Source organism: Anas acuta, chromosome 2 (genome assembly GCF_963932015.1).
Source record: "Anas acuta chromosome 2, bAnaAcu1.1, whole genome shotgun sequence".
In the NCBI taxonomy this organism is placed as follows: Eukaryota; Metazoa; Chordata; class Aves; order Anseriformes; family Anatidae; genus Anas; species Anas acuta.
In genome coordinates this window covers 16,646,338-16,707,285 of record NC_088980.1, presented here as the reverse complement: position 1 = coordinate 16,707,285, position 60,948 = coordinate 16,646,338, and the positions used below count along the sequence as shown (strand labels likewise).

The 60,948-nt window shown below is 44.8% G+C and overlaps 1 long non-coding RNA gene across 1 annotated transcript; it reads left to right on the top strand.

The window, feature by feature from the left end:
* Nucleotides 1-21,498: 21,498 nt before the first annotated feature.
* LOC137851663 (uncharacterized) lies at nt 21,499-37,352 on the top strand. Its single transcript, XR_011093335.1, has 2 exons — nt 21,499-21,551; nt 36,075-37,352. It is a non-coding gene; the product is annotated as an uncharacterized lncRNA (long non-coding RNA).
* The last annotated feature ends 23,596 nt before the right edge of the window (nt 37,353-60,948 follow it).

Here is a 60,948-nt window from a genome sequence, read left to right as displayed (position 1 = left end):
GGTGTTTTATATTGTTCTGGTATTTTAACCCAATGAACTAAGGCCTCTATCCTACACATGCTTAAGGAGGTGCATAACTCACTTCGGGTCCCAGGGGTGGTGTTTCACCATGGAAGCTGCTGGGGCTTTTGCTGAGCACCTGCAGCCGCAGAGGGACCTTTGCCTGGCAAAACCCACACCGACCCTGCCCTCTGCCTATGGCACCTCCCTGGCATGTGAGCCCTGTCCAAGCAGTGCCTTTTGGTGGCTGATTTCCAGCTGGTGGGCTAATGATAATGCACGTCTGTCCCTACAGCCGCCCTGGGCTGTCTCCAAAGCCCCCTCTGAGGGGGCCAAAGCAAACTCACCCAAGCAACAGGTACCGCTCCCAGCCTCCTTGCCTGTTATCAGTCTGCAATAACCTTTCCCTTGATATTTTTTTTTTCCCAGTGTAACTATAGGTTTGACCAGCGTGCAATGATGTTTCTTCAAACCAAATTCCATCCGTGGGTGGGAAGGAGAGAGCATGGTTCCCTCCCTGGGGCTATGCCAGCCCACTCTGCCAGCCCGCTCTTCCCTCTTGCAGCATCGCCATGGCATGGGATGGTCCAAATGCTGGGGACTTCTTAAATAGAGTGGAATTCCAGCTCTCTTGGAAGTGACTTTTCATGTTCCTATAGCTTTTATAGTGGAAGCTGACTTCACTTCTTTCTGTATTAATAGACAATAGAAATAAATTTTTGTGTGTAAGAAACTCATCAAATCTGGGACCTGTTCAGACTCTCATGCTGCTTTTATTTATAATGACACCAATGATACTTACTGAAAGCTTTTTTCTCAAAAATGTCCTGTACCAAAGGATTGCATTTCTATTTGTGTTCAGAGGCTAGCATTAAAACTGGTCTGCAACAGCTCCTTGCTGCAGGATGGGTTGGTTGGGAGGTTCCGTAATCTCTGTCTTCATTATACGCTGTTATCTGTAGCCTGATTACCGCTGTGCTGCTCTGACGGCAGGACAGCCTTGTCTGTAGAAAGGTTGCTACCCTTTACCTCTTCGAAATGAACTTCGTCCCCTCATATCTGCTGGCAGCCGTCGACACTCCTTTCTGTCTCCTGCAAGAGCGAGGGGCTCCCTGTGGCCCCTGGGGCTCCCCGTGCTCCTGAGCAGCTCGGTCCCTGTCCCCAGTCCCCTCTTTACTGTCCCCATGCAGCCAAGCGAACCCTCCCAGGTCCTGCTGGCATCCTGCAGCTCCCCGAAGGGAGGCATTTCGTGGCAAGCACCTTATCGCAGATTATGACCAAACACACACAAGCACTCCCAGTGACCAGTGTAATCCACTCTTTACTGCCATAATTTGACTATATTTTCTATTTGCACAGGGAGGCCTGGGTGGAGCCGTGTGTACGCTATCACAGAAGTGGTCTGCTCCACCTCGGGGCTGCAACCTCGCTGGAGCCAGCGCGCCGGGCATCGCCCCGAGGCGCTCAGCAGCTCTTTGTACTCCCAGAGCGTCTCCTCGCGTGGCAGGCACCAGACTTTCTCCTGCCTTAGCAAGCAGGTTATAATGGCCCAGCCATTGGCGATATGTGGCCAAATCCTCAATGACATTTCCTGTTTTTAAATGGCAATCAGGGGGCGTGACGTAGCAGCCCTGAGTGCAGCAGCAGGTAATTGCCCATCAAACACGGCAAAGCTCTTATCGAAGCAGTGGATCTCTTCTGATAGCGCACTGCATCTGCATATTAATATTTGATAGTTTGTGGACAATTTGCAAATTTGTAATAAGGAAAGAAATACCCTGGGAACTGCTTGCTCGCAAATACTTTCCAGAGTATTTCATTACATATTACGTATTTGTAAGCAAGTCCTTGCCAGTATTGGCATTCCCGAGTCGTCTACACTTCAGGAAAGCACAGATGCGGGGCAGGCTACTGGTGATCACAGCTGGGGATGTTTCAGCGCCAGCACCATCTGATAGAAACCTCCACCACAGCAAGATGGCAGGGATCTGCCTGCTACCTCTATGACTTGGTGAAAATGGATCAGAGATACAATATACAGCTATAGCTTCCAGTCTTTCTGCAGCTACCTGATGTGCTGATTTCTTCCACAACAAACCATTTTCCTTCTTTCAGTAAAAGTTGTCCACATGCGTCCAGAGATGCTAAAACTACATTTTTCTTAATTTTTGCCAACACCTTCCTAAAAAGCTGGCATTGCTGAACAGCAGAAATTGAACAGTAATTGCAATGAAACACAAGATTTCAGACCAGGACAGTGGAGGCCTGCCAGAGAAAGTCACAGGGTGCTTTTGCCTGAGCCAAAGTGGAAGGGTTTGGCACAAAAGGAAGATCAGAGTATATGAAATATAATTTCTTCCCTGAAAATAGCAGTTATAGTTGTAAGTGAGCCCCTTTAATATGTAGTGTGTGAAGAGGGTGACACATTTGTCAGGATTATCAGGATACTCTAAAATTTTAATGGAAAAAAACAACAAATGAAGCCATGCCAGCACTGAAATACTGCATGGATGAGTTGGCTTCCAGCTTTTACTGCCTGCACGGAGGATGAAGGACCAGCTTTGATCACAGCTGGGCAATAGGAGCTGGCTGCAGCGAGCATTAGGACATGCACTTGGTTCAGCTTGACCAGCTCTTTTCAATGACAGCTCTTTGGTGATGTCTGTGTGACATGCACCGTCTGCTGACTGACCAGGTTTGGTCCTCACTGCGCTTGGTGTTTTATGGGCATGGAGCAGGCATTGTTCCCCAAGCTCACAGTGGATGCACAGCTTCTTTGGTTGAAATTCCTCTTCAGCTGGGCCACCCTTCACTGAGTGGGCAGTGGGAGATGCTGGGTGTCCATGCAGGGACGAGTGCCTGTGGCTTGCAGGTAGCAGCACTGCCAGCAGGCTCTGAGCTGGCCATGGCGAGGAGTTGAAGGCCAGGTTTGCTGGGTGGAGCAAGGCTCGATGGTTTCGTGCCTGTCGCCTCGCTGCAGTGTGCTGTTTAACATTTACCAACAGATGCAAAGGTCCTGTGAGTAATGCATGAGGCAAAATCAAGCAGCGAGATTTCAGCTCTCCAAACCGACCAGCTGCTAACCTTGCAGGCAGCATGGAGGTGAGATTAAACGTGGGATTGCATATTTAACTGCAGCTGCAGAGGCTGGCAGCCTTTGCTCCGGGCAAGCCTGGGTCAGGTTGCCTTGCTAGGGCAGTGGCACTGTCCCTGTTGTCACTGTTCCCAAACAGTTCTCAGGATTTTGTGTGAGTGAAAGCTTGACCAAAGGTCTCCTGACTCTCAGGCAGGTGACTTACCTGCTGAGTTTTGGATTGCATGCATTCTAAAAGACATAAAAATACACATTTCTAAAATTTATAAATATATTTTAAATCTTCTGAGCCTGAACCTTCTGGCTGAGGCCACAATTATGTGATTTATTTATGTGTAGGCATTGTATAATTCATTTTATATATGTTATATATAATACATATATGTTTTTATATAAGTAACAACACATTCGGTGGAACCTGAGTAATCAAGTGTCCTGTCCAGAGGACTGCATGCTCCTCTGGCTGTTTTCCAGGCAAAAAGTTCACTTCCCAAGGATTTTGCAGACATGACCTGCAGACTCACACCAGATATGTGTGATGATACCTGCAGACGTACATGTGCATGCAGGTGCCAATATCCTTGCGTGTGTCTGTGTACACACGTATATAACTGCTTCCCATGGAAAGGCAGGCGATTTTCCAGAAAAGTCTTTGAGATACTTGAGATGTGCTTCCAAGGGTGCTGTATTTCTGGGACGTGCTCTTAAATACTGTCCTCGCTGCTGACGTGCCCGTAGCTGGCAGGGACTTCTCCAGGGCAGCGGGCAGCAATCTCCTGCAGGCTGTGGCTGCGCCTGCTGCCTGCAGCGAACCAGCCCCCTTCTGCAGACAAGCTACAGAAACATTTCCCCAAAGCCTACAGCACAGCAGAAATGGCTCCTTGGAGTTTTCTTCCTTCTCTCCCCCTGGCCAATAAAATGTTAACTCTATCTCTTAAAAATAAGGGGAAAAAATAACCTTAAAGTTCTGCTCTAAAACCGTGCGTGTGGGGGAAACCCCCTACTTGGTCAGAAGAGGAAACAGTAGAGACATAGCAACAACTACTGCTAAGCCTGTTTATGTTTGTTCTCCCCAAAACACGAAGACTTTAAAAACCCTGTGAGTAAATACAATTAGTCACCAGCGGCTGGTGGCAGCGAGGGGGCCGCTGAGTCACGGCCTGCTCAGCTCTGACCAGGGAAGGCCTGCCCGGCCCGGGCCATGGCAGCTCCTCGTCCCCCTGCTTGGGGACAAAGAGTGGCCACAGAATAGGGGCCGGGTGGTGGCCCCACCACCAGGGTGTGTGCTGTGTGGGTCCACGCCTGAGTGCAAGGAGTGGCAATAAAGGAGGAGTCACTTCCCTTGGAAACGCAGCCACCTTTGGGGCACAGGGTCCCGAATCGGCACCCCACACCTTGCTGAGGGATGGATTTGAAGGAGTCTTTCCAGCTTTGTATAAAGTGAATTTTTAAGAACACATTTAGGCTGTGGACTGTCATGACTCCCAAGCAGATACACCCTGTCTGAGGCTTTGCTGCCTTTACATTATCAACATTACCGAGGGGTTTCTTTTGAGTCCTCTCTCTTTTTCTCTGCTTGCACCCCTCAAGGCAAACAGATGGAAGCTTAATCCTCTACCCTCAGCATCTTTGCATTGCAAAGCCTTTGTCAAAATGGAGCCTGAGATCTTGAAATCTAATGCTTTATCCTAGGTATCTAGATAATTGCTCTGGGCCGGACACAAGGAGAATAAAGAGGTGAGGCAAGGCAAGAGGGAAGTAAGTAGCAGCAAGTGAGAACTAGATAATGGAAAAAATAATTCAAGATGATTTTCTTCATCTCTCCATGTGCTCATTTGCTGCTTGGACAGACAGATGGAAATGAGCTTAATGGATTCTTCTCTGCTCCAAATGTTTCGGATTGGGCAAACTGAATTCCTGCCAAATTAGGGAAAAGTATGGGCATTTCCTCTCCAAAAGCTGAGAGAAAACCAAACAAAAGAAATAAAGAGACTTCGCCAATTCCAGCTTCCTAATTGGGTAAGTGGTAATTCAGGCAAAAGTGGCAAAATTTGGGGTGACTTTTCTGGCTTGCCTCTTACTACAGAGCTGCCTGGGTGTAAGGCACAAAGAGCCTGCTGCAGAAGGCAAGCAACACATCATTGTGTGGGGCTGGATTGCCCTTGGGGACGTGATGCTGTAGCTGACCTGGCCTGTTGATAGTGGTGGCCTTTTCTGAATGGGATGCTGAATGAGCCAACAGTCTTCCCAGTTATACCCTGAAGGTGCTGAGGTCCTTCTGCAAAGGCTCTTGTGCTGGGGAAAGAGTGTCCCATCATGGTCCTTTGGAAAGCAGAGGCTCTGTCCATTTGTGCACATGCCTATGTGGGTCTACAGAAGCCAGAAAAAGAAAACAAACATTCAAAAACTGTATGAAGAATTTTACTTTCCAGGCATATTTGTTGTGCAGATTTTATTATTATAAATCTATTACTTGTATAGCTCTTGCTATCTGAAAAAAAAAATACTAAAAAAGTCTGATTGATTGTAGATGGATGCAGAATGATGCTTTCTCCAGAACAGGAACAACAGCTGTCCTGGGGATGCTCGATCAGATATCTGTTGCTGCAAAACAACTTTGTGGCATTGACTTCAGCAAGACAGCACTGATCTCATCTCTGATACTCTACAAGTGGGCATTTCCTTATGCATCATGGCTGCGGTTTTATTTAATCCTCCCTGTACATAGTCAATAACAGGTAAACTCTTGTGACATTTTTAATTGGCAACAAGAGCTCACATGCTTGCAGAAAATACTCTGTGTGAAACCACTTCTGGAGAGCAGTGCCTTTGTGGAGGGAGAGCAAGGTCCCTTCGTCTCTGGATGCCCAGGCAGGATCTGCGTGCACCCAGCCTTTGCTTTGGTGATAGGGATTTGCCCCAGCAACAGCCTCAGGATTTGATTGTCTACTCCCATCAAGAAACCATGAGAGAAGTAGGAGCAGCTAATTCAAGTGGTTGGTGATGATATTAGAAAGAGGGTTATTTTCGTCAGATGGAAAACAGATGATTGTCCCTTTTAAATTGGATATAAAGTGTAAATTATTGTGGTGCATCACAGACAAGTGCTTAAGCACAGCTCCCAGGTAGATCAGTCCAAACAGCGTCAAGGCAGAGATCAAACATAACTTTTCCTGTAGGGACATAATGCACATTGCAGTTTCAGTCAACCATAGGACAAAAAAATTAGAAGGCAAGCTACACAAACCATTAATGATGCTAATTACAGTTCTCAACGAGAGAGATAATAGCAATGCAAGAGAAAGTAAATACTTATTAGCTCTAAGGAGCATCCTGTTATCTGTATGAAAAATAAACACATTTATCTAGGCATCACCTTAATGGCTCAGGATATGAAGAGGCGGTGTGCTGACTTCACCCAGATGCTGGCTTGATGTATCCTGTCTGGTGGAAACCAGAGGTAGCTCCACTGATGCTAATGAATGTAAAACTGGTCTGAGAGGCCAAGCAGACCCTCACAGGCACCTCGCCTGGTGCCGGGATGCCAGCCTGCTACCTAACAGCTGTGGAAGGTGCTCGGTATTACTGAGCAATATGCTATGCATTCAATATGTAATAGGATCTGTTATACAACCCCCCTCCCTCCCGGCCATCTATAACCCCTTTGAAGATCTCATTAGCCCTAATGCAAAGGCAAGGGGCACTTAGTTTAAAGGTAGTTAGGATGCACTGAGGGTCTCTTGAGCTACGATGGCACAGGCTTTAAGCCTTTTCTTCGAGATCCTTGTGACAGATGTGCTGAAAGCTTTTGTGGTGTGGTGTCTGGAGGTGCTGAAAATCCCTGTGGTTGCAGGGTGGGTGGCAGGTGCTCAGCACCTCTGAAGGTCAGGCCAGTCTTGTCCTTGCTGGCTGCTTCCCTTCAACCATCTCCAAATTATTCCCCAATTTATTGCCACTAAAGGACTCAGCCCTGTCTCAGAGGTTCTCCGTTAATGGCATAATGAACTGATACAACTCTAAGTCACAGGACTCAGAGCTAGTGTGCAGTAAACATAAACATATGTTTAGTGTTGGGTTATAAACTACTGTAGCCAAAGTGGGCAAGTGTTATAAACTTCAAACACAAAACAGATGCAAGTTAATTAGAGGCATGAAAGTGATGACAATAGAAGTGAGCTGTAGCAAGGAAATGAAATGTTAGTTTAGGCAGAAGTTGCTGCAGCTCTGCCTTACGCTGAAAATGCCTTTGGTCTCCGCTGAAGATGGGAAGGGACAGACACATTTTATCAGGAGTCAGGCATGTTGCCCATATGCCAGAATTGTAAGTCACTGTTATGAGTGAAGGCTCAAAGAGAATGCAATCTGTCAGGCATTTGAAAGCTGGGAATTAGTTTGCTGCAAGGTCGGGCTACAGCATTAATGTCCCATGATGCCTGGTGTGGCCGTAGCATCCCAAATAAATGCCTAAATAACAGGAGCTCCGGGGTAGCTAGGGAAGTCCTGGAGATGTTCATTCCCTTAGTCTCAAATGAGCAATATGAGTGTGATTTTTGGTCCTGTGCACAGATCGACTGCCCTTGTCCTCCTCCAGGATAGCCCTTGTGTGCTGCCCTCCAGCATTTTCTCCACCTCAGACGGAGCAGGGAGCCAAAAGAGCTGCCCACAAAGGATGTGGTTTCAGACAACTCCCCAGAGCCTTCGCCAGCCCCATCACAGCCTGGCTGCATCCCCTGCCTTTGCCTGGTGCAAGCCAGGGCTTTGAAAGTGGACGTGTGGGTTTGGAGCAGTAAACGTCCTCCTCTGAACGAGGAGTTCAGGTTGGGGCCTGAAACGACAGCCGTTTGGAAAGCACCCAGTGGCTGTGCTGTCAGGGAGTGCTCGTGAGTGGTGAAATAAAACCGTTGCCTAATTATCATTTCACCAAGGGGCACCGAGCTGCTGTGATGTTAACTCCTTGCACATCAACAGCGGTCGGCGGGGGTTTGCCAGCAGTGCTGGTACCTCCAGGAGAGCAACAGGTAATGGGGCCACCGTGTCGCCATCCAGACAGCAGGCTGTGTGGCAGGGAAGACTGAATTACAGGCACAATTGGTCAGCCAGTATCAAATTGCATGTGGCTGGGGCAGGAGTTGCACCCAAGCACCATCCAGCCCTGCTTTCACCAGGGTGAAGTCTCTGATGGGGAGCAAGCAGGCTGTGGCTGAGCAAGGCAGGAAAAAAAAAAGGGGGGTGGGGGGATGACTTCCCGCCATCTGTGGAGATTGAAATTAAAGCAAACAGGGTAAAAAAAAAAAAAAAAAAAAAAAAAAAAAAGCAGCAGCCCAGGGAAGGTTGTAATTACTGTACAATCGGCTATTCATTTAACGAAATCACACACCGGCACAGTGCTGATGGGAGGGTCTCGGCTGACGGAGGGGTGCAGATTAAAGCGGGGCAGCTCAGATGTTGTTGATATTTTTATTTGGGCAATGCTTTCCCCCTTTAATTATTTCAGACAAGATGATTGAGAAAAAAAAAATAAAAAGAAAGGAATGGGATTGCTGGGAATGGCTGTGCCTGGGGGTAAGGGGAGGTGTGCTGGGGGCTTTCTGCTCAGGCACAGATGGGTTTTGGGGCTCGGTACCGTGGTTCCCCCCTGTCTCTTCACAGTCATCCCCTTCATTCCCAGCAAAACCCTTTCGTCATTCCCACAACGTTGCTGTTCCAGCAGCTGCCCCTGATGAGCTCAGTCACGGCAGGACAGTGTGTTAGCCATCACACCATCACACAACCTACAGGCCCAGATGAAATATAATGAGGCGAGATGTCTGGCTTGCAGAGATTCCTGATGCCATACGCAAATGTTATGGGTCAGTTACACCCTTCAGATACTGGGGGAAAAAAAAAGAGAGTAGTTTTCTTAGAGCTTCCAGGCCTGTGTACGTTAGGTAAAAGAGTGCAGCAATGCCACCTGCAAACCTGTGACCAAGCACTGGGAAGTGACCAAGCACAGATCTGCAGGACACCTTTAAAGGGAGCTCCTTTCACAAGGAAGGGTTACTCACACAGGCAAGGGAAAGGACTGGAAATACTCAGCCACAACAGTGCAAGGTCATATTTCATTTCCGTAGTGTTTTCTCTCCCCAGGAGGCAGCCAGCAACCAAAGCAAAGCTCCAGCCTCTGAAGAATTCCCTTATTAAAGATTACTAAGCTCTCTTGCAGCTCCAAGATGTCTCTTAGGAACTGCTCAATTCATACAGAAGGTATATTAAATTGTATATATGATATATTTATATATCATATATATATAAAATTTAAAAATAACTTTCCCCTTTCTATCATCCTTCCGGGTCAGGATGGAAGTTCTTTGACGTTAAAAAGTTTTTTTGGCATGTTGAATTAAACGTTCCCGACTTTAACTAAAAGACACTGTAGGGCTAAGATAATTAACTGGGCTGATCTGGTGATTTATCTGGTGATTTAGCAATGCCTGCTACAGAGCTTTGATACCCACATCTGGATGCCCCACAAAACAAGAGAGTTTAGTCACCTTTTAGGACTGTTTTCTATCAAGAATACATTATTATTATTATTATTATTATTATTATTATTATTATTATTATTATTATTATTATTATTTATTATTATTATTATTATTTATTTTTCATAGCATCAGCTTTGTATTTTTCCTCTGCCAGTGGAGATGAGCACCAGTGGAACCTGGACCGACACTCTAAGAAGGTCAGCATGAGCAGCAGCCTGGGTTCTGCTTTTTGACTTGTGTTCCTCTTGGCATTCATCATCTGACCCTCAGGTTCTTCAATGCACCCAAGTTTTGGCTTGCATGGGTTTCTCTTTTATTTTCAGGAGAGAAACTATAGGGGCCAAGTGCTGCCTGTCTCTCCCTGCACCGGTGTTAGTGACCTGCAGGCTCAAGGTAGGCCAAGGGGCTGGTTCTCCATGAGGTACGTAGACAAGCTGTGGAGCTCCTGGCCACAGGGACAGTAATGACTGCATGAGCTCACGTGGTGACTAAACATTCCTGTGGGAGAGAAATCCCTGGGCATAAAAGGACATTGCCTCCAGCTGTGGCAGATTGCTGGGGGCTGGGAGGGTGTCCTGAAGCAGGAGCTCCAGGTGCTCCTACCATCCCTGCATCTCCTCTGAGGTCTCTCCTGGTGTCCGTGGGTCTCTCACTGACCAGAAAGGCTCATTTGTCCCTGCTGAGAGCCAAGGACAGGCTGGCCCAGCAACATGAGCACCAGCACCCTTGGTGGGGCAGCCAAGGGGTGAGAAGCCCTAAGGCCGCCTTGACTTGTTCTCCTCTTGGTGGAGTCCTCCCAGGTGGACAAAAGCTCTCCTGGCCTCACATACTTGGTGCCGGGCAGAAGCTGGGACCTCCTGGCAGTGGCAGGATGAACTCTGGTGAGGCCAGCCCAGCTGACTTAGGACAAATGCAATTATGCTATTTCAAGTGTAGGTTTATTAGACTTAATTCCAGTCTGGAATTAAGACTGGACAGGCACTGAATACAAGGTAAGTAATTTAGGATAGGATATGAATTTTGCAGTCTGTCTAGATTTTGTCAGTTTACAACTAATTTTTATCTTATTTTGGTTCAATTTTCTGAGTAATCTACTGCTTGTTCCTAAATGTGGTAGGGAAAAAAATGGCATCTACAGGCAGTGTGCAGGTTTTGCACATTGTTCTTAGTCCTTCAGTATTGTTAGCCTGTAGTAAACAGATGAGAGCTGCATGGGCCCAAAGTACAACCATCTTCTGGAAGGAAGCTGGTATGAAACTGCTCAGACTGCAGTGTTACATCCTTTTTATCTGCAGTTTGATGGGTGGTGTTGCTTTGGAAAAAATCTACAACTTGTTCTTAACGGGTCTGATTCTGCCCTGGGAGAAGCACAAGAACTTGTGTTTTTTACAAAGTCTACTAATGGGAAAAATGCACAGATCTGTGTAAAGTATGCTTACACTCACAGAGGGCAACTGCTCATGGAGGGTGCTGCAGGACTCAGCTTAAGAAAGTGTGTTGGGAAAGCCTCCCCATGTAAATTACCTCCCCATATAAATATACTAGCATTGGTAACGGTAAATTTGCTCTAATGGATATATTTTGAGAAATATAGATTATTTTTTTTCACTTGGAGAAATATGAAAACAGCAATTCTAAATTGCTGCCATTTCTTTTTATGATAACCTGAAAACACAAATGGATAAATTCAATACAACTGGAATAAAAGCAACCTAGGAAGCTAGGAAGAAAGCCATTTTCTCTCTAGCTCATTCCTAAGAGCATGAGTGCTATTGAAAGCCTTTGCTGTGCAGCTTTCCCCTCCATGGACATCTCTGGAGCCCCCACTGTCCCCTACCAGCTGCTTGAAGGCACCTGCCTGCTGGCCCAAAGTGCCTGGAGTCTCTCCTACTCTAGCTGAATTTATACTTGCAGGGACCAGACTCAGCAGTGGGCTTAGGTGGAGTGCCGTTAGCTTTTAGTTACTTGTTCAGCATGGAAAGGGCTTAAAAGAAGCCTTTATTAGTACCTCTATTTTGCATTGGCCTAATGGGTAGAGCACTTTTGCAGGGCATGACAACTGATTTTCTCTTCCTGGGGAATTTCAAACCCACCATGACCGTCTTCTCCAAGAGGGCCCTCACACGAGGACCTTGAGGAAGGGACACATTTCTCCTGCCCCATTGAAACTATTCCATAGTGGAGAAAAGCTTTGTTGGTGAGCCAGATATTGCACAGTCAGCTGGTGTCCCCACAGCTGAGCATGTAGGGTATGAATCTCTCTGCTAGTCACCTTTACATCCTGAAGCTCCTCAGTGGCTGGCCTTTGAAGCGTGTTTATAAGTAGTGTTTGTCCCCAGGAGCTCTCTGTTTCTGCAGGGAAGGATCAGCTCAGGTTTGGGTGCCATCATCTCTCTTGCTTGACAGAGGGGTTGCAGTGCATAGCTGGAGGGAATTGCCTCCAGGGCCGTGTGGAAGTTCACGTTCCCCACCCATCCCTTGTCCCTTTTGAGTGACAAGGGTATCAGCTATGCCATGGCTTTTGCTGCTTGGCTGCTGGCCCTGCAGGCATCATGCCTTTCCACAGCTACTTCTGAGTTGTCATCGAATAGGTCATGGTCATGTCTGAGCCAGGCTGGACTTATGCAGCTGACACAGAGGCTCCACAGCTCATTACCATTTCTACCCAGGGGTAGACCTGCACCAGTTTTGGCTTAACAAGAATTCAGAGAGCCGAGCTGGGATCTGCTGGCCAAGGTTTTGAGGTAATGTTTACTGTACAATAATGCTTCTCTGATATAAACCAAGCGAGCGTGTCCTGCCTGGCTGAGCATAATGAGAGATACTCTCTGCTCAAGCTGTGTTAAGCTTTGGCTTACAGTCCAACATAGCTTTTAATGTCTCTCCTAAGCTTTACTGTTGAATGTTTGCATCATTTCAGGAGAACATTGGAGATTACTTAACTGGGACAGCTTTGAGAGATTTGGAGGTTTCAAAGATCAGCAGACTTTCACATGGAAAAGAGAGTATTTAAAACCAAAGCAAGGGTTACACTGACGGTCCATTCTTTATTTGAAGACAGCTTAGAAATGATTTAACAGGGTTAACTGCAGAAAGAAATATCCTAAAGTCCTCTAGGAGACATATTCTTGCAAGATTGCCAGCTAGTTTATAACTGAGATTCCTCATGCTCCGTGGGGGTAATTACTGCAGCTGGGTTGGAAAGGATTCGGTATTAAAACAGCAGTCAATGAGCTACTGAACAGAGACTCAAATCCACAAGGAGATTCTCAAAGCCTGGGCTGATTAAAGCAGAATAAATCTTGGACTGGATTGCCTGTCCCTGCCTTAAGGTCTCGCACTAAGGGGGATACGGTATGAAACAGGGTAGGCTGGCTAGAGCGGGTCATGCATTTTATCTGAGAAATGAGCTTTCCTTTTTTCTGGGAGGTTGCCTGGAAGAGTCACTTAAAGTGAAAGCCAGAGGTAAGGAATTTAGCACTGAGTTGTGTAATATCCAGTAGCAACATGAAAAAAAAAAAAAAAAGAGAAAAGAAATAAAGAAAAAAATTTCTCTGCCAGCCATGACTCTGTTTAAGCAGACACAATATCCTCAGAGCCATGGGAGCCAAGTGACATCTTTCCAGTGATGCTTCTTGGGCAGTTGCTTACCTTCAGTAAGCCTGAAACAAAATCCATGCGCCATCAGGCCTGTCAGTGCTCCTGGTGGCGTGGGTGGGTGCATGGAAATGTGCTGTAGCTCACACTGCTCCCTTCCTGCCCCGTGGGGTGAGGGTCCCAAGGGTGCTTGTAGGCTCCTGGGTGCCGGGGCAGCTGCAGTGCTGTCCTGCCTGGCATCCCTGTGATGGACACAGACATTTTCACCCTCTTTCTGACTCAGAGATGCTTCGGGGACTGAAAAGGGAAGGGAGCTGAGGCAGGAACAAAAGCTGACGTCCCCGCTGTGCTCACAGGCGCTCTGACTCACAGGCTGGCTCCAGCTCCACCATCACCTGGGTCCCCTTCGTGCTGCCCCCACCACGGACCTCGGCAGCCCCCCACAAACGGTGAGGACCCCGTGGGCAGCAGCTACCTGGCTGCAGGCAGCCCCGCGGTGAGAGGACAGCAGAGCATCATTGCATCAACTGTGGCCTCCTGGGCAGCCCTGCGGTTCCTCACATATTTTGTCTTGCACATCAAAGAGAGACTGATCTCCTGGGGACGTACACAGCCCCCATCACCATGGAAACATAGCATTTCACCAGGATCTTGAACTTGCTCATCCCTGTAGACCTGTCTTAAGGAGAAAAGTACAAATACCCCTCCTTTGAGGAAGGGAGTTTGGGGACTGCAAAGCCAAGTCACACAGAGCTGAGCTGCAGGTTTGGGGATCCTGAGCGTAGCTGACGCTGTTTTAGTAAATGCGTTTCCACATTAGGGCTGGCACCCATGAGTTATTGCACTGCACGTTGGGATTTGAACCCGGCATGGTCCAAGCATAGAAGAGACGTGAGTCACAAGACTTTTTCAGACCCTGCTGCCACAGTGGTAGCTGCTGGTATATGTGTGATTCGGTAATAAATGCTTGTACAGAAAGGACACCATTAACTCCCGTGGCCTTTTCCCCCCACCTTGATCCTGCTCAAAAGCATTGATTTGCCAGAGTGTGTTTGGTTTATCTGGCACTAAAAAACCACAAAAGTGTCTTTTTCCAGGTTACCGGGGGATATACTGTACCAATTGTATCCTGAAGGAAACAATTAAAAGTTCAATTTTTTGTTTAATTTTAGAGAAAAACTCAGAAATGATCGTTAGGGAGGAAGGATTAAATACCATCAATCTGGAGATATCTGAATGTATAGCTCATCTGGGTTTGGGAAAGTTCTTTCAAAGCCCTTTTGAAGCCTGTGTTCTCAGGAACATAGGTGAGCTCTGACAATCCCAACTCTCTGCCAAAAAGGGTGCAAGCTGTGACTGCAGGCTGTCTGTTCTGCCAAGGAACTCTTTATTTGGGGACGTTTGAGCTTTAAAAGCATTGTCACTGGAAAAAAAAAAAAATCAAGAGTCAAAGGTGAAGCAATAAATGGTTTTGCCAGAAGCAGTGTGGCAACTGGTTTGGACAATGCCTGCCAGTGCTCATCCCACTGCGGTCATGGGCAAACAGGATTTACAGCCTGATATGTCCTTAGAGCCTTTCTCAGGCTCATCTCTCCAGCTTTCTAGCTCTGGCCTTAAAAGAAAGCACTCTCCAGGTCTGACAGCTCTGGCTGCGTTCTCAGCAAAGCCCTTCAGACCCTGGCCCCCTGGAGCCGGATCAGCAGGTAGCACCAACAGCACAGCCCTAATGCTGCTGAGAGACTTCCTTGAATTTTTGGCTGTTGAATAGCTCCATTCCCTTGCTCTTACTGTGGGATCAGGAAGCAAGTCATAACAAATACTTGTGTTTGAACAACTACTTGTTTTCAAAAGCTAAAGCGATTATGATGACTTGAACTTGTCTTGTTGGCTAGTGGATCCCAGGGCAATCCTTGCAGAAAGGAAAGTTTTTTCCCCTCTTAGGCTTCTGGAAACACTAGGTATACAAAGTCTGCCAGGAGAGCTGCTACTGCTATTCTTCTACTACAAGGCTTGGCAGAGATCTTGCTGTGTTGTTTCAGGTTTGGGACCTCGGAGTGAGAGCCTTGTCCTTCCCTTGAGCTGGAACCTGAGCCTGTGGGGCGCATTCGGACAAAATGTTTTTTTTATGTGTTGTATCAGAAGCTTTTGGATGGCAACGTGCCAGTTTTGACCGAATTATGCTCAGGGAAATACCTCAGATCAGGCCTGGACAGAAGTCATTCTGCAGCAATGCTCCCTGGTGGGATGAGCTGTGTCTTCATGCCGAGGCTGCCGGAGGTGTCTCTCTCCAGTCCTGCTGTTGAAGCTGTTCCTCAAGAAGCAGTAAAAATTTCACAGAGAAGGAAGCCTGCCCCTAGCACATCTCAGGGCTTACTGTGACTGCTGGAACGTCTCAGTCACATGAACACTCACTGCACTGTGCTAACTTCTACCAATACTTTTTTACAGGCATGCATTGAGTTTTTTCTTTTCTTTCAAATAATAATAACAATAATAATAATAATAATAAAATCCCAAAGTCTCAGCTATGCTCTGATGCTGCATGAGAACATTTCTGAACTCTTGAAATTGTTTACCGAACAGGAAAACCATTTCTTACCCAGTTCCAACTCTGCCTGGAGCGCTGCGGAGGCATTGCCTGTGCCTCTTGGAACGGCCTCACCTTGTGGAGAGCGTGCCTGCAAAACTCTCTTTGTCTTTTTTTTTTTTCCTTTCCTTTTTTTTTTTTTTTTTTTTCTCCTTTTTTAATCTTTAGCCTTGTCATCCTGCTTTGCGAGCTGTAACCATGATGTTTCGTATCATTTTAAAAGAGACTGTACATTGAAAGATATAAAAGTGTAAACAAAAAGTTCATGTTTGTTGGCACAGTTTTTAAATGCAGACATCTGGGTTAGAGATGTGAGAAAATTGTAAAGAATTTGGGAAGGTTCAAAGGCTCATGTTATTAAAGTTTTAATAATCTCCTTTTCTGCCTAGCCCCAGCCCCCTGCTAGTCTTTGAATCATGAAGGAAAACGCCGTCTGAACAAGATTATAGTTAATTAGGGTAGGATCTTCTCTTTGAAAGCCTGTAGGAAGCTGTCCTGCCTTTTTATTTTTCAGACTAGAACGAGCTGTGTGTAGGAGGAGATACACGGCAAAGAGCACTTTAGTGCAGCGTTTTAATTTAAAGACTCCAGGGGCTCTGTTAAGTTTCTATAACACAGACTATGGTATTTTCACAATCACTTTGTTATGTAATCCCCAGAGAAATAATTCACCTGAGGTGAAATTCACACCTCGTAGAGGGGGCCGGGGAGGGCTGCCAATAAACGCGGGCGCATGGAGGCACAGCCTCCCGCGGGGAGCCTGGGGCCCGCGGAGTCCCGACCTCCGCTGCCCTCCTGGCCCCCAACATCCCCGTGCCAGCAGCCAGCCCACGGCACCTGCTTGGGGCTGCTGTGCCTTCACCACCACCTCTTGGGCTTTCAACCTTCACGTAGGGCAATACCCATCACGCCAGGTCCCTGCACCACCTGCGAGGGATGCTGACTCTTAGGAGCCCAGGAGCAGCAGGGGAGCATCTTGTGGCTGAGCCTCCAAAATTGCAGGTGTGCAGCCAGCCCAGTGTTGCTCTCTGTCCATGATCAGCTCTCCCCATTCACCCAAGCCAAGCCCGGAGTGTCTCCTCAAAGCTTCAGCCAGCAAGAAGTGGACAGAGGGCTGGGGCCAATGATTCGTGTTATAAAAGGAAACGTATCTTCTCCCTGAGTTTGTTGTATAAAAAGCAAGCCAGCTATATTTCTGGCCTATTTTGTTTTTAGCGCTTGCAAGAAGTCCCAAGGGAGCCGTTTTTTTAAAGAAAAATAGAGCGTTAAGAACCGTAATTTCCCTACCATAACAGTTCTATATTTATTTTGCTTTCTTTTCCTTTACACTCTCTGGCTTATAACAGTAGTGTGTTTCCCCATCTCGTCCTGGTCTCTCTAGCCCACTAACAACCTAATTAGCCAGTGCCCAGAGCATGAAGCGTTTCTGGCCTTACCTCGCTCCAGCCAGTCATTAACTAGGTGGAGAAGGTCTAACAAAACACTGGAAAAAAAAAAAGAGGGATTTTTTTTTTAGAAGTTTGTGGAGTTTTACACCATTAAAATAGAAAAGGCCATAAAAGAGGGGAAGGGGGGAGTAAACACATTGCCAAAATACTAAGTCAATTAGCTGAGTTAAAGGGCCAGGATTTTCTGATGTAGCCCGGAGTCTGGAATTGCTCTTGCCAGTAAAACACTTCCAGAAGTTCCAAAGAGCTGTTTTTTTTTTTTTTTTTCCTAAGGATTTTGGTATTCAGTCCTAAAAAAACAGATCCTGAGAGATATTCTTTCATCTTTCTTGATATCAGCTGTTTCTTGGATGCTTTATCCTCCGTTACAGGAATTTGCTTCATGCCCTGTGTGCTCCAAGATGCTTTCCTGACTCTGAAAACAAAGTTCTTCAACCTTACAAGCCTGAAATCAACGGCTCAGGTATCTCACAACCAGTGACCCTAGTCTTTTTTTTTTATTTTTTATTTTATTTTTATTTTTTATGTAGGTGCCCCAAAGCAGTTTTTTGACATGAGGCAGGCAGTCGTGCTTGAGCTCTGGAGCACAGATACCACATGTAGCAGTGGCAGCAAAGTGACTGGAGCCAGCAGCCCATGGCTCCGGACGTGGGTACACCATAATGCCCAAGGAGACAGAGCCATACTGCTGAGAGCATGGTGGCTCATCTGTGAAACACCTAGCTCACCCTACAGGGACAAGGGATGCTGCTTTTAGGGACATATATCGTGGAAATGGGAATTAAGCAGGTTGATCACTGCGCCTTTACAAACTCAGCAGAAGGGAAGCATCAGCCAGTTGTCACTTCATTATCACGCAGGCGAGATCTCATTGAGCCAGGTCCAAGTGGAAATTTCCTGAGAAATCTGGGGTTGGAGCCAGTCATTAACTAAAGCACAGTACCACAAAGAGTCCAGGTTTGCTGAATTCACGCTTTTCAAAGGAGAGCTCCACTCACTCTCCCTAAGCATAAACCCTCCCACCCCTGAGGTGTATTCCCACCTGAACCTCCTGCAGCAGCAGAGCCCTTGAGTGCTGTTGCCTTCAGCTACCCGACCTCTGAAAGAGCGTATGGCATCGAGCCCAGAAGCAGAAAGACCTGTTTGCACTGCTCCATTATCTTAGGTGTCACTAGCAGGGTTCCTTACAAACAACTCCCTCCTTTGAAGGGCAGACACCCCTTTGCCTGTGGAGAAGGACTGCAAGCAGTGGCTGCCAGATTTATTCTTCCTTCAAAAGCGCCTCTGCAGTACATTGCACCTCTTTGAGCTCAGTGCTCCCAGAAAAAGAAAGCTGAATTTTCTTCTGGGGTGTTGACCTGCCCCATTGTCTTTTGTGGAGGATACCTTTTTTTAGTTCCATTGGTTTTGAAGAGGCATCTGTGAAAAAACTGAATAAAATCCATTGTCAGAAGGACGCTGTGACCCAAAAGTGTGCTAAGCACTTTCTAAATGAATGCCTACAGGCAGGTGAAGTAGCTACTGAGAGAGTCTTTAGCAGAAATTGGTATTTGGAAATTCTACTATAAAGAAGTAGAAGTGGTGCATTGGCTAGAAAAGCATTTATCAGGAATCCCACCTTGAAAAGTGCTAGTACATATGGTTGTTCTGCAGGGAAATAGAGGTGGGTGTGGTGTTCTGCAGCCTTTAGGTTTGCCCTTGGCGTGGGATTATCTCCTGGGAAGGATATAGCTTACCATTATATACCATTCCTCTTTGTAAAGGTAAGCTACAGACTATATGGGCACATTTTTTTTTCTCTTTTCCTCTCTTAATACCTCTTGGGGTATATGATAAATAAAGCTCCTATAGAAGAAGGCCTGATGATAAGCACATGATAGGGAAAGCAGCAATAAGATGAAGAGAGACAAGTAAATATATGCACATCATATTACTAACTTAGAGCAGCATCTAGAGTTATTCCAAATGCTGGAATTCCAATTTGTATTTTCCTGTGTAGCTTTTGCAATATAATGGGTTGATGAGTGCGTCTTCTTTTCTCATTGTGGACTACACAACGATCGGGGATAAGGGAAGGACCTGTCATTCCTATCACATAAAGCAACATGGGTGAAAACATTTGTGCAGTGCAGATTACTTGGGTCACCTCTACACAAGTTTCTGCATTAGTTTGAGAGTGCTGTGTGTGTCTTCAGGTGTAGTATGACTGCCATTATGAAAAAAGTGCTCTGCACTACTAAAGTTTTATTTTTTTTTCTCCTCTACAGCTTGAAAACATAAACAGGCTCTATTGGTTTAAGCACGTTAGTATAACACACTTTATCTGACTAAAATGGAACAAAGCCTTAGGCACACCATCTCAGTACTTAACAATATTATTTTATTAAACTAAGGAATGTGCTGTATCACTCAGAGATAATGTGAGACGGGATTAGGTTCTTTCATTGTAAGATTTGCAGCTGAAATGGAGAAGAACTATAAATGTTAATGAATTTTTGAAAGAGATTTTTTTTTTTTTTTCCAAAGGGAGGAGTACTCTAGAGGTTAGTTTTATACTATACTTTGTATGTAAGAGTAATGAAATAATGAAATATGGGCCAAAGAGCACATTCAAACTTTGCACATTTCATAGCAGTTACTCCTTTAACATGATGGTTGTACCTGCTTCAGTCATACAACAGGAACTTCAGTCCAGTAGCCTGATAACTTGGGAGTGAGAAACACAAGAAAAGTGAGGAAAGTCACCTGCTTCAGCTACAAGGAAGGCAGATGAGAGAGGCAGAAAATGTTACCACAGTAGTCATTAACAACTGCTAGATGATGAAACTTTGCAAAATAAATATGTGACAGATTTATGTAATTCACTAACAAGGACTTTTCAATGTTATTTATGTTATATATAATGTTATATATCTCATAGGAAATGAGAGTGGGGATGCTGAGGTGTGTTCAAGACCTAGCCTACAGTTTGAAGGCAGACTATGTTAAAGAAAGGCAATAATTAACCATGAAAGGCACCAAGTGGTTTAATAATTGTTATTCCAAGAAGGAAAGTATCTGTAAAAATGGGATCAGAAGGGAAAGCTGGATAAGCACAACTGAGGTATATGCTGGGTAATAAGCTGATGGGGCTATACACAGGAAAAATCCATTCGTTAAATTATTTGCTAGGCAAAAGAGAGTCAATATCTGATTGATTGAAGTGAACCACCAGTAAATCTGGGACTAAACATCTCAGGATTTTCCAAATGTAATAGTGCTTGTTCATTTTAGCCAGATTTCCTCATATGACAAGTCTGAGAGGAAAGGATCCTCACCCCAGTTTTGAACTCACTTTGGCTCAGTTTCCGCTGTAGTATAAAAGTTGCCTGGATGGTTTTCTTGGTCCATGACACCTCCAAAGCAGGCTGAAATGTGGTGGCTGGAAGGTGCCCATTTACAACTCAGCTTTACAACTGCTGTAAGAGGCAGTCAGGAAAAAGGTAATTGAATTCTCTGAGTGTATAATATACTTCAGAGCAAGCAATTGTGAAAATAAAAGGAATATGGGAATAGTCACTTCATAAAGCGTTACGGTGAGTGCAGATTCTAAACCTGAGTAGCAGACGAAAGAAGAACAGGTGGGCTTGCACCTTTTCTGCTTGTAAATAAAAAGAAAAAAGAGGACAAGAGAAAAGGATGACCAGGCTGAATCTGTTGAGAAAACCATCTGATAGCCCTCTTTGGTTCACTCCCATTTTGCATCTTTGCAGTAGACTAAGGGGCACTCAGTTAAACAAAAGGGCAACAACCATAAAACAAACAAGGGAAACACTTTGGTACCAAATTCACACTCAGCCTCATGGCATTTACTGCTCTAAGGAATTACAGGGGTCCTGAGCTGGCAGGGTGCATAGGAGGATTTCCAGGAGATACTCAGACCATCTAGGACGGAAATGCTTGGATCTGGACAGTCAGGACAGAAATGTAAATATAATATGAGCAGTCATGTAAGAGAGGTAAAGTGAGTGACTTGCTAATTTACCAGCAGTGGGCTTTCCTGCTGCTTACCCCCTAGTCACCCCTACCCCTGAATTCATCTGGGGGCACTTGCACCAGATCCTACTGAAGCAGGATCTGGGACTACCTGGGTCTTTGGTTTATCCAGCAGGAAAACTCATTTTTACCTCTGAGTAAGGAGAATGCAAAACATGAGCCAGAAGAACTAACACCTGTGAGAAGACAGCTGTTATTATTTAAACCATCTTCTTCAAAGCCTGTGGCTCTTTCTTCAAGCCAGATTGCATAACCAGCAGTGATGGGTGAGCCTCAGAGCCTTTGGATGCAACATGGAACTGTTTCTTTGCAAAGAGCATTAGCTCTTTGATTATTTTAGCCTCTGTGTATCTGCATTTTTGTGAGTTCACGTTAGCTTTGAATTAATTTCAAAACTTAGCTGAAACTGTCATATCTGCCTAGTTCTGAGTACAAACAAGTGCTACTTGGAGGAAGGAAATGGTTTTGTTCAAAGAGGAAGCAAATTAGGCATAGCCTGCGATAAATTTAGATAAATTTCTAGCTAAATCTAGAATTTTGATTTTATTATCTGGAAGTTGTCTGGGAAAGAACAGATTTCTTTGTGAGATTCCTGGTAATCAAGCATCCTTTTAGGGAGATTTTTCTGCCTTTGAACCTCACTACAGGGCAATTTAGAACTGTATGAGGATGTAGAAAAGACTATGAAGCCGATGGAACTATTCCAAAACTCTGCAACATTTCCTATTGATTTTTCAGTGCTATTTTTCTAAATGTCTTATTTTATCTGAAGAATCTCTCACATGTTTCTGGGCTTTCTGATAGGTCCTGAAACTGTGTGACAGATGGGCTAAATGTCAGGTCTTTAGAAAAGGATCTAGGATTCTAGCTTTGTGTAATTGAATGGTGTATGAAGTCCTTCATTATCTTGAGCCAGTGGCTGAGCAATGGCTCTTCATCCTGTATCCTACCTCACGCCAGCCCAGACAGCCCCAGGGAGCCTGTGCTCACCAGCTGAGACAGGCCAGGGGTAAAGATTTACAGAAAAGGTGAAAGACTTAATGACAGAGGTGTGTTTCAGGGGAGATTCATTAGCATTGTTTGTTGGTTGTTTTTAGAAAGTGGTTCCAGGGTCTCCTGTTTCTACTGGATTCTCCTCTCCCTTCCTTTGTGTCCCTCGCTTTTTCCCTCCTTTACTTTTTGTTTCTCCTTTTTGTTGTTAGCAAATGGTTGGTCTCTTGGTTTCAACGTTGGGATTGGTTTAATGGTACTTTGTTCAGATGCCTGTTGGTAAAACTCTAGTCCAGGGTTTGGCTGCACAAATGAGCGTGCACTCTGTTGACTTCAGCAATGCTTATCTGTCTTCAACAGCTGTGGACATACCTCTTTAATTCCATTAAACAAAATTTAACACATGCAATTTAAGAAAGGAAAAAAAAAAAAAAAGCACAATCCCTTGCTGGCAAAGTGCATCCGCTCTATCCAGCATTGGAAAAATGCAGTTATTGTGGAGTTGGTCTCATAGTAACAGCAACAATAAGGCTGTGGTAAGAGCTTTGGATTCACTGGCGATGTTGAAAACATGAAGAGCACATCCCGAGCTTGAACGAGCACTCCACCTCCAACAGCGCACGGGCCCAGCAGCACCCCTGTCTGGGACATGCCACCATGGGTGGAGGTTGCTGATGGATCTACATGGGTAGATGTTTATGGCTGGCCCCATCAAGAGTGAGGAACTCTGGCCTGGGAGCAGATGGAGATAGGGCTGAACAATGGGCCTGGCAGCGGCGGCCCCCTTCTCGCAGAGGCTCTCACAATGCAGCCCTGTAGCCTCAGCGCTGCGCATTGTTCTTGTTTGGTCGAGGCTCCTATTCAATTAGCAAACAAGAATCCCTTCCCCTGCACTGCTGCCGGCTCGATGCTATCACTCTGGTCCTCGGGTAACCACAGTGGTTTGACACAAGACAGCTCCGGCTTGTGAGCTGCGCATTGATGTGGGCCTGGTTGGAAAGAGCCCGCGGACATCTGGTCTGAATCTCCCTCCCATTCACATCCATGTCGCCCGTCACTTTCTGAGGGACTATAAATAACTTCTGGGGTTGATACTGTGTGCGAGGATGGACCTTGGGAACCGGATCGATCCTTCCCTCGTGCGACTGGCGGGGAGGGCAGCGAGCGTGCTCCTCCGGCGAGGCCTGGGAGATGGAGGGCGGCCAGGCGAGTGCATTGTTCCTCTCTGCGGGGCTTTGCTACAAGTCTCTTCTCCCTTTCCACTCCGGCGGCAGGAAGAAGCGACCCGTGATTTCTTGTGCAGACATGTAGTGTCAGATTTGGGAACAGCTATTTCTGTGTCAGGTCCGGTTTGCCAGCAGGATCCTGACTGATGTCTGTGGAGGGTAATGCTTCCCCATACAGGGTTTAGCATGGGAGATGCACTGTGGGGCCTAGGACATATAATTTTTTTTTTTTTCCATCACTTTTGAAATTGCCTCTCTCTCCATGAAGTGTTGTCACATTTGTTAAACGAAACCCGAAAGGAGATGTGTTAACTCCTCTCCCCCTACTCTTTGTGGTTTTGTGGGAAGGCTAATAGTAAGTTAGTTTGGAGACACACACCATCTAACATCTGCATTAGGGTGCGTGGCTCCTGTTGTGATTTTGTCAGCTCTGTGACTGGAGGGTCTTACATTTCCTGGATGTGAAACTGCATCTGAGCATGATGAAACTTGGCTTGTCGTCTCTTCCTTTTTCCTCCTGCCCCACCTCCCATGGGTCACAGAAAATCTTGATGAGAAAGAGACATCCTAAGCCAGGAGCTCTTCTAACAAAGGAATAGGGTCACTGGAGCCAGGAGCAGGCAGTGTCTGGGTGCCAGTGAGGAGAAACACACTGGATGCAGGGTAGGGGTGAGGGAAGGAGACAAGGGGAAGGCAGGATTGAAAGTGGAGCACCTACTCTGCTTTTGTGCTTCCTCTTCAGTGGCAAGGAGTTGGTGTATCTGGCAGCAGGGCTGGGAGAACAAGAAGGGCTACTGAAAATCATCAGGTTTGTTGTCCTTCCTCCCTTCCAAAGGTGGTTTCTTGCCCCCCAGGGACTTCGTCCTGAGTGCCAACCACTCAAAGCTGTTGCTATGATATATTATGTAGACCAGTCATGAAGTCTCTTACAGATGATGCTTTTATGATGCTGGTGTATTCTAGCTGCTTTTCTTGCATCCACTCATCAAGCCATGTTTTCCTCTTCCACAATTAACATTCTGAGGCGTGAATCCAAAATCCACTGGACTTGAGAGAAACCTCCCAGCCTGGCAAGATTTTTGGTTAGAGAGGATGAGAAGTCATTCCTACAGAGCCCTGGAGGCTGCAGCTGTGGGGATTCCCTCACCCCCTGTTCCCCACCAGCTTTTCAGTGGTTTGGGAACAAGGAAATGCTTGGTAAACTTAGGGGAAATATTCAGAAAGTTCTCTTCAGAGAGACTCAGGGCTTTATAGTGAATAAAGTGCAATTCATCCAAGCTCCAGCTCTGGCTAAGGAGAAACTGTGCTGTTGTGAAGAGTGTGGTCAGTCCAGGTCAGATTAATGTCATTGAAAAGCAGCGTGGGGATGCTGTACCCTCAGTGTCTGGCACGAGGATAAATGGTGTCACCAGTTTAATCTTCATAATAAGCACACGTTTGTTCTCAAAAAAGATCAGTGGCTGGCTGGTGGCATGGCAACAGCCCATGACACTGCCATATAGGAGACTTGGGTTTGGGGAGGGTGAGGGGGAATGTTGCCTCTAGGAAATTAAAAATTATAACTACAGCCTACTTAGCAAACGTCTGACTACGCCCTTGTAACTACCACACTGCATCACAGGGGAAGACTTCTTATTTAAATGTCAAATAGCAACTATTTTCCCTGATGGCTTTTATAGGTAAATGGAAAAAGTCTGGCAGCTAGAGGATTTTTTGGTTGAATCCTTTTTGTTGTTGTTGCTGAAACCATTTTCTTTTCAAGGGAATAAACTGTGTTCAGAGAAACTTTTTTAAAAAAGCTGAAGGTGTTTCAGCTCCAGACTGAATTTATACACACAGTTTATTGCCACAGTAGAAGTAGCCTGAAGAGAGAGAGCAAACCTCTGAGTTGTAATACCTGCCACTGAACAGGAGAAGAGCTCCCATCCCAGCTCTCCATGAGGCCTTTGACCATGGCTTTCAGTCTGGATGTAGCCCTTAAATTTTTCCACGTATTTTCATGCATGAAATGTCTGAGTATCGCTTGGAAGCTTAGCGTCAGCTTCTTAGCTTAGTGGGGGATGATCTACAAGTTGCAGCCCAGAAAAGGCTTACAACTTCTTTAAATTATGATATGGAAATAACTAATGGTTATGACCTCTGGAAATGTAAGGAGAGGCTCAGCTTAGCTGATGAGTAGATTATGCAGCTGTATCTTTGTATGAGTGAAACAAGACAAAGCTGGAATTAATGTGTGAGCTATTAGGTACAGCTTCCCCCACTCCTGTTTATCTTTGTCTGTTTTTAGACTTACCATTGAGCGATTCATAAAAAAATGTGTGCTATGCTTCCTGAAGAAGATAAGCTTCCCTAGGCCCCCTTTTGATTTAATTGCTCTTTAGTGAAATTGGACTGGCTGAACAAAACCAGCAACACACAACTAAAGCTTTTGTGTATCTCCTTCATAAGACCTGTTTTCTAGTGCCTCCACTTAGGATGATCAATGTTTTGGGCAAAGAAGTGACACTGGATGCAGACAAGGGTGCAAACTTAGAAATGGGTGGAATGAGTGTGGATCTGTTTACCTTCACTCATCTCAGCAGCCTCTGAGAGACCTACCAGGATCTGCAAATGCTGCCTTGTTTTGTGCAAGGAGGAAAATTAGAGGGAGGTAAAGAGAGTTCAAACCATGGAATGGGGCAGGACTGTAATATATCATGGCACAGCATGCATCATTTTTATATTCCTTTGGCCTGCTGTGGGTATCTGCCACAGAAAACTTATCAAGTTCCTTCTTAAAATTATTTTTTTCCACTATCTCCCCTGGAAGGCTGCTCCATCCCTCTCCTCTGGTGGATAAATGGATAAGATTATTTCTTGATTTACTCATGGCAAGTCTTGTCTTTTGGTTTAAATATTTCTCCTCTAGTTCTTGTTTATGCCAGCCATCTACCTTCTCAGCCTCTATGTTGCTAGACGATACAAGAGCTTCCCACCTCTTCTTAAAAGATGCTTTCCAGTTTATCCCTCATCTGAGTAGCCTTCTTCTTCAGCATGCATTAATCTAGCACCAATCCTGGGCACATTGGTGTAGTTCCATTCCAGAAGACTAACTAGAGACAAGGATTTGGCCAAAGGGACTTGCATTTGATTTACTGTCAATGTGATTTTTTTGCCTGTTTTAATTAGCACTCTCCCAGACAATACTTGGGCTTGGTTTTGGAGCTAGTGAAGGCCAGACACCATTCTTAAAACGTAATTTGGGCTTGACTCTGATGGCCTTATAGACATGCTCTGTGCCACGCTGCTTGGCCTCCAAGCCAGACAGCAGTCCTCAGCATGTTTTCTTTCGATAGTATATGCGTAGCCTTGGTGACCAAAACTGGGCATGGTCAAAAACTTGATGAGGTCCTGCTAGTGCCTGGCATTTATTGATTTCAGTAATACTTTCCTTCCTGTAGTGGAAATGCTTTACTTCATTCTAGGTGACATTTACCTTTTCCAGTGGTTAGGCTGCACTGCTGGCTTGTTGGCACAAGCTCCTACTTAGTAATTCTTAAGTGCACAGTCTTTTATCTTATTTAATGACATTTCCCTCCATGTCTATCATTTCTCAAGACCATTGGCCTCTTATTTAACATTTTGCTGCTTCGCTGTATGGGCAAGGCTTCTCAACCCCAGTCATCAGAAAGTTTCACTAGACACTCTTTTGTGCCATAATTGTTGAATAAATACATAGGATTGATACTAATACTGACTCTTGCAAAACTGCCTGTGATTTTCCTCCTTTCAGCTTAACCCATTGGCACCTCCCTTTTAGCCAACTCCTTAACTACTTTGCAATTCTTATCTTAATCCCCACTTTCTCTACTTGAACTAATAGTTTCCATCTGGCAGGGTATCAAATGCTTTATTCTAGTCCAGATAAATGACATCTTCCCATACCTCCTTTGTCTGTAAATCAAGATAAGAGTATTCTGGTAGACAGGCAGAAGCTGCCTTTGTTAGAGGTATGTTGCATTTTGTTCCAGTTTTGGTTTGTTTCTATGTTTTTTGTCTCTCCTTTCCTCGATATAGTTCTAAGCCAGTGATTTACTCCATAGAGCCCAGAAGACATTTATAGCACACATAACCTTTTTTGTAGCCTGCAAGGGGACAGCTTTTCAACCCAGGTTGTCTCAAATTAGCAGCAATAAAAAGCTGCTGCCCAAGTTCCACGCCAGCATTACTAAGGCCACAATGCTGATTGCCACAAACATGAAGCATTGCTTCTATGGAGCCTGCAAGTGAATTGCAGAATTATTTTTATTGTGTCCAGCTTGACAGCTCACCTGTTAAGTAAGTTTCTGTGGAAAAAAACAAAACAAAACAAAGCTTTGGTAATGTGTTCTAGTCTTGTAGGTAGCATTAAGATACAGCAATGCTCTCCTGGTTCACCTCCACACCCAGCCCATCCTTTTAAAATCCAGACAGTAGTTTTGCTACTGTGCATCACCTGGCTTAAGAGATGGAACATCATTGAGCAATAACTGTCCTTTAATAACTGTCCCTGTGAATGTGTAATAGCTTTTCACTGGCCCTGCAGTTCTATTTTGTACTGCTTTCAGCTCTGAGCTGGAGGCAGCCTGGTCACTGTGTCTGTTGCAAAAAGGTCTCAGCCTCCCAGCTCTCGTTTCCAGCTCGGAAGTGGTAATTTCCATTTGCACGGCTTCTTTCCACTTGCAATGCTGTGTTTACAACTCAGTTCATGTTCACTGTCATCAGCCCTATTAAAATCTGAGGAAAAATATTAAAAATTAAAGCAAATCACCGTGGACTGTTTGTCTTCCCAGGGGCACATGAAGGCCTTGCTGTCTTGTGGGTGAACATTAAGAACTAGTGAAGCGAGGCCCAGGATACAACCCACTAATCACTTCTGTGCCTCATTACACTTTCTAATTCAGGTAGTATAAATTAAACATTTGTGTCTGTATTTTTCCTTGGACTGTCCATGGAACAGACATCAGCTAATGCAAGGAGTGGGAGATGTGGTGTTGCACATACGACCCAGCTGTCCACAAACACAGCCTGACACTGGTGTATTTGTAGAGCTGGTGCTGACTTTTCTGCTGCCACATCTTTCAGTTGACCAGTCTAAATAAACACGAATTGGTTGGTAAATCACTTCCTCTCCATGGAGCTCCTGTCCGTGGAGCTCAAATTCAATGAGATAATAAAGCACAGGGACTATGTGGATTTGGAGCTGGCTGCATGCACTCTCATCCTAGTGTCAGGTGTGATGTATGTATCTGCTTCTGGCACGTAGGATGTAAAAATTATTATGGTTCTAAATACATGATTTAAGAAATGTCACTGCAAATTAATGCAACCACAGCGGAAAAGATACAAACCTCTTTCATGATTATTATTTGCCTCTAACACCTATCTCCAACAGTGAAGAGAAGATTCCCTGTGGGTAGATGAAGTTTACTCTCAGGAGTTAAGAACAGTAATTAAAACTATGTAAGTACAGTCATTAATTTTCAGTTTCTGAGCTGAGGTGACATGAGCTGCCAGTAACAACTAAACTAATACTGCTTCAGTTCCCTCTCTGTTTGCTCTTCTCCAAACAGACCAGGGTACGAAAGGCGTGCTAAGCCAGGCTCGCTTGTACTATTTATTTTCCCTTTTGCCGTTTTGCTTCTTTTCATTTTTAATTACACAAGTTGGGCTCTTTCCAGCCAAGGGTCTGCACACACAGGGAGAGTGTGCAGATGCCTGCAGGCCACTGCTGCACAATCTGCAGAAGGCAACAAAGGAAAACAAGCTTGCGGGTGCTATACAATGATGTCCGTATGTGTAATTCCTAAAAGGGTCCACCCCTCCTCTGAAGCCTTCTAGGGGCTCTCAGACTGAAAGGGGGCTGTGAACCGGAGCTCTGGAGTAAGCCTTTGTTCACAGCACTCTCATTTCTGTGTGCTTATTTATTTGTACAACCTCCCTTATCTTCTCTTGTGTGCCTTGCCATTTCCTTAAGCTCACATCTCTGCTTCTTGACCTATTCAACTTCTTTCATTCATGACGTCAGTGCTTTTCCACATCCCCCTTTATTCTCACCCAGAATAAAGCCCAAGTGCTCTCCTGCATTCTTCCTGTGAAGCACTGGCTGTGTTCTGTGTGTGTTCCATGTCTCGGTTTCAGGAAGAAAGGAAGGTCTGTGACTTGGATGGTTTTGATAGTAAGAGCCTGTTTGAGAAAGGGAGGTAAAGCTCCTTTCCACGTGCTCTTTGTCGCACTGCTTTGTGCTTGGTTACACGTGGTTCCTGGTTTTGTGTACCTGTTGTCTTGACAGGTTGACCCAAAAGGCTGCAGCAATGTGTTCCTTACAGCATGTGGCTGGCCACACTCCTCCAGTGGCAGCCAGCGCTTTGCTGGGCGCAGAGGTCAGGAGATGTTTACCTGCTACATACTGGCTTCAGATGGAGCTGTACCACAGAGCAGGGCTAGGGACCCCATTAAAGGACACGTGCCCCAAAAGAGCCTCCTGCTGTGCCCACCTAGCCCAGCCTGGGCCACCCACTGCTGCAAGTGTCCCGTTGCACTGTGTGGGTATGTGTGGTGGTGTCTGACATCTCACATGCGGAGCAGGAGGTGCTCTGTGGCATCCCTCACCTTGCAGCACCTGCCTCTCCTGTGTCTGTGGAGCACCAGTGCCCTGCTGCAGCCTGGGGCATGGGACCAGGGGGATGCTGTGGCCCCATACTGCATCTGACGTGTTGCAAAATGCACCAGCCCTTCTCTGTGGTGTCACCACATGCACACACAAGCTCTTAAATCACCATGACAGACTGCTTGTCCAGCCCTAGGTGCTCAGGCTGATGCATGGAGGCTGGTGCTCTGGAGTAAGGCTTTGTACAGTTCACGGGGCACTAAGGGGAGCCAGGACAACTGCTAGGGATTTTACATGTCTTATTGTTGCTGAAATATGAGAGAAATGCACACACCTTGATTTTAATTATTTAAACCCACCTTGATTTAAAGGTGGCAGGATTTTGACTTGATACCTCATACCGTGTGTTTCATAGTGTATGGCAAGTTCTTGACTGTCCTTCCAGATGGCACGCAGCTCCCATCCCCCAAATACAGTATACCAGAATTAGTATTTTAGTACTTAATTTGTCTTTTGGCAATTTAGGCCTGCCATGCAAACTGCTTTCTTTGATCACTTGGAAAAAAAATACTGGTAAAATAAATTAAATGAAAACTCTTGACTTAAGTTTAAAAACAACTTCCTTCTCATTAGGCTTTCCACGGGAACCATGTATCATATTTATTTAAGCGTCGAAGAAAATATTTAGCCTATCCACAAAGGTTAAGTAATCAGCTGATAAGATTTGTAGCTAAAGTATGTTTAAATGTACTCATTAAACATAGTATGTGTTAGGTAATTTTTCAAAAGTTCTGCTTCTACATGTAAACCATTAGGAAGTGGAAAGGAAAAAGTCAAAAGGAACCAAAGCATTCCTTGTGAACAAATACAGTTGCGCATTGTATAGACTGCAGCTCGCAAGAGTCAAAAAGTCAGAATAACAAGACCCCAAAGAAGGCTATAATGATACAATTTATTCTTCAGCAGCAACCAGGAGAACTAAACCCAGCATTTTGCTCTAAAAAAAGGACTAAGTATTTTAGCGCACCTTGTAATTTATGTCTATAATAATTGGAGATGGAAGGTTGCGTATAACTTATAAAAGGCTCAAAGCCTGTGGAAACAAGCTTTTCTTGGTGAACTGAATTTGCTTTCTAGCTCTGGCAGAAAATATTTTTTCATCTGATTGGTTTTACTGGTATACAGAAAATAAATGACTCTATACTAGGTTTCAGTAAAAGTGAAAACTTTACTTTTCCGTAATAAAATATAACAAAAACATAAATAAAAAGAGGACTTTTAAGAATTGGACTGTTTGGGGTTTGTTTTCTGTAATCTTTTCTTCCTGATTTGAAGTTCCACTTTAAGCAGAAAGCAAAACTGTCAATCATTGTCTAAAAGAATCAGACAAGAAGAGATCTCTTTTTATTTAAACAAACCCTTTCCTTTGAAGACTCTCAGCCCGGTCTTTGCGATAATGTGAATGACATCACCAGGCAAACAAATATAAGGGTGAAAAAATACATTTTTATACCATCTGCAAAACTCAGAATGGAGATCATGAGATGCCATCTGTAGGATCTATATTTAAAGATTTGATTCTGCTGCCTTTATTAACAAATTGTCTTATTTTGGGGGTAATTCCACTCATTCCTCCAGTGCTGTGCCTGATGGTGGAGAACAACTTGCAGTGGGACCAGTGAAGGGTTAGGTTGTTGCTCAGTAGGTGTATGGCAGGGATTGGTGACAATGAATTATAGTAAGAATTAAGGGATCAGTGCTGTATAAGAGAAACAAGCTCTTGATCTGCTGTTTTTGCTTCACTGCAGGAGCTGTGGAGTTGCCTATTTCTCTATTACTGGACAGATGTGAGAGCAGATAAGCAGGGCAATCTCTTTTCGAAGTACTTGAGACTTATGCCAGAGCCTTCTTTCCTTCTTCTTCCTCTTCTTGGCCATACAAACAGCTGTATTTATTGTGTCACCAAAAACCAGATGCCCTTGATCATATTACAGTGCACTTCTGGTCATATGGCGAGAATATGTGCGTGCAACACGTCACGTGCATGTGGCCTTATTGCTGGGTGCACTACAGCTGAGTATAGGCTGAGGGAGGCCTATGGGATTTTGGAAGAAAGGATGGTGGGCTTGATGCATGGATGATTGGGATGATAGCTGTGGGCTTGGTGCATGGTAAGTGTACGGTCCCTGGCAGCAGGCGGCATGTGGGTACCGCTGGGTAAAGACTCTGCCAGTAGTATCTGGAGGGAACTAATTCATCTGTCCTGACAAAATTATTACTTTATCCAAAACCAGAGAGTGGCGTGCAGCCAGTGTGGGGTGATTGTTGCTGCACCTGTGAAGTGGCTCTGTCCGTTTTGCTGGCTGCAGGAGGGAGGAGGTGGTCATGGGTCGATGTTACCCATGGACCAGGCAAGATGCCATCACCTAGCGCAGCACAGTTCAGTGACCTCCTTTATTGCATGACTGTGGAGGTGCACGCAGATTTTTTTCAAGAGAAAATGCATTTCTTCAGCTCATAGGTTTTGTTTGCTTTTGAAAACCATTATCTGTCAGCCTTGGTGACCCTTTTCCAACCTTCTGGCAGTGTTGTGACGTTTCTTAGAAAACCATTTGGAGAAGCTGGAGAGACAAGCACTGCCTGGGCCCGTGCCCTGCCATGGCTGATGGCTTTCACCGCCGCTTGTAGGCACCGTGTGGAGACAAAGAGTTAATGCTGAGGTTTCATAATATTTTACAACACAACAATCAATCACGGTAAACTGGCTGTCATGTGAGCTTCGTCCTCACCCGGCCCCTAATGACCTTCAGACCCGCTCTGAATCACAGGCCATAAATGCTCGAGTGCCCTGGCAGCTCTTGGGCATCGTGGAGGGCCCTTGACGTACCAAAATAACGGGGAAATTTATGTATGCACAATATGCATACGCACAATTAAATAAATAACATTTCAAATGCTAAGCATAAATCAGAGGTTTGCAAAACTCTGGTTAAAACCGGGTCGTTTGATGTGAAAGGGACTGTGCTTTTCTAATACAAATCTGATCATCATGTGTTGCCCAAGGAAATGTGTTCAGCTCAATAGCTGAATGGCTGGGATTTAGTTCTGCACAAAATTTTGTCTTTTCATCAGCAAATTAGAAGCTGTTTTAACCATAATCTGTATACTTTTCAGTGCAGCCAAATTATTAGGTTTTCAGGGGTTCACATTTTTGTCAAAAGCTCAAATATCCTGTGGGAAGCAGAAACTTATGGCAAAAATTCTAGTGTTTTACTTTTTTATTTTTATTTTCACTGACAATTTCTTCACTGATAAAAAGGATAGACAAAAAACTCTACACAACCCGAAACTGTGCCCAGACTGCAATATGGTATAAGACGCATAAATGTTAATTTACTGACACCATTCCATTGACTGCTGGTTTTAATGGACTCCTACCACATTCACAGAGAAAGAAAACAATTCAGGATTATTTTCTGTCCAAGCGCTTTGGACAGACCCAGTGAGACACTTGAACACATGCTTAACATCTTGGCATGGGAGCTGTGCCATTGACTTTAGTGGTGTAGCTCATGTGCTTAGGCTTAAGTGTGTGCTGGAAAACAGAGATTAGAGTAACTGAGTTCACAACTGCAGCCATGAAAAAAAAAATCTGTATTTGCAGTCAAAACTTGACTGGGGCACTGGGGCTAGAACAGTAATGTAATATTTTATTTTATTTTGTTTTGTTTTGTTTTATTTTGTTTTATTTTATTTTATTTTGTTTTATTTTGTTTATTTTGTTTTGTTTATTTCAATTTAATTTATTATTTTAGTTATTTTATCTTTTTCACCTTTCCTGTGCTCTCACTGGCCTGTGCAATAGAGGCCAACTCCTAAACCTCCAGATTCCACTATGCATTTCAGAGAAAGTGAAGTGTTAAATCAGAAATTACAGCGAAGATCCCTCCTCCCTCTCCCCCACTTTCTCCTCTGTTCCTTTTGACATCTGAGAGGAGCGACCACAACTGCATACCATTTATAGATTTGACTGATTAAAACCAGTTTTCCCTATAGGTCACATCATGTAGAAGACACAAGGTTTTTGTCAAGAGAGCCGCTACTGGCAGAAACTGTTTTGCTGCTATTGCTAGTAAGAAATTAGTAACTAGATACATGTCCTGTTTTATGCCAGCTTTATAATTATACTATTCCAGTGGTAAGCCAGACTTTTGGGCCAAGGGTAATTTAGAAATTCTAGATCTCTATTCAGTTTTGCTTTTTATGTTCATCTTTACCGTAGCTAAGTCTTCTTACAACATATAATCTTCCTGCGTTTTCCTCCCTTGCTATGGTTTCTGTGACCCACTGTCATAATATAACAAATGCATTTTATTCAGCACAGCTCTGTGAAACCATAGGAAACAATTACTGGCTTTAAAAAGCATTATTTTCTCGTTCTTTATGTTTCTGTCCTCAGATCATTACGCATAGCTCGCACTGTGTTGTGCGACTGGCTGGACAGGATTTGCCCCTCCGGTTCAGAAATGCTTTTGCTTTCCTGTCATTTCTGCCGTTTGAAGAGCTCTGCGGAGCCTCATTGACTTGCTAGAATGCAGCTTTGTGTAACCTACCAGACTGTGGTTGGCTGGGTTAGCCTTTTGGTGTGGTAATGGTCTCTGCAGCCTTTACTCGGACCATTATTACACAAAGTATATATTTGTCTTTTTGAGCTTATATACGCTGTGAAAGTCCGGAGCTAATGGTATCTCTGAGATGTGGTTTCTGGAGCACTGGTGTGCCCATTATGTAGTGTTTGCTTTCTGCAGTGAAACATGTGGCCAAAAATAAAACTTGCACATTTCCTTCTGTTCAAGCTTTCCTCTCCCTGCTCTTTATCATATTCTTCTTGTTCCTTTGTCTATTCTGCATGATTTTTCTCATTTTTATGTTCTTCAGACCTCGGAAAAGCCTCAGTTTCAGCTGATGGCCTTCCAAACTGCGTGGATTTCAGCTGAACCATCTCTCCTGTTCTCTATAATAAACTGCAGACCCATTCATTGCTGACTGCATTTCTTTGCAGCCTACCTGGAAGTCCCATCTCCCCCCATCCCCAATATGACACCACAACCCACCACCAGAACCACCTTCCTGTGCTCAGTAACAAGATTTGGTTACAAGATTTGATGACCCTTTGGCATAACCACCTTGCTCCTTCTTGTTTTGGTCCACCTTTCCATTTCTTTTGGGCATGAATAGTTCTGGTGGAGCATGTATAGTGCTGAACACACAGTCATGAGCTTATAGTATTCCTAGGCAAAAAGTGAGAGTAAACACAAAGCCAAGGGAGGTGATTCGTGCCCCACGCTGGGCTGAGCGCCTCCCGGTGCCCCGCTCACGTCAGGCAGGCAGGGCCTCCTCCGCAGATGGACGTTTCCTATTTCAGGGGACTCAGTGCTGTGGCTTTGTTGATTGTCTTTTCACCTCCAGGTTTAATTTTAGTTCCATATAATACATGGCTAACCGTTTTCTTAAGTTTCTTAGTGCCACTGGTGGGATGTGTCCCTGTGTGTGTACATTGCTGTCACTGCGGAGTTCATACCGTGGGTGTGCTTGGCACACAGGCGTGGAACAAAGCTTGAAGTAATTTTCACCACGAAAGCTGTTGAATGAGTTACTTCCTTTGTCTGTGGCTAGATGTATGTGCAAAGCATAATGGAAAAGCCTGTCTTGAGATGCACCTCCTTGTAGACACAGCAGCCTTTCTGTCTCCCTCCTCTCCTCCTGGCAGGCTGATGGTCCCAGGACCTCGCAGGAAGGGGGCACACAAAGCAGAGGAGCCCACAAGTAAAACCTGAACCAATTTTCTCTTGCACCCTCTCCACCACAGCCCCCAACCACTCCAGCTTACCAGTTCCTTTTGTCTTTCAAGCAAAGGGGCTAACAGTCGCTTGTCCTTTCTGCAGATCTGCCTGCTTTCTGAAACTCAGGAGCTTTCCCCTCCATTCTACGTTCTTCTGAGCCACCAGATGACTACACGGTGAATCACACAAGTCTACGGAGAGCTGTGCATCAGCCCTGGACTGTGCCCATGGCAGAAGGAGATGGGTTGAGAAGATTTTGGTTGCGGGGCTTCCTGCCGAGCCCCAGCCAGGAAGTCCTGTGTTTACCAGAAATGTTTGCTCAGGAGAGATTACCATCCAAGCTCCAGGGAAGCTTTTTCAAATAACCTGGGATATTGTCTCCAGATTGAACTTTTGGGGTGTTGCCCATCACCAGGTTATTGCTTCTATTTATACATTTCATTCTTCTGGCTCCTAGATAATAGACGATAAAGTCTACTGTGCACTATCTGCTGCCTACAGGTTTCCATTTGCAGCCTTCTACTTTTGTTCCTAAGTACCTGGTGTCAGCATTTTGGCATGCGTCCCTTTGCAAGAGGTGGGCTGATGGAGGGGAACCAAACCACTGCTTTTGCAGCTATGGATTTCTCAATTTGTATGCCTTCCCTTCATATCAGCCTCAAATTATTTATTCAGGTCTCAGCTGAGATTCTCAATGGTGGATTTCTTTTTCCAGAATGACTCCGGTGCTTTATATGATAGCAAAACCCAATGCACAGAAAAACTCTTTTGCTTTCTCACATAGGGGATAGTTTGATAGTTGACTTCACTTTTGCTTATATATGTCCACAGAGAGCCATTAACACAATTGGAGATCAGTGCAAGAGGGAGGGGAATCCATCCCTTTGATTCCACACCATTTTAGGATAAGATTGGTTTCCTGGGGGAAAAAACCTTTACATGAGTGCTCCACATGCATTGAGTCAATGGGAAGGCAGGAATGAGAAAAGATCTGACTCCTCCATTACAGCCTGAAATTCTCCCCTCACAGAGGAATTTCTGTCAGAGACAAAAGTAAAGAATATCTATCTGAACATCTGCTTATTTTTAATGTTGTTTAAGCTGTTATCATTTGGACTAGTTTTATCCCCTCCAGGGTCGGAATTCTGCTCTAGCATCAGCAAAAATAATAGATTATAAACGCCGTGTGATGTCTGTTGGCTGGAAGACGGGATATAGTGTGTTCCTGTGAGACACCGAACTTCAAAAATTTTTGTCACTTCTAGGGAATTTAATGAGCTTGAGTTGTGAAACTGCCTGAACCACTCATTGATAGCCAAGCTCAGACGATGTGTACCGGGGAGGCTGATGCTTTCAAAGTGTAATTTCTCATTACTCTTATTATTTTTTTGTTGTTGTTCTTTCTTATCATCCTAATTTTCCCTGAACTTCCCCACCCATCACAAAAAGCAAGCAGAGTTAAGTATCTGGTTTGACCTGGGCAGCTCTGCTCTGCTTTTCCAGCTCACGATTGCTCAAACCCAATCTGCGATCTCTGGCACAGGACCGCGAGGGCTGGCTGGGGTTGGAGGTGCTGCAGGGACTTTTGTTGAGTGTTCCCCCGACCTCTGCGATTTTACCCCTCCCCTTTTCCTAAGGATGCATACCCTGATATCAAAGCCCCCCCAACACTTTTATGGGAAGTCATCTGGAGGCATGGAGGCTGTTCTGGAGAGCTGAGAAAGCTCCAGATGCTTTGTGGAGAACTGGTCAGCTGCCTCCACAAAAATGTATCCATCTGCACTGATGAACCCTTCTCTCCCTCTTTGACTTATTCTGGGATCCCTGTTTAATACAGAGCTGTGCTTCAACAAACTGTGATAAGGTTTCTCTGGTGGTATTAGGAAGGTGAGGTATGGAACAAGGCAAATTAGGAGAAGGAAGAAGAAAGCACAATGCTGCTGCAAGGCACAGCTACGTCTGTGAGGGCAGGGACCTGTGGATGTCCCTGAAGGTCCACAAGAGCTGAACCTGTCCCACATTAAAACGGGGCTGGGAAATGCTAAGGTGGGCTGGATGAAGGGGAGGAAAAGTCAAGCAGAGCACTGCTTGGTCTGGTGTGGTTTGGCTGCTGAGCCAGGACATGGGCATCACGTGGCTTCGGGAGCTGCTTCAGCCTCTATTTCAGGCCAAATGCTGCAGTTACAGATGGGGCTGTAAATCGAGGCTGCTCTGAGCACAGCCACTGCACGTGGTGTTCCTCCCATAGCCCTCACAGATGTCCTTGAGGCTCCAGGAAGGTCAATGACAGATTTTATGACTATTGCTCATGATTATTTCACTGCACAAGAAAAAAATCCCAACCCCAAACTAAACTTACATCTAACATAGCTACTTTTATGGACACCATCACATATCTGAGATGGGTTTTGCTTCATGTTTTTGTAGTTGGGAAGGAGCAGGGTGTTTTTTTTTTTCTTTTATTTATTTATTTGTTTTTTTCTGTATGAAGGTAGCAGCAATGAACTGCAGCGTAAATTGCCTTATTGCCTGCTCAAGGGGGACCAGCCAAATGTTGACTGCTTCACGAAGGTCATTTTCTTGCAGAGGCAGAGCAGAGCTGTAGCTTGTAAATTTGAGAATCCCCTAGGGGTGGTTCTTTGGGACAGGTAGGGACGTACCGGGGTGCACTCTCACACAAGTTTCTCTGCATTCTTACAGCCGCGTGGAAGTCGCAAAGGAAACGCAGAACCAAACGGTATGAAATTTTCAGCGTAAACCAAGACACAACCACATGTGTGTGGCTGTATGGTGGCCTGTGCCTTAAATTCCTGCTGTGCCAGCACATCTTAAGCTCGTCCCCTCCCTCAGCCTCCCCTGTCCCCCTGCTGTCCCCAGGACCTTTTGTTTAGAGCAGCTATCAGCTGCCATGTTGGAAGGAAAAGCATCTCCCAGTGCTTTCGTCCTGATAGTGCAGCGTGGGCTGCGATGAAGTAATTTCCTCCCCTATTTATTTTTATTTTTTTGGCTGAATTATTTTTAATGCTCATTGCTTTGTACATTCAATAACCTCTACACAGCTTGTCGAGTCCATCTTTTTAATTTGTCCTTCCCATCCCCTCACAGTATCTTCATTTTCTACAGCACTCTTACATACCACTCGCTTAACCCACGCGCTCCCAGAGAAAGGTTTCTGGAGGTCTTTCCTCTTCTATCCTCTCTGTGCCAAAGTGCAACGAGAAATACTTGTGGCCTGCTCATCATGTAAAGCATGTCCTGCTACCCGGTGCTCAGCGGCAGAAATTAAATACTTCACCCCAGCCAAAATGGGTGATTTATTGGAGACAGAGAAAGGGTTATTTTTTGGGACTCCAGATAAGGCTGGGGCCAGGAAACAGCTTGCAGTTGTCTCTTCAGACTCATCTCGTCCTTACCATGGTGTTTCATGATTTCCTCCAGCACTATCATCAAGCGTGCTGTCACGAAGTGGCAGCTCAGCTTCCCCCAGTGCCTGTCCCCATATCCTGACAAGCTCGCTGAGGACAAAAAGTCGGGCTGTCCCCACCCTGGCAGCACATGAAGACATTGTCCTTTTCTCCCCACTCAGCCGGGAGGGCTCCAAGAGCTTTCTAATCAGCTCGCTGTCAGCCTGTTTCCTCTCATCATTTAAAACGAGCCCATGCTAGGTTTACAGCTGCCAAAGCTTTTGCTTGGATTCAAAACACGGGAGTGCTCGAGGGGCAGGTTTTAGCTGCCAGGGCAGATTACCAGGCAGAAGTCTGGGGAAGATGGCCCTTTTCCTCTGCCTGAAAGCACTCTGAGAGGATGAGAAATCATCAGCCTGGCTAGGCAGTTTCGCTTGCAATCGTTATCCTTAGAAGCTGACTGCTCATTTTGTTGCCTGTTGGCAGATGCGTACCCTTATAAGTAAGCTGACCCAAATGGCTGTGTAAATAGGTGAACTTCCCTTGGGGAGTGAGCAGCTTCAGGCTTTTGGTTTTCTTTATGCATCTGTAGGAGACTCTGCAGGTTTATCCGATTGCTGCTTTTAGAAACCTTACTGGTGTATCAATGCACACGTCGTTGACCCCTGTCAGCTGCTCCAAACATGAGTATTGGCAGGGCTGAATGATGCTAAGATACAGCCTGGCTACGAAGAGGCACAGTTCCAGCTTTTATTCACAAGTGCTTAGGGTGCCTGTAAGGATTATGAAAATTTTTCAAAGAACGGATGTTGAGAGCCACTCATTTTGGTGTCAGCCTGATTTTCTGGAGAGTTTGTGCTTCATGCACTACAAGTATCATGTACAGTAAATGAGAACAGCAACATACAAAATCACCAGCTGTGCCTGGAGGCCAGGACCAGTCTGAAGGACAAGCTGATGCCAAATGTGCTTTGCACTTCTAACAGGTCAAAAAAGCTGCATTTGTCCAACGCTGGATGACCCAATGTGAGACGTGACTTCCCTGGTGGTTCCTTCCTCACTCCTGCTGGGGGGAGGTGGTGATGTGCTGGAGGAGGGCAAAGCACACCGGAGTGTCAGGGTCCTTCTTCGGGGCCCTCAAGGCATGGACTCTGAGGGTGATGGAGGTCATGGTGGCATAGGCTTGGGATTTAGGGTGGGAGGATGTGGGGTTAGGGCTCCTAGACTTTCTCTGCATGGGCTGGAGTGGGAAGGAGTGCAAGACCTGGGTCCCAGGTTTATGGTTAGATGGAAATGGCACATTTGCATCATTTGGAGCCACTTAGGATCTCTTTCCAAGTCTTACTTGGAGCTGTGCACCCTTCTTACAAGTTAGTGAATGCTTTTAGGGAAAGTGTTGTGCTGTTAGAGCCCTAAAATAAAACCCAAATGCCCCAAAGATTGTACCAATACAGAGTGCATGGCACAGCAGAGAAATGGAGGAGGGGGCCTTTGTATTGCCCTCTTCAGCTTTCAGCATTTATTAGAAGAGATGTGCTCCTGAGTAATGGGGTTGGTGTTGTGGGCAATGACATTATTCCCAACACATTCCATTCATACCATATTCATGTGGAAAAAATTCCTTTCTGCTGGTATGTCATTGACATTTAGCATCAATTATTGAGTGTATTTGATGTTTTATGTTCTGAGTTACATGAAAATTGAAGTAGATATATTAGTCTTCTTAACACTGTTAGACAGCTTCACACACACAAGTTGCACATGTACACTGCAACCTGGGCTTTACACGAAAAAATGCTGCAGCTGAAAATAAACCCTGGCATAAACCTGTCTGATTTTTTTGGCTCTCTCCTTTTGCCCTACTTTGGCTGTCTGAAAAACATAGAATCTATAGTAACATGAATTTTAAAGTGATGATACCAACATTAATAGGACAAATTATGATGCAATATTTAGGCTTCATTAGTTTCTTAAAAGCACTTCTTTCACATTACAAAATTTCATTTAGGAAAACTGGTTCTGTTCTTTTTTGATGTGGGTTAATTCCCCTCCACCTATGATTATTGAGTTTACCATGTAAAAAGAAACAACTGTTCTTTCTAACACCAGACTACCTACAGGATCAGCAAATTGGCTTAATTTCTTCTGGTGCTAGAAATATATAAGCTTTAATCATGAATCAGATACACACCCTCTGAAATAAGTTAACTCATCAAAGCAAAGGTCCCACTAGCCTTTAAAGAGAAACCTTTATTATACATGCTACATAATACCTGATATTTATATTATATAGTTTGGTTTCAGTTGTATAGTTTGATGTGTATATACTTGTGTTTGATGTGTGTGTATGTATATACATTGGTTTCAATCCAGGTGTAATGCTGACCTACAGAAGGTCAGGCTGGGCCATCTGATGTTTCCCTTTAGCCTTCTCTACAAGTGTGGAAAAATAATGTGGATGCTCTGCTTATAATAATTCTTCATTATTTTATGTTTTCTGAGTAATGGCTTGAGTTTATTCAGGGCCATTTTTCACAATTACTATTGCACAGGCTGAAGCAAACACTCTCTGCTTCCCTCTGCTACACCACTGCACCAGGAAAACTCTTTTCTCAGCTGCCTCTGCAAAAAGAGCTGTAAAACGTTATCCATCTTGTCCCACTTTGTGCATTGAGGAGAGTGGGGTTTACTTGTGCAATGGATCTATTTTCTATTTTTAAAAAATCTGGCCCATTGTTTTGCTCCTACAGCAAATCATCAGAGCATCTGAGTCCATCTGCTTTTAAGAATCCTTATTGTTCCTCCGGGAACAATAAACAGCATGCTACCAAGAGCCCGTGAAACTGGATTGGAGTTTTCATGTGTTTCTGTTCCCAAACAGACAAGTAACCGAGATATTTGTGTGCAGTGGAAGTGTTGCTCGGGGGTTTTCCTGGAGTTGTTGGGTATCTCTGGGCTTCCTGTGGCTGCCAGTAATAGGGTCCCTAACGCAAGCCTGTACCTGTCAGAGGGAGCTCCTCCCCAGCATCCCAGGCTTTGGCATTAGTAACTCCCCTGCTGGCCCTATTGGGATGGCAAGGAGCTCCCTCAGGCCACTGGGGATCAGAAACATTGCTCCTGGAGCAGGTTGTCCCTGCTCCATTTAGCTTTGCATTTTTCCAGGCAGTGCCCCTGCCTTTGATAGCCTTACTCAGGTGACCTCCAGCACCAAAGCTAACATGAGGCGAAGATTCGTTTTACCAAGGGAGGTTTTCGTTGCAAGGTAGGAAACAAAGGGTCAGAACCTCAAAAAAAAAAAAAAAAAAAAAAAAAAATGAATATGGCCTGGGCCAAGGCTTAACCCCCAGCTTTTCTGGTGCTGATTACCCAGTTTCTGAGACCTGTCCCAGCCCAGATTGACTGTAGGTATGTTCAAGGGGCTCCTTTTTCCCAACCTCCACTAGCTACAGACTGAATGAAATGATCTATGTGTGATCCGAAGGACTGACAGATGCTGAGATGATATATATAATTTTTTCTAACTGCACACTATTTAACCCCAATGACTGATGGATGTGTGGAATAGATAGGACTGCTGCTGAAGGTCAACACCTTCAGGCCTTCAATTAGGGCATCTGAAGTCACCATAAATTTTTCCAGGCAGGCAAAGACACAAGTAGTTCCCAGGTGAAGATCCAAACAAATCAAATGCACCTTATCAGCCACATCGTATCTCTTTTTTATGCAGCACAAGGAAGCAGAAATAGCTCAACCCCATGAAACAGTTTCCAGCTATCTGTAGTTACCTGGGGGTCTTTGACTCGGTTCAGCTGTGAATGCCAAGAAATTGTGTTTGTAACATTGCCAGCCACTAGCATGGAAGCAAATCTGTGGGCACAAATTGAAATGTGACCTAATCGGGGCGCTGCGGGAGAAGTGAGCTGATTAAAAAGGAGGCACATTCAATCTGACAGAGATTGGTGCTGACAGGAAAGGAAAAGGAGATCGGTAGTCTCTTATACCTTGCTTAAAATCAGCCCTGTCCAGTTGTGAATGCTGGCATGAACACAGCAGTAAATTCTGGAATGAGATGAACGGTTTATGTCAAAATAATGCAACAAATTCCAGCCCCAAATAAATGTACAAACCCAAATTCTGTGCTCTGCCTGAGGCCCTGATCCTGCGGATGATTACATGCATGAAAAAGCTCTGTGAATGCAGGTCTATTCATGCATGCATAAACACTCACAGGATTGGGGTTTTATTGTGCATCTCCTGCAATCTACTGGATGGGATAGACATCAGCCTCAACTGCGGCCCATGTTTTCTCAGGGAGAGCTAGAAAACTAAACAAAACACATAACAAACCTGAGGCAAATTTCACATCTGAGTCACTGAAAGTTTGTACAGTAAACACATGTATACAAAACTGGACAAGTTTATTTTCCATGAGACAAGCTGGTTTTGTAATTTTTTTTTGTTGTTTTGACTTATAAGGAAGGAAGGAAATTCCTTCTTTCCCCTTCCCTGCCCATACATTTTGCTTATTCGTGAGTCTTTAGAAGGCTATGAAACTGCACCAGAAGCAAACAAGAACTTTCTTTAATGAATAAATATTTACGATGGCCAACTTGGATACCTAAGTTTGAAGCTGATTTTCCTGAAACATTCACCAGAAACTCTCAGGCTTGATCGTGCCCGGACTGAAGCACGTTTCCTGGAGCAGCAGCTGCTCCTCATAACGCACGTCTGAAACCCCGAGCAGGCCTGCGGAGCACTTTGATGGCACTGGGTTGGCCAATTTGTGCTGGATAATTCAAACCTTTCTGCATGTGCCGTCAGAATGGGTCTGTTTCACTTTACTTGGTGTCCCTTATGTAATTCTGTGCATAAAGCTGCTTGTTTGTTTGGCCTGTGCTTTTCTGGGGCCAAAAAGGTGACCTTTGAAGCACGAGCTTGACGTTGGCTATTGCCAACAAATACTGATCTTTTCCCACGGGGCTGATCCCTTAGGACCTGCCAGTCTCTCCACACAGCCTGCTACCTTGGCTAGTATTTGCCCTGGGGAAATCAGGCTCCATGCAGCGGATGGGGAATGGATCTTGGAAACCATCCCAAGAAATGTGCACTGGCCTGAGCTATCAGTGCAGCTGAAGGGCTGTGCAGAGGCACAGGTGCTCTCCGACCAGCACTGGGTCTTTGCAGAGGCATCCTGAGCAGCATCTGCAAATGCTGGGCTTCCTCCATAGATGCTCTTAAAGGAGCTCCTAGTACTGGAAGAAATTTCTCTGGGCCAGCAGAAAGAAAGCATATATTCTCCTTTGCAGTTTTTCTCTTTTCCCCTTAGCAAATCTTTCCAAAGCCAAGAGGAGCCCAGTTCTGGGTTCCCAAGCAGCGATTGGGAAGGTGCTGCAGTACTGGCATCCCTTACCCTTTTCCCTCAGGACATCCCTTGGCAGACAGATGGCAGAAACCCTCCACTGATGCTGCACCATCAGTGGTGCCTCAACTGGGCACCTGGGGAAGAATCCCAGGGCATGTCTGTGCTTTTCCTTATGTCCTTTGTCAGTTCTGATTCCTGGATGATAAAAGCCTTGGGATCAAGGGGCAAAAGAATATCTTTTATTTGAGGTACCAAAATGTTGCGCAAATTAAGGACTTAAAATATGAACTTGATATAATGCTGCTGGTAATAAACAGAACAGGAGATCATTTGGCAAGTCCCAAACTGTAATGTAATATGTTCCCAAATGAGGCATATTTGTAAGCCTACTGGAATGCCATTATCCGAGGAGCCCTCCTTTTTATTTATGATCTTGACTCTCCACAGTGTATAATTTAAGGTCTCATCGAGTTGTGTAAAGGGCATGGGATCAACATTCACGAGACATGAGATAACTTCTCAGCTCCTTCAGTGAATGACCTTGTCAGGCAGCCCCTGTCACTTCACTTTTTCCACCCTCTGCTCCTTGGATAAGAGGAGGATGTGCACTGGATCGCGCTGGAGGGTTACTGTTTGCGTGGAGCTTCATTTCAGCTCCCACGGCTAGATACAGCTGCGATCCACTCAAAAAACTTGCAGTGTGTTTCCTGTATATGAGTTTCTAACATCTCGAGACCCTCTAAATCTCAAGCCTGAGATCAGATCTGGTAAGATAATGTACAAAACTGCATACATATGACCAGAGAGGAAAAGGAGAGAGGTTACCTGCCTGTGCTAGCAGCAGTCCTTGCAAGAAGGACTAATTGCCCCAGCCTGACGTTCGTTGTTTCATCATTTTTTTCTGTCTGTTTTTCTCCTTGGTACAAGCTGATAGTTTAAACAATGATGACTTATGAAGAAGATAGATGCCTCTCCAATTCCTTATCAGGAATCCCCCCTTCCCCTCCCCCCCAAGTTTATTTCCACCTTTACTTTCCAGCTGCCTCTCCCTTTCTGTGTGCTCAGAAGCCTTGGCCGTCGCTCGGGAGCCCAGCCCTGCCGCCACGTGGAAGCGCAGGCAGCCAGGAAGGATCTCAGCCTGTTCAGAAGCTGAGCTCATCTTCGTGGGGCTGGAAAGGTCTCCTGGTTCTGACTCAAGATATTTCTAGATGGGGGTTTCAGGGCTCGTGTTGGAGGCAATTTGCTGCAGCCAGGCTCTGTAAGGTGCCACCAAACACCTCTGTACCTGCTCTCTCGGTGCTAGCTCATGCCACAGCCACATGCATCACCATTTCACTTCAGCTCCTTCTCTCCTTTGCTTCTCACTCAGCATTTGGTTAGCCTTAAGGAAGGTGCCACATCTGTCCCCTTTCAGTGCCCTTATGTCACCCTCCTCGCCTGCTGATGCCTTCCTGATCACGTCAATGCCACAGGATGGAAATAACGCTGAAAAGACCCATCCTTCCCAAGTTATCATTGCAAATGTAGCCAGCCTACATTTCTTCAGTTCCCTCCACTCCCACCCTTTACTCCTACCCCCTCCAGGTCTTCCCTGGATGTCCGATCCCCATAAGCAGTGACGAGCATCTCCTGGAGGGTTGGCTTACATATTGAACCTGATAAACTCATTGCAGAAAGAGCTTCCATGGCAGCATATAGTTGAGTGCACAGGGATAAAATAATCTGTGTAGTTTCTAACTTTATTCTCTATGGTTAACAGTTTTGAAAGCTAATTCTTCCCCATCTTGCTTTCAGAGGTGCAGGCACCAGCTCCCTGCTACAGACTCTGAATCCTCTGGTCCTACCCCACCTCACCCTCACGCTGCCAAGCTTTGTCTTGAGGCTGGTGTTTGGTGTAAACTCTCAGTTGTGAAACACTGACAGACAGCTTATTTCTCCAATAGTTAAAGGAACATGGTAAAACAGTTAACCAAAAATCAGTCCAAACTTTAGAGCGTGATAATTTAGTGCAGATGTACCCCTTGGATACTAAATGCTGCTTCCCTCCCACAATGCAACATACTTTCTGCCACATTTGTCACTGAAAAGCTTTCTTAAAAAAAGGGAGAAAACAGCTAGGTCAGACAAAAATGTATACTTAAGAGTTCTCCTTTAACTCTGAAACGGCAGCTAAGAGACAGAAATACTTTAAGGACCGGAGAAGAACTCTGTAAATCCCCTTCTCACTCAGCAGGTTGTTACTATGGAGTGATACAACTGCAGGATACAAGACCAAAATAAGAAAACAAAAAAGGAAGAAGACAGTAATGTGAGCCAGCTTGTTCTGTGTATTGGTCTGTGTCCTGCTGTAACATCTTCTTCCTGACATTTTCAAGCTGAAAAAAAAATAATACAGTACAATTAGATTATTCATAGTTTCTTATTATTCCAAGCAGGGTCATCATCATCAGCTCCCAGTGTGAGTTTCCCCGAGGAAAGTCTCCCTGTCTTCTACCTCTGCTCATCCTGCGGAAGTGTGTGTGTAGCTTTTTTTTTTTTTTTTTTTTGTATGTTGGGAGAGGAGTTGAAGCTGGAGAAGAGGACATTTTGTTTTGTGATAGCGCCCATCCCTGCCCAGGTGGAGGTGGCCCATGGGCAGGACTCACATGGCTTTGGTGGCATGACTTGGGACACATACCGTGTCCCGATAGGCACTTGCATTGACTTGGTGCTGCGGGTTTGGTTACTTACCCAGGGAACTCAAACCACTGCTAGGAGGAAATGTGGGCAGCATTCATTTCAAACACAAAGCACAGCCCCAAAAGCTGCCTGACCAAATGGCCCTTCCCTCTTTTAAGATAACATGTCAGAGAGAAATGTATGGTTAGGCTTGCTTTTTCTCAGCTTAAATGCATACGTGCTCGGTGTCTGGCTATCGACCATGTCCAGCATAAAAAATAAACCAGCTGTGCTGCCACTCTGATAGGTAGCAGCCCAGGTTTGCCTCTGGGCAGATATTTACTGCTACATCTGGCTTTGCTTTGCTATATTGTTAACCTCCCTTTTCCTTTCTACATTTGTTTTGTTTTTATTAAATTTCCCGTCTGAATCCTCTAGTCTGTATTTCTAATGTCAACAATTGCTTTTATCACAGATAATAACTTCCTTTTACAAAAGCTGTACCATCCTACATGCATTTCAAATTACATTTTATGGACAAACACTGAAGTACAGTATTTGGCAGCGCATGCAATTGTATATATTTATAGTAATCTAATTCTAAGGTATGAGAGCCAAGAAGTAAGTTGGTTGCCATTTTCTTAATCATGTATTTAGTTGACAATGTAGTTACTTCTACTAAAGCTTAACGAAGTTTGTATTGTGATAGTGATGTTTATGAAGTAAATTATGTGGTATGGCTAAGCATGCTATAAAGTAGTTATAAAAACACAAACTGTTCCGTTAGCTCTCTACAAGTAAAATCTGAAATCATTAGAGAGGATAAACACCTATTGATATATACATGGGAGATCGAATCTGGACATATCCAAATAAAGAAGAGAGATGGCTTTATTTTTGTTAAGTATGACCCAGAAATCATATCATGTCTCTTGTACCAGTGTTGCTGCTGACTTTATGCAGTTCATTTACCCTTTGGGGACTTTATTTCCCATATGCACAGTAAGTGGGATGGGGTAGTGCTTATAAGAAACATGGAGACCTTTTGAAAGTTACCAGAACAGGCTTTATTTTTGTGGTTTTTTTTTTTTTTTTTTTTTTTTTTTTTTTTTTTTTTTTTTCATTTTGGTTGAGAATTTAAGATGACATAGCCACTTGTGGCAATCCTCCTGTGGATACCCTACCTCTGGATAGTACCGCCGTATCCTAAGTAATCTGAATCCACTCCACCAACCTGTGTTTGCTTCACTGGTAGCAAGACATAGTGAAAAACGGTAGGGTATCCATGATCTTATGTGTAGATAGAGCATCTGTCATGAGCTTGGACAGATCACAAGGGCAAAAATTGTTGCCTGAGGTGAGCATGCAGTTTTCTTCCCAGCCAAACATACCCTTGCCTACCTTGCTGCAGAGGATCGGTTCCCTCACGTCACTCACGTGGGCCTGACCTGACCTGTACTTCTCTGGCATCTGGAGTAATGTTTATTGTCTTCCCTAAATCCACTGCTGGCTATGAAAGTTTCTTAGTGACAGCTCTTTTCTTAGACATTTTAAACACTAACTGGCTTCCTCGTTCTCTTCGCAGAGCATTGTTCTGTGTTACTAATGAAGTCGACACGTCTCCAAATAAACCCCACCTAGCACCGAGGCTCCTGGCAGAGTTTGGGAATACGTTGCCTCAGCCTCCCTTAGCTCACAGACTTTTTCTACAGCATCTCATCCTCAGCAGTCCCACGAGCAGCCCTGCTCTGCTCTGCCTGCGAGCAGACAGGACTTCTCCCACCACATCTCACGTTCAGCGGGGCTCTGGCCGGCAGCTGTTGATGCTCGAGGGAGTGTGTCTGCAGCCAGCACATCTCCTCCTAGCTCGTGTGTAGCTTGCAAATTGAAAGCTTGCAGCTCAAAATTCATCATTGTGTTTTCTCCTCTCAGTGCTGTTACAAATGGTGCTCTTTCCCATGTGCTGCTTTTTCATGCAGGCACTTTTCACATGCTTTCTTAGATCACCTCTGGAAACCTTCTTCACCTTCTTATCTGCTTTGTGCTGTATCAGGTTTTACGGGAACACCATGGTTTGTGAAATAGCTAAACATGAACAATGGTTCCACTGGCTTTTAGGCTGAATCCTTTTGTTAACAGCATCTAGAGTACCCATTGCTCTGATAACTAATTCCTCGATGCTCTTCTAATACTACTGAGATTGCTGCTGAAATACTGGACCTGTTTGCTTCTTTGTCATGTTCCTTATGGACCCTGATCTTAAGCTCGACACAGCTTTATGTTTTGGGTCCCTTCTCTGGTTGTTGCGTGGTAAATTTTTCTCTGGGCAGTCTTTTGCTTTGAGCATCTTCTCCTGGAATTGACCCCATCCTGCTCTCTGAAGTGGTAAATGTCTCCACTCTGCTGGGCTACATCAGCCTTTGAAAGACCAAAGGTCAAAGGAGGTACCACACAGCTCTTGAGCTCCTTTACCATTTTTATGCACGCTACATTTGTCACCCCACTGTACAGTTTCTTGTATATCAAGCTCAAGCACATGACAGGGAGCTTGCTGGTAATGCTAATGATGTCTCTGTACTTTAACAAACCATGATGGTTTGGTTTTACTGTAACCAGTGCTGAATGGAAATGCTGCTCTACAAGATTTCTGCATTTTCCCTCTGTACTTTACACTCATTCCTGCCCTGTACCTATCCCCATCTGTGCTGGCCCACCACTTTGGAGGTTGTGCTGTGAAGCCATTCAAGAACAAATCCCATTTTAGGAAGTCAGATTTTCTTTCTCTCTCTCTTTCTGTCACTCTTTTTTTTCCCCCCCCCTATGTATTTTAAAGCTGTATGGGATGCTGTATGTTAGAGCTTGACCCACGAGCACAGTGGTGCTGGCTGAAAGAGTCAGGGGCAGTACAATACAGTGCCAGAATGGAAATGAGAAGTGAGAACAGACACCACATTTGGGAAAACACCCAAAGTTGTTTTTGCTGCATGTTTTACATCATGGACCCAGAGCTGATGCCAAGCTGGTCTGCGCTGTCTCTTGTAAGGTGTAGAAAAGTCTCTATCCCGTTAGGAGCTTCTAGCATTCCTGGCCACGTCATGCAGCGGGACTCAAGGATTTGTTAACATCACTGGGAAAAAATGAATCCTCCCTTCTGCTGCTTTCTGCTTGTCTGTTTTTGTGCTCTCAGAGGTCACTGGTCCGGACACTGCAATGTGTGCTCTGCCTTGGCAGCACGTGAGGAGTTTACAAGAGGAACAAACTCTGGTCGTGCTGATGACCTTGGGGAAATGGGAGCGGAGGGCAGGTTGCTGCTCATCGTCAGGGACCTCCCGAGTCCCTCCCTTGGGTGGGGATCTGGAAAGGAATAGCCTCTGCCTGTTTAGGTTTTGCTGAGAATAGATGTGTAATGGATGCTTCAGGAGAAAATGCTAGTGAGCTAAAGGTAAAGCCAGAGATGGGCAGGCTGGAAAAGGTCAGAGCTCTGGAAAAGATTTGTCAGTTTGGGTCCACCTAAAACTGGGCTACACAAGTGCATATGTGGGGCTAGCTGGCTTGTTTGTATAGACAAGTCAGGCTTCCCAGGCTTTCAAACCCAGTGCAACAGGGATTTGCTGCTCTCAGGACACCACCAGTCCCAACCTGTATGGGGTGCTGCATGGTGCCAGGACTCCAGCCACACTGTTGGCATGGCTTTTCCAGCCTCTTCCTCCAAAACTCAGGTCTTAACTTTTGGCTTGCAGAGCTGGCCCAAGCAGCGGCACTTTGATTGCTTTTAATTTGAAAGACAGATCCATATTCTTTCCCAGATGTTGCTATATGTGTTTGAATAACAGCACATTAATTTGTCTTGGCTTACATGTACTTCTGCTTCTCGGTCTGTGCTGTGTTTGCTGATACAGTCGATTCCCTTATCCAGTTCCCAGACCAGCTGAAAGATGCTCCTGAGGCTTTCAAGCAGCCAAGGAAAGATAGCTATTTAGAATGAAGTAGGGTAACAACTCAATAAGATTAAAGAGTTTTAGCAAATGTTTAAAATTTGCTTTTCTCAGCCACCTGCACTAGATTTGTATCCTCACAAACAATTAGGCAGTTATGAGATGTATTGGCTGGTGTAAAGTTCAGATTGCACTTTGTCATTCTGGAGCCAGATTAGAAAAACTAGTGCCTAGGCCTTTTTGCTCAATCTTCAGAGACCTTGTCTCTCTCATTTAGTTGCTTCTGGCTAAAGAACCCTGAAACATTGTCTCCCAACACCTCCAGGAGTCTCTCGTTTCATACAGAATATACCACGCTGGGGAAGATTCAAGTGCTGAGCTTAAAATCAGGTTTCCTTAATTGTGTGGAGGAGGAACACAGGGGACACAAAGAGCCAAGAACACGACTGAAGCAGTATCACTTTGAATCTGGAGGGAATATCCGTCAAGTTGGCTTAGTTTTGGATTGGAGACAATCTGACAGAGCTTGTCTCTCACTCTTGATATAAGTTTAAGATTTGTTTTAAGACCAGTTAATTTATTCTGCAGGTTGCAAGTGCTTCAGCCAAGCTGTCTTCATTATGGAAGCAAATTCTTGACACATTCTAGCTGATGATGGCAAAAAGACAAACCGTTTGCTGTTTTGTTTTGTTTTGTCATTGGAATGTTTGAGAAATTCAATTCCTGTCCCTAATGAGGAGCTAGTTTTCAAACATATCTCAGCCTATCTCAGTGCATTGCTGCTCAGGAATTGGGGAAAATGTTGTGTATACTTCAGAAGTGTAGATGTTTTGCTCTTTTTTGCTGCTTTTCCATGGCATTTTCATGGTGGGAGTTGAATATTTTCCTGCTAGATGGCCCAGCTGAGCCTGGAGGAGCCTGGAGGGATTTTGCTCACTTGACTTAACCCTGGGCATCTAGAGGTGTTTGAGGTGCAGGTATGTGTGTACAGGACCCATAGGCGCTGGCCATGTTGGTGTGTCTTGCTGCATCTTGGCCGAGGTTGGCATCAGCCATTGTCCTTTGAGGACCTGCAGGGGCTGAAATCTGCTTCTACTGGTGTGTAGCTTGTTTTTTTTGGTGATTCCTGGGTCTGGTAAACATGTTTTACGGGCACACTGCTGCAGCCTTTATTACTTACAGATTTCTTGCTATTGCGTTCAAGCAGGGGTACTTCATATCCCTCTGTGCAGGTTAAGGTGATGTTTCCCCTTCTCAGAGTGCTGAGACACCTCCAGGCTGCACTGGAAAAACTGAAATGGTGAGAGATGGGAAAAAACCTTCTGGCTAAAGAGTCCAGGCTGGAGGGCCAGCTATGCTACTGCTGTCACAGTCACACACAATGACGAGCTGACTTAGGCAGACGAGAAGTCAAACCATGCCTCTCCTATAGCTCAAGTCTTCACATCACCCATTGATGCCCATGAACTGTGTGAAATCCGAACCCATCACTTGGATGGGTGTGAGGAGCTCATTCAGAAGTGGCTGTGTCGACCACAGTCTCCTGTCTTCCCATAGTCCCCTCCCCACCCATTGCAGTCATTCTTTCCTTCTGGTGCAGGACCACAACCCCACCTCATGGCACCTGAGCCCAGGCACTGCTTGGTGGTTTCCCTGGGACATCTGATTAACAAATCAATAAGGGTGAGAACCACCTTAGTTTTAGATCAGTGCACTGTTCAAGCTTACAGCTGAGGTAGATACTCCAGGTTTTCTTTATCATCCGTCACAGAAATAGGTGTTTCTAAGGAGGTTTTTTAGATACCTTCTTCAGGAGGAGATGGCTTGTGTCTGAAGATGTAATGGCTAGGCAGATGAAACCTCCACTGACTGTGGAAGGATCTGAGTACTTCTAGTAAAAACACAGAGATCTATGCTGTCACGGAGTCATGACTAATTTGGAGTTAGCTGTCCATGTATTTCAGAAGAAGAAGACTCACTCAGGTCTTACTTCTGCAGAGCCAGAAGTGGACTTGTCTCTTCTTCCCATCACGGCACCAAGCAGCTCTTGGAGACATGTCTCTTTTTCAAAGCAGAGGGAATCTCTTAGGAACTGCTGGTGGAAGTAGAAGCCAAGGCAACAGAAATTGCTGGACCTTGCCTCTGGATAGTGCTTCCTGCGTGCGCTGAGGGAGAAGGTTGTGTGTTAAGCTTGCCCTCCTGCTTTAATGAAAAATGCATTAGGGAGGCCAAAACACGAAGAGCTCTGTAAATAAAAGGCAAAGAGATAAGACGGAGTTTCATATGATCTCTCCAGAGCCACGTTGTCTCATCTTCATCATTCAATTACAGATGCTGAAGTTGAGTAAGTTGCCAAAGTAAACTGAAACAGAACAAATATTCTGGGCACAGAAGCAGCCTTTTGATAAGATTTTTTTTTTTTTTTTGATAAGCTCTGTGAAAAGAAATGTGAAGAGAGTTGCTGGGAGCATTTATGTTTTCTGTAAACTATGTGCACTTCTTCTGGGGTTTGTTTACTGGCCTGGCTACGCTATCTGTGTCTCAAGAGCCCTTAGCAATATTGTTATACTTTGACAGAGCCCTTATAGCAGCCATAATGTAGTTGCTGTATTTCAAATCACCTTGACCGTTAACTAAACAATCCAGAATGTATTTGTCACAGCTTGCAAACATTTCTGTAAACAGTTGACTTAATTTCTGTTCACTCAAAACCATATTCAACAACGTTGCTCATTATTTTTGTCTGAAACTCAGCTTGAAAGAATTGCTCTGAATCAGATGTTGGGGGAGTAGGTTTGAAACTTTTTCCTGCTAGTTCATTAACCCAGTTTAATAGATTCCGTGGGAGATTATTTTCTCTATACAGTGGTTATTTAAGCAATAGTTTCTATTTTTTTTCCAAATATTTATAAACCAGTAAGTTCCTCTGATATATTTATTGGTACCTTGGAGCAACTTATTGCACATATAATGGAGAGGAATGGATAAAGTTACGTCTACTATAAAACCAGGGTATTTTTATTTGTACTTTAAATACTTTTGTGCAACTTCTGAAGCTGGTGTACAAAGGAGAGGGTTGTACTCTTGTACTTGTTTACTCTTTGCTTTGTTGTTAGTGAATTCTTTCTGGTGTCATGCTTTGTGCGTGGCTGCAAAAAGTCATTAGGATTAGAGTCAAACATTAACCTTGTGACCTTCTTGTTTATATACCTACTGTAAGTCTGTTCTGCTTGTCTTTCTGCAGTCAGTAAAAGCAAACTTGTGTGCATAGTCCCTGGAAGGCAGTGGGCAAACTGAGATGTTTGTCGAGATCACTGATACCACATCCCTTCAAACTCAAAGCTTCAAAGGCATGTACGTGGCCGAGATTAACCCAGAGGGTGGCTTTTAAAATGCAAGTGTCTGCCTCTTTTTAAAAATAGTAAGCTGACAAAAATAGCATCCTAGACCAAAGTGGTGATGTGGAGTGTGATGAATGGAAGGTGAATACACATTTCTAGATTAGCCCAGGCTATAAAATTCAAAGAAAACAGACATATCATCTGTCCCTGCCACAGTCCCCGAGACAATATACCTAGGAAAAGACTGAAAAGGGTTAGAAACCTCAGTGTCCCTGTTTTATTGCAAGGCTGCTGTTCTTGCCATTCCTCAGGCTTTCTGGGACATGTCCTCCATGAAGATAATGTGTGGGAGAGGGAAATCACTGACCACTCAAAGACGGTGCCCTAGCTTCTTCATCTCCAAGTGTAGGTGTCAGGGTTGCCTGAAACACAGCAAATTCAGAAAGTTGTGGAAAGGCAGGCAGCACTGGGCTTGCCTGCTTGATCAGATGTGGCCAAGGAGGGCCCTGAGGACATCGATTGTGCCCCTGATGGGGTAGCACCCGCTCAGTGTTGGGAGCCCTGCTGCAGGCTCAGCATCACCGTGCACACCTTGAATGGGTACTGATGGACATTTTATTGCTTGCACCAGAATTAGGATTGCTGCAGACTCATGGCCAGCCTTAACCCACCAAGTCTGCCTTCTCCCATGTTCCCTTAATTCATTCAAATGGGCCAGCCTTGACCCACAAGCCCCTACTCTCATGGTCAAGGCTGCCTTCTCTGGCTTACCCTCCCACCCCAAGGCAAATGCATTTTGCTCTCCCCCTCTCCCTGCCTCATGGGCAGGCTCACTTGTCAGCTGTGCCAGATTCAGAAGAGAATATTTGATTGTAGCAATGTCTTTACGAGAGCAGAGTGTTCTGTAATTCCATTATCAAGTACATCATGTGTTTTGATCACATCAGAAATTAATTCAGTCCACCAGTGCATGTTTATTGTCAGTAGAAATCTCAGCAAGGCTTTTTTTAGAAAAATCCCTGGTAATGCAGTTTCTTTTTAAATTGGAACTTAAAAAAAAAAAAAAAACATAGTTTATTTATTTATTTATTTATTTATTTGCCAGTCAGTAAATGTTACGGCACTGTTAGTTCCCCACAAACTTAACAAACCTTGCAGGTACCGTTGAAGGCATGGCAAATTTTGAAGACATCCTTGGTGGATACGAAATACAGTTATGACTGCAGAAAGTGTTTGAGTAGGGCTCCTCCATGGAAAAGTAGGGTTAAGCAGAGGTAACTTGCTGGTAAAATGTAATCTTTGTAAATAATGATTGTACTTTCCAGTGGATAAGGGATGTTGTTTGCAATGTAGGGTCTTCTTTCAAAGAACGGGTAGACCGTAGCTAGGCTATTCTGACCTCAGAGGAGACATTAGAAAATCAGGCAAATGTAAAATCAAATTAAACTTTTGCTCCAGTGGAAACAAAGTGATGACTTTGTATTACTTTCTTGTCTTGTAGAGCCCGCTCCTGAGAGTTTTAAACCTTGTTTAATTTCTGCTCAATCTGCAGCAGATGTGAGAGTGACAGATGAATTACAAAAGGGAGAAACGTTCAGTGATTCTTGAAAGTCTCTAAGAGATGACAGATGGCCCTTAACCAGTTTCTCAGAGGGGCAAAACAAAAGGAAAAAGAGAACAAGGAGCCAGCCCTGCATTATCAAGGTACTGATGTAAAACAGAGCCATAATGGCAGAGCAGGCTGTGCTTGTGAAGCCAGCAAACATGCAGGGAGATGCAGAGATGGAGAGGACAAAGAAGGAAACTTGGGGACACAATGTGCCTTGGAAATCACTGCCTGCTGTCCATTCCCATCCTGTCCTGTCCTGTCCTGCCAGAGTCCTGCTTCCTGTTCCCAAGTGCTCATTTTACTCATACAAAAACTTTAATCTTCACTCTTTACGACTATCTAAGGCTTTAACTCCAGTTCTGTGTCAGATGTTGACTCTTCCAGTCAGAAAATGGGAATACTTGTTGTGTAGAGAAAATGTTTGTATTATATAGGCAGAACTTCTGCTTGTGTAAAAAAATGAAGAAAGATGGTTAAAGAATTACATTTGGTTAAAGAATCCCGTAAATGAGATAACGTATAGACATCATCTAGGTGTGTGCATATTTATGTTTGTGTGTAATCCCAGTATAGCCCTTCACTGGGACCAGATTCCTTAGTAATCTTACAGTAACTTTATTGGAATGAGAAAACATAGGGCAGTATTGTTTGCTAACAATACTTTCCCATTGTAAAGTAAATATTTCAGCAAGTATTTACTAGCAGGAATACTATTACCATGTTTAATGAAATTGTAATCAGTAAATGGAGCCAGATGCAAACATTTTTTTTTCCTTAAAATATCTAAATGTCCTGATATGCATTTTCATCCTTCAACAGAAAAAATATCTAATCTAATTTTAAGGCTACAAAGTGCAAAAGGGCCTATGAGACCCCGAGGGCTGTGCTACAATCAGTAATAAAAATGCTATATAAAATATTAGCAAAAATTATAAAAGTACACTTCCATTATGGAGGTCTAATATTTTCTAAGCACTTTGGGGTGTTAAAAAGGAATATGAATCTTGGAAATGTCAGCTATCAAGAATACTTAGGACATGTGGTAAGTGTCTACTATATGTTCCCTGTAAGTGGGCTGTTGAATAATTGACCTGAGCATTAATGATATGCGTGTTGGACAAAAGGGCTAGGGGATACTCATTGAGGGATGCTGAGGGGCTCCAGCATCTAGCTCCTGAACCACCAAAGGTGACTTTCTGTCTGCTGAGGGATAAGTGGCCCAAAGAGGATTTTCTCCAGTTCCTTTCTAATGGAAAAGTGCCCAGTGGCCAGGTGTGGAAGTGTCCTTCAGAGCACAGACCCATGTCTCCCATTGCAGGAGAAACACCTCTGGGAACACCCTGTCTTGAAATTAAATTTTTTTTCTCTCACCTGCAGTCTCCAGAGCCCCTCATTCCTGTGATATTACCAGGATGTTTTACATCCCCTTAGCTCTGCAGAGCTTTTACCCAAAGCCTTTATTTACCTGCTTGGGTGATAGGTGGCTGTGGCTGTGGGCTGAGTACAGTGATTTTCTGGAGTTGTCCTCAGTCAGTTTGGGAATAGGTGAGGGATCGTCCACCTGATCTAACTTCAGACATTGAACACGAGTGTTCTCTGGAAGAGCAAACCTCTCTCTGTTGGCTGTGGGGAGAAATCAGGATCTTCAGGATCTTCTTTAACCTGCTCTTTAGTGGGCGTTCCCCGGCAGTTTGTACTGCTCCCTCTGTAGGAAGTGTCCCAGATAACGCACACCCCTCCGGTGCTGCTTTCATTGCATGCAGAGAATCCAGTGCTACATTATCAACTCATTAATGCTTTTGGGGAAGGAGAATAAACTTTGCAGCCAAGAGTAGTTTTCCTAAGTTTGTTTTCCCAGTGTAGCTCCCTGCACCCTTGGTCGTGTTTATGAAAAAGCATTTTTGTTTACATGGAAAAACAAACCACAGGAGTTTTCTCATCTGTCATCCCTCTGTTTCTGCAAGAGCACACATGTCCTTGGTAAGAGCCCTGATCGAGCACTGGCTGGGGTTCAATAGCAATGTCGTGTGCCTGCGAGGAGCAGTCACAGACCGTGAGCAGTAGCACTTGGTGCAAACAGTTAGTGTTCAATGCCTAGGACTGCTTTGGCTCGGCCTAGACGAATATAGCACCAGCTAACACATTCTACTGGCATTGGGAGAGTTGACTCAAGCTCATAAATTACTTAAAATTAGTTCAGTGATAATTGAATGTGAGGCCAAAAATTGAAATAAGACAGCCAGGTTTCCCCCTGCTATGCACATGCCTTTCAAGCAGGACAGCAGAGCCAGCACCGCAACTGAGGATGCCCATTTCCCTGAGCTGCCCAGCAAGGCTTGCAGGAAAGGCTCCACGATGAGAGGTGCAGGGTGCAGGCTGCATGCGCTCCCCAGCCTGGGCTGCAGGCCACACAGAAGTAGGACTCGCATGTTAAATTCAGCTGTCACAGGACTCAGAAAACATACCCCTTTTGGCTAGGAATTGTATTGTAGGCTGTTTCAAATCTGAGGTTTAATTTTTGGCCCAGTTCCAAGCTGCAGAATAAGGTTTAAGGTGTCATATTCTTGAAAAAAAAAAAAAGTTTAAAATGCATTATCCAAATGTCACATGGTTCTTTCAAGGGACTAACACGCGTCTCTGTGTGATCTCCAGGGATGTTGCAAGAGGACATTTCTGAGTGCCAGACAGCCATGTAACTTAATAAAATCTTTCTTTTCCTTTTAAAGCTAATTTACATGTCATGCTTTTGGTTCCTCAAGTACATAGTGGAGGCAGAACCAGCTGTGTGCCTTTAGCTTCCCCAGACCACTCAGAAATTAAGAAACAAGTGAACAAAATGAAAAGGACAGAAGAAGGGAATACTGATAACAGGAAAACATGAGTAGGGGATGGAAAGTGCCAGGGAAAGCAAGAAGAGAGGGGCAAAGATGGACAGACACTGTGCTTGCAGGAGGGCAACTGCTGCCCGTGTTGGTGACTTGTGTTGGCAGGTGGCTGAGTTACTGTGCTCACTTGGGTCTGAATATATATATATAATTTAATTTTTAAGTATCACAAGAAGTTGTTACAGTTTGAGACAACTTGTCACAGGGTCAATTCTGAACTTTCCAAACCTTTTGGTTGTACAGTTGCTGCTGATTTTTGTTGTTCTCCATGCACACAATTTCCGTGCTCCATCCTTGCGGGTCCTTTGGCCTCTGGGTTTCCCCTCCCACCACCCCAGAAACCTCCTCACCGGGGCTGGCCTCCTCCCTCCAGCCTGCACCAGACCTGCCTGCGGGCCATGTAGCAGATGGGGAACGGAGCTAGAGAGATGGTGAGAAAGATCTGAGTGAATATATTTGGGCTTTGCTGTGCAAACAACCCCTGCAGTGAAGCTTTTGCCATCTGTGCCGGTCCGTTGCTGAAGCTGCGGGAGGAAAGTGCTGGCAGCAGTGCCGTACCCCTTTGGACCACATCAGCATTCACAAAGTTTGCTCTCGGCGCTGTCTGAAACTCGGCAGCTCCCAAACAATAAGCCTTGTCCTCGTGGAGGAGTGTTACCAACTTTCTCCGTTTTAATTGCACAGCCTTCTCCCCCGAGCCTCCAGCCCTGCCCGTCATGTGGTGGTGCTGAGGCCCAGCTCTCTCTTCAAAGAGAGAAGGAAAGCTGCAGCCCAGGCACCCTCACAGGCAGCAGAGAAAGGAGAAGTCCCTGTTTATTCTGAAAAATGGTGAGAGCTCCAAAACACCCAGGAACGTCGGGTGTCCTGGTGTTAACAGGGTTGTAATTCAATACGGACACAGAAGGCACAATAATCATTAAGGGTCGGGTCTCCTCTGGGAAGCAGCACTTCAGACCCAGAGCTTTGAAACGACGATAATTCGAAGCTCAAAGGGATTGCTGTAGGCAAAAGCTCAGAACGGCCTTTGAATTGTTGTCATCGCTCTTCCTGCGTCTTTTGTGCTGAATCCTAAGCTTTAGTGATACTTGAAAGAGCCACGTCCTGGCATCGCACAGGGAGCTCTCGTTTCATCCAGCAGGATGAATTTTCTGGGTGCAGGATCAGCTGCTCTGGTTGGACACCACGGTGGGGCTCAGTAGTGGTAGAAATCACTGTCACCTCCTTCTCCACCTCCCCAGCCAAGGCACCAGCACAGGAACACCGCACCACATCCTCTGTTTCCTGTCTAGCCTCCCTCTTCACCTCTCTCTCTTTTACCCTCTCCTGCTGTTCCTTAGTCTCATCAAATCTCAGAGGGACATCCAGCAAGCAGCACCGTGCTGGTGCCAGCACCTTGTGGTCTCAACTCTTAGAGCTCGTTGGAAAGAGGATGACTTGGTTTTGGTGTGGTGCTCCTGCCTTTCACACCCATACACACATGGAGCTAATGGCCAGGGACACTCACTGAGGATAGGTGAGTGCAGAAAGTGGGTGTCCTTTGCAAAAAAATCATCCTGGGTGCTGACAGAGCTCCCCGGTCAGTGCCGGCACTCCCTTTGGCCACAGGAGTTAAATAGGGGGACACAGTTAACTGCTAGCAGGGATGTGTCAGCACATGGAAGCATTTATATCCATTCTTTTTTTTTTTTTTAAAAAAAAAAAGAAAGAAAAAAAAAAACAACAACCACAACCCAAACTCAACTCTCAGTTCACAAAGTAATACCAGATTTTTCCTATGACAGT